We start from the raw sequence: 70,665 nt of genomic DNA, 5'->3' as shown, positions 1-70,665 counted from the left end.
GTTTACTGTTAAAAAAAAAAGAGATTTTACCTGAGATTTTTACCATAAGATGCAGTTTTCAGCTTTGAGAAGCAGAGCTAAACTGGACAACACTCAACTACACAGACAGCCTCAGTTACAGATTTGTTCACAGCACTGTTTTCTTCGGGAGCGGCTACAAAAGTAAGAGCTTTTTAATATTCAGATAACCTATAGGACTTCAGTACAGTATACACTGTACCCAAGTGAACTTTTAACTTGGCCCTTAAGTTTTGAATATTAATTTTTAAGTCAACCCCCTTAATTATTTTTCTCATTTCACCAAAACATTTAAGTATAAGGATAATTTATATTAAGACTTTAAAGGGCCCAAATCACGGAAAAACAGATTTCCTTCCAACTTTCTCAAAAAAAAAAAAGAGTTTGACGTAGTAGGTAAATATTGCTAAAGTTTCAAAACATTCCTTTAACCCCTTCCATACTGTCCATATATCAAAATGCTGGAAAAAAAAATTTTGAATCATTTCTTTCAATGCAAAACTTCGGAAAGGCAACAAAGAAAAGAAAGGTGTACACAGGAATTTCCTGGTTTAGACCAGTCATATAGCAAAGTGAACATGTTTATGCTTTCAGTTTTGAAACAGTCTGGAAAGTTACAGTAAGATTATATTTCTTTAATTGATTCCTACTTTTTTGTCCAACATGCCTTATTCTACAGGTACACAGAGGTCATTTCAATTTGTAGCTACGTTTTGCAGATCCTGTCTTGATGCCTAGTATTAATTATGTGCCTTTCTGTTTTCTCACAATGTTACAAACAATTCCATAAACATTATATATAGTCAATAATAAATAGTGATTTTCTGGATGTTAGTGTGTTTGTTTAACCATTTTCAATCCTCTCCTCGAGGAAGCCCAGTATTACAGTATTATATGTAGTTAAAATGCAACTCCTGGTTTGACCAATCAGTGCTTCAGTAAATTGTGCTCATGATGTAATTGATGATATTAACAAGTCTCTGTGGTGGCTGTGAAGGTGTCAAGGAAAAAACGGACTTTATGAATGACTTTATTCTAATGTATATTGTGATAAACTCACTGCTGAGGTAAATTGTTAAAAAATTTGCTTAGATGCCTAAAACTTTCACACAGTACTGTATGTATTATACATTATATAATTGAATCATAATTGTAATCTTTGCTACATTCACAGGCGTCAGAATATTATTCATAATATCAAATACGTTCATTTGTGACTGATTTCAGCCAGTCTAAAATGTTTTCTCTTTCCTTTTTCAGCTTCCCCTCCAAGGACTGGAAAAGCTGATCGAAGACTCTGAACTTCTAATAAATGTGCAGAGAAGATGAAGAGCTGCACCAACAAAACTGAAATCTAAGATATTTGTATCTACCAATGAAGAACTGTCCTCAGCATTAAGCAACTTTGAGCTTTGAACTTTTAAGCAAAATGTTTTAGCAGATGATCTGAAGCTCATACAGTAGATCAATGAAAAGTGCAGGAGAAACATTTGTTTCTGCTTTTTGTTTATATGTTACACTGCACTAGCACTTTAAAGATGATCTGTGGCTTAAATTTTTTTTCTTTCATTGTTCTGATTGCTGCTATTTTCTTCATGACTATTCAACTCTGTTTTTGCGGATGTGCCCGGGCTGAATATCAGAGGGAGAATGGAGAATGCTGTCCTATGTGTGCGCCCGGTAAGCCAAAAGCTGTTGCTTATGGGATTTAATACTTGTACTTATGGTATGATAAAAATGAAAGTAAAAGTGTTCAAAGGGCCCAAATCCTACTTTGATTTAATTTTTCCCAGCGGTCCACATTTAACATTTGTGTGATTTTATGCACCAGAAACAAATTCATTTTTACATGAACATTTTCCAACCTCTGTTTATCCTTTAGAATTGAACAGGCAGTTTATGTTGATGTATGTATTTGTCCTTTGACTTGTTGCCCTGTTTTGTGCCTTGTACAAAACGCACTGACTGAAACACTCTTTATTACTTCAGCATCAATGGCCCACACTAAATTGCTGTAGGCTGAACAGGGGCAGATATATGCAAAAGCTTGTGCCAAATTGCTTATTTTGAGGGGAGGGGGGATTTTTTAAAATGAAATGAAGTAAACACAACCTCTGCAGCAAACTATATTAAAAATATATTTTTATTATTATTTAGAGTTATTTTATATTCACTTAATTTAAATCTTCTTCTTCTTCTTCTTCTTCTTCTACTTCTTCTTTCGGCTGCTCCCTTTAGGGGTTGCCACAGCAGATCATCTGCCTCCATCTTGCCCTATCCACTGCCTCCTCTACTTTTACACCAACCATCTCCATGTCCACCTTCACTACATCCATAAACCTTCTCTGAGGTCTACCTCTTCTCCTTCTACCGGGCAGCTCCATCTCCTTAAATAATAGAAAAAAATTAAATAGTAATTGTGGCATGTGCAAAAGTTTGAACATCCTTCCTGTTGTAATGTCTCAGAAATTAATGAACTTGTTAGGCCTTGATGGACTTGTTAGGAAGGTTAGGCAGGACAAAACCTTGGTGACAATTCCAGAATGTGATATAGCATGCAAAACAACATATAGATCAGACAGAGGCATTTTGGAAATAAGTGCTGTTGAACTCTTTGGCCAGAGTTACCAAAATGTGTTTGGAGATAAAAAGGAGCAGCTGAAAAAATTAAAACAACACCTTACCAACCATAGCATGGGGGGTGGGTTTATTATGCTTTGGGGTTTACGGCACCCAGTGGCACGAGAAACACTGCTTGAGTAAATGGAAGAATGCATTCCACTAAATATCAGCCAATTTTTGTAGCAAATGTCACACTGTCTGTTGAAAAACTGAAGCCAAAAAGAGGCCGGCTTTTACAACAGGACAACGATCCAAAACATACAAAATACCTCAAAATTCACATTACTTTAAGAAACACAAGTTGAAGCTTTTGGAATGGCCCTCACAGACAGACATCATTGCAAATCAGTTTACATATCTTAATCATGCTGTGCTTACAAGTCAGACCAAGAATAACGCAGAACTGAAAATGTTCTGCAAGGAAAACTAGGTGAAAACTGCTATAACAAAAACCGAAAAACTTCTAGCTTCTAACTATGACCATTTGCTGAAAATGTGATTTCAAAAAACTTTGCTGATAGTTGTGTTTACTTCTTTTCACTTCAAAAATCAACAAAATACATAAATTGGCTAGGAGTGCCCAAACATTTGCATATAACTGTATTTAAGTATGCTGGCTTTTGTGACATCGCAGAACCAATGTATTCAAAAGGGGCAGCTTAGGGCAGCTTAGGGCAGTTTTGGTAGCTTAGTTTCCATATATGGACTGAAAGCTCTCTGTTTAGCGTAGTTTGAAACTATCAGTGTTTACTTATGGCATCACTGTATGCATACTGCATTCAGGAAAGTGAGGATAATTCAGTTTTCTGTGAAATGGGCTCCTAAAAACTACACTGTCTAAATCTGTAGTCTGAAAACAATCTGTGGAATGTCATGTTTCTTTTTAGGAAATCGTGTTTATAGGCACTGCACTGAGGATACAAGCACTACATGTGTTCCGTGTCTTGATTCAACATTTATAGATGCACCAAACGGACTCAGAGAATGCTTTAGCTGTACAGTGTGTGATCCTAGTAAGTCTGTTCTTTATAAGTGGACTTATGTGTGCTTTGTATCTAACCTGATAGAAAATGTATTCTTTACAGTTATATTTAGGGTCACTTACAGCCCAGTTGTTGGATGTAGGTCATTTCCTACTACACATCTTATCTTCCCAATATTTTACTTATATTCTTGTGTAAAGAACAGATTTTATTTTATTTGTACAGAAATTGTAAGTGCTGCATGAAAAAATGTATTATTATTATTATTATTATTATTATTATTATTTAGTTGTTATTGCTTAAGCTATTATGTTGTAGATATCACTATCACTTTGTTTTTCACAGATCAGGGTTTAAGAGTAAAGACTCCCTGCACTCAATCATCAGACACAGTCTGTGAGCCACTAGATGGATATCACTGTACTGATCAGCACAGAGGCGGCTGTATACATGCTCTGAAACACACAAGCTGCAGCCTTGGACAGTATATAAAGCGTAAAGGTTGGTGTAATATATCTGTATCAATGTGAACCTTTCCAGTAACATCTTTCATGCTTTTCTCTTTGAATGGCTGAGTTGTGCTTCATTCATGGGCAGTCATGGGCTGGAGGTTAGGGAACCAGCCTCGTGACCGGAAGGTCGCCAGTTCAATCCCCAGAGCTGACAGCACATGACTGAGGTGTCCTTGAGCAAGACACCTAACCCTCAACTGCTCCCTGGGTGCTGCAGATTGGGCTGCCCACCGCTCCGGGCAAGTGTGCTCACTGCCCCCTAGTGTGTGTGTTCACTAGAGTGTATGTGGTGTTTCACTTCATGGATGGGTTAAATGCAGAGGTGGAATTTCCCCATTTGTGGGATTAATAAGGGTCACTTAACATAAATTCCACTTTACTGTTTTTACTGTTTTCAGGAACAGCATCTAAAGATGCTGAATGTGCTGAATGTGCAGATGGTACCTTCTCAAATGGGTCTCTTCAGATTTGTCAGCCACACTCAAAGTGAGTGTTCACTTGTTTACTTTTACTGAATGATTATTTTGGTCAGTGAATTAATTTGTAACGTGGAGCGACGACAGAATTCCAGACGCTTGCGCATAGAAGACAAATAGGTCTAAACCAATATCTAAAAAACAGCAAAGGTACAAAAACAGAAGGCAAAAAGACGAAAAATATAGTCAAATACAGAAAAACAGAGGGTCATAAATGTGGTCAATCCAATAAACATACAAGAGAGAACACTATATGATCCTAAATCAGCACTCCTAATTGGAGATGCTATATGAATATGGCCCCAGGTGTGATTGGGTTGCAATTGGGTTGTTATTGATCTTCAGTTACGTTCAGGAAAAGTATTACAAATGACACTGTCGATCAGAGTTCTGAAACTCCTGGATGTCCAGAGTCCAGCGCTGTTGGTGATTTCCCTATTCTGAAAGACTTATTGAACCTAGTAATTAAATGAAGAGTTTAACCAAGTACCTTGAAAACAAAAAAGTCTGTTTAACATAAGCAAAACCTGTTCAGGTGACTCTTTGGCTGGTTGGCTCCAGTTCCTAATCCTCAAACAAAGCACTGTCTGCACTTAAATAAAGAGCAGTTACCTGTGTTTGAGCAGGGCACCTAAACTGCCTTTTGACTGCAGCCATCCAGGACCAGAGTTGTCTACACCTGATCTAGATCATCTCAATAATGCTTCTATGCAAAGAGAAATCTTCAGACATCATCAGGCAATTTGTTTCTCTCTGACAGATGTGAAGAGCTGGGACTTACAGAAATAAAGGCAGGAACACATTCTTCTGATGCTGAATGTGGAAATAAAACTCCAGCTGCTCTGATAGCTGGAATCATAGTTGCTGTTCTCATTGTGGCTGTGGCTGTAGCTGTAGCAGTTATCATTCTCAAATTTAAGCGTAGGACTGCCCAGCGTGCAAGTAAGGCTTTCATATTTATTTAAATATTCAAGTAAAAAAGTTTTATGTCAGACCTAATACTTTACTTTTAATTTGTACACGTTGTTAAAATGTGGTTTCAGACTGTGCTGTTCAATCACCTGAGTATAATAATGTACCAACACAAGAAACTGCATTACAAAAATCTGTAAGTATTGTCTTGGTTTGAGTATTTCTAATTATCCACTTTAATGTAGTCCTAATTATGTAGTTTGTAGTATTTCAGTAAAAGAAAAGGCAACATAACTGGTTCTATGACTGAAATGAATCCTTTGAAATGAATGTATTTTGTCTTTTCAAGAGAGCGACACGGGTAGCTCTGGAGACAACAGACAGGTAAATCACAGTTCCTGTAGGCCTGAGGATAAAAATCAAACAAAATCAACAGTGTTTTGCTGTGTCTGCTTACTTATACTGAAATATGAAATAATTTTCTAAACATCAACATTATGATGATGATTATGATGATATTTATTATTATTGTTATTGTTGTTATATACACACTTTAACTATATAGGCAAAAGACCCTAAGAAGCCCATGTACCATGTAAGCCTACTTTTTTATATTGTGAAATATAAAAAAATAAGAAAAGAAGTACTTAAAAATATACATGGAATCTCATTCAATAAATTCACTTTCATTTTACTTTAAAAGAAATACTCAAAAAACACATCACTGTGGTTTAAAAACAATGCATCGCAGTTCTATTTTTATTTATTAATCATCATACACATTCATATACAAAATGTTGAACCAAATTCTCTACATTTCTAACAGAAAATATGTTTGTGTAACACAAGTAACACATTCTCTACAGAGAATAAAAACTTTCTGCAAATGTATTATTTTTTGTACAAATATTGTTTATTTGCTGAGTTATCCACAAACTTTAATATAAACTATTATTTCAGTGTTTTTCTTGTTTGTTTGGGGGGTTTTGGTTTGTTTGGTTTGGTAAATAGATCAATTATTTTCCTTTAAGGCTCATTATTACAGTGGTGCTTGAAAGTTTGTGAACCCTTTAAAATTTTCTATATATAACAATAACTTCAACTTAACATTTACGGTAACTGTTGATCAGTCCTGCACACCGGCTTGGAGGAATGTTAGCCCATTTCTCTGTACAGAACAGCTTCAACTCTGGGATGTTTGTGGGTTTCCTCACATTAACTGCTCACTTCAGGTCCATCCACAACATTTAGATGGGATTAAGGCCAGGACTTTGACTTGGCCATTCCAAAACATTACTGTTCTTTAACCATGCTCTGGTAGAACGACTTGTGTGCTTAGGGTCGTTGTCTTGCTGCATGACCCACCTTCTCTTGAGATTCAGTTCCTGGACAGATGTCCTGAAATTTTCCTTTAGAATTCTCTGATATAATTCAGAATTCATTCTTCCATCAATGATGGCAGATGCAGCAAAACTGGCCCAAACCGTGATACTACCACCACCATTTTTCACAGATGGGATAAGGTTCTTATGCAGGAATGCAGTGTTTTACTTTCTCCAAACAAAACACTTTTTATTTAAACCGAAAAGTTCTATTTTGGTCTCATCCGTCCATAAAACATTCTTCCAGTAGCCTTCTGGCTTGTCCACATGATCTTTAGCAAATTGCAGACGAGCAGCAATGTTCTTTTTGGAGAGCAGTGGCTTTCTCCTTGCAACCCTGCCATGCACACCATTGTTGTTCAGTGTTCTCCTGAGGGTGGACTCATGAACATGTGAGAAAGGCCTTTAGTTGCTTAGGTCCTTTGTGACCTCGCCGACTATTACACGCCTTGCTCTTTGTTGGTTGACCACTCCTGGGGAGGGAAACAATGGTCTTGAATTTCCTTCATTTGTACACAATCTGACTGGATTGGTGGAGTCCAAACTCTTTAGAGATGGTTTTGTAACCTTTTCCAGCCTGATGAGCATCAACAACTCTTTTCTGAGGTCCTCAGAAATCTCTTTTGTTTGGGCCATGATACACTTCCATAAACACATATTATGAAGAGCAAACTTTGATACATCCCTGTTCTTCAAATAAAACAGGGTGTCCACTCACACCTGATTGTCATCTCATTGATTGAAAACACCTGACTCTAATTTCACCTTCAAATTAACTGCTAATCCTACAGGTTCACATACTTTTGCCATTCACAAATACATAATATTGGATCATTTGCCTCAAAAAACAAATGACCAAGTATAATATTTCTGTGTCATTTGTTTAACTGGGTTCTCTTTATTTACTTTTAGGACTTATTTTTAGGTCATATTTATGCAGAAATATAGAAAATTCCAAAGGGTTCACAAACTTTCAAGCACCACTGTACATAATCGATACAAATCTGTATAATTTTGCTTCTAATACAGGCAATCAGTGAAATTTCACAAGCAGTGTATATGGTACAATGGGCCCATTTAAGCCCAGTCCAAACTTTTTTTCATTTTTTTCTGGTCTTTATTTAATTATTTTTATACAAATCATATCAAATCGGATTTATTTCATTATGGGTTTGAAACTAAAAACTGAAAAATCCATTTAAAAGTATGTTTACATGGATTTAGATGGCCCTACATATTTATCTATGGTTCATTTGTGTTGTCTTACAACATGTTGTGATGACTAGCAATATATGTATGTATGTATGTGTGTATGTATGTGTGTGTATATATATATATATATATATATATATATATATATATATATATATATATATATATATATGTGTGTGTGTGTGTGTGTGTGTATATATATATATATATATATATATATATATATATATATATATATATATATATATATCTTTTATTCAAACTATAAATATGACTGTATTCTAATGTATATTGTTAGGAACTCACTGCTGAGGTAAATTGTTAAAAAATTTGCTTAGATGCCTAAAACTTTCACACAGTACTGTATATAAACAGCAGTTTTATTGAAAAGGAAATAACGTTATGACATACACTCACTGGCCACGTTATTAAGTACACCTTTTGCCTTCAGAACTGCCTTAATTCTTCGTGGCACACTTTCAACAAGGTGTTGGAATTCCTCAGAGATTTTGGTTGGTTATTTGAGTTACTCTTGCCTTTCTATCATCTCGAACCAGTCTGCCCATTCTCCTCTGACCTCTTACATCAACAAGGCATTTTCATCCACACAACAGCCGCTCACTGGATATTTTCTCTTTTTTGGACCGTTCTCTGTAAACCCTAGAGATGGTTATGCGTGAAAATCCCAGTAGATCAGCAGTTTCTGAAATACTCAGACCAGCCCGTCTGGCACCAACAACCACGCCACGTTCAAAGTCACTTAAATCACCTTTCTTCCCCGTTCTGATGCTCGGTCTGCACTTCAGCAAGTTGTCTTGACCACCTCTACATGCCTAAATGCACTGAGTTGTGGCCATGTGATTGACTGATTAGCTATTTGTGTTAACAAGCAATTGAACCTAATAAAGTGGCCAGTGAGTGTATATCCTTGTTTCTATGCTCATTGTCCATTTTATCAGCTCTGCTTACTATATAGCTGCACTTTGTAGTTCTACAATTACAGACTGTAGTCCATCTGTTTCTTTGCATACTTTGTTAGCCCCCTTTTACCCTGTTCTTTAGTGGTCAGGACCCCCATGGACTACCACAGAGCAGGTACTATTTGGGTAGTGGATCATTCTCAGCACTGTAGTAACACTGATGTGGTGGTGGTGTGTTAGTGTTGCACTGGTCTGAGTGGATCAGACACAGCAGTGCTATTGGAGTTTTTAAACACCTTAGTGTCACTGCTGGACTGCGAATAGACCATCAACCAAAAAATATCCAGTCAACAGCGTCCTGTGGGAAGTGTCCTGTGACCACTGATGAAGGACTAGAGGATGACCAACACAAACTGTGCAGCAGCAGATGAGCTATTGTCTCTGACTTTACATCTATAAGGTGGATGGTCAAGGTAGGAGTGTCTAATAGAGTGGACAGTGAGTGGACGCAGTGTTTCACAGTGATTGTTATTATTGACTTTACAATGCTGCAGCACAAATGAACCATATATAAATGTGTAAAGAATCTTCTTAAATTTGTCTTTAATAGTGAATCATCAAAATCATTGATGCAGACACACATATTTTATATAATATATATTTTATAAAGTTAATTCTGTTTAATACCTTTTCTCCTGAATCTTGTCCATGTGTACAGGTCCTTGGAAGGTGATTATTCAGTAAGGGTGTTGTTGTGATCAAGAAGAACATGAGAGACTTGGAGGCCTAACATAAGGAATTTGTCCAGAATATCTATTATAACCTAAATCTGTATATTAATAAATATACTGGTTCATATGCGCTGGTGTTGTGTGTGTGTCTCTGGTTGGATTTCCCATTCCTTGTGCATGGGCCCCGCTCCAGGCTAACACCACATCGGTGGAGAATGTGGGCATTCCTCTCACTGGAAGCCGGTATGCTTGGACCAGACTGCACAAATTCAGCACGATTTGGACACGATTTTACTGCAAATATCCAGCAACAGGCCCGAATATGAACAAAACGAGTCTTGTAGTGCGGCATAATAGAAGCACAGCAACATGACATCCGGACAACACCCCAACAAAAAGTCTAGCATGTCCACATTTTTTGTATGTTTTTGCCTAGTTTGATCTCCTATGGCACATTCCTTGACTTTAACCAGTAGGATGACAGAGAGCTCTAGTACAAGTATGTAAACAAGGCACAGAGAAAGAGGAATGCTGCTGTAGGGCGGAAAAACAAAACGAGGAAAGATTTGTTGTGCTATTGGAACAATACGTTTTGATTTCCCCAAGGGAATACCATGACATCAGTAAAGTAAGTAAAATTGAATTATACAGCACTTTTCACAGACATAGGTCACAAAGAGCTTTACAAAAACAATAACAATGTTAAACAAAAGACAGACATAAAACAAATACACATAGGATAGAAACCTAATACAGAACAATTACCCAAATGCCTGTTTAAAAAGATAAGTCTTCAGCTGTTTTTTAAAAGAATCAACAGAATCGACAGACCTTAAAAGAGTGGGCAGAGCATTCCATAATCTAGGTGCTATCAGTCCAAAAAGATCCATGTTGGAGGGAAACGGAGGGAGACATCCTTTAGCCCCGTCCTGCTCACTGCCTCTGACCCCTCACAATGCATTTCTCCCACTGGTGGACGAGGACCATGGCAAAAGGACCCTGTGCACCCAGATCCAATGTCTCCCTCTCTCTTCTGCCCAGAAGCTGCCCTGTCCCTCTCTCCCTGCTGCACTTGGCTGGACAAGCCAGGGTTGTCAGAGTCTTGGCCCCTACTGTCACATCCCTGGCCCTCACCAGACCCAGAACGGGCAAGGTTCGCAGTGATGGGAAGGTCAACTTTGAGAGCGCATTCCCAGGAGGACATCAAATAAATAGCCACCAGAGACCATAGCACCTGACATCCTGGATGCAATCTGAGTTGCCACCAGGGGCTGCAGTGCTGTCTGGTTTCCTGGAGAGTGCCAGCAAACTGAAGCCCAGATGATCACATTGTGCTCCAAAGAGTTCCCTAAAAGTGACCCCGGCTTTTATGAAACTTTCTACAGTCACACTACCTCTACTACTACCACTAAATGAGCCCAAACACCAGCATGTGCTTCACTTCCAGTCTGGTGGCTGGTCTCTGAGGGGAGGGGAATATAGTGCTAGAGAGAAGGAGTCACCATCTTTCCTGCCAGTATGTGCTGAGTGCTTCTCCCCTTATCGTGAACAGCCGCACCTGGTTTGGTTAGCATTGTCACTAACTGATTTCAACTGGAACCCTGATTTGGATTGTGCATGTACATGTGACTATGTGTCCACAGGAACATTGTAAAATGAAAGGACATACCTTTGCTGCACTAAGTAAGAAGCCTGATTTAATTTGTGTTGGTTGCACTTTAAAAGTGTAAAAGAAAGACTAAAACTGATCTATAATCTTATGCAAAGCGATTGTGAAATATTGGACACATGAACATTTATCTTTAACTATATATTATTATATATTAGTATAATATATATTATATATTAACTACATTTACATAAAATCACAAAGGTGTGTGTGTGTTGATAAGCAGCTTTATTTCAAAGCTTTTGCATTAGCAGAAATGTTTCACATTCACATTAATTGCCTTTCAGTCCAAGTCTTTTAAAAAGAATATCACAACAGTATGGTAAAGTGAAAATAAATGAATAAATGCTTTGCTACATGTTCTCTTGTACACTGTCAATGTTATAATTCAATCACAAGAGTCTATAATGTAGCATTTGTGATTGTGGCTATTTGCCAATTTGCAATAGAGTCTTTTAAAGAAGTGACACATTTTGTCAGGGTACTGAGATGTCTGTATACCGGCTAAAATAAGGAAAGGCTTTTCTAGATGGTTATTGCATCTCCTGTTCTTGCAACCCAGAGAAAATCTAAACAAGACCAGAGAAGGATTTTCAGTAGACCAATCCACTTTCCAGGAAACTGTTCATCTAGGAATGCTCAGACCTGACACCCATGATGTGGTGCACCATCTTGCTGGAAAAACTCAGGGAACGTGCCAGCTTCAGTCGTCGTGGGCCAGTCGAATGGCCCCCAAGGTCTCCCGATCTGACCCCCTTAGACCTTTATCTTTGGGGTCATCTGAAGGCAATTGTCTATGCTGTGAAGATACGAGATGTGCAGCACCTGAAACTACGGATACTGGAAGCCTATAAGTGGTCAGAAACTTGTAATTAACTCATGAAAGAAAGTTACGTTAAAACCAAGCACACCATTGTTTTTCTTGTGAAATTCTCAATAAGTCTGACGTGTCACACGACCCTCTTCCCATTGAAAAAACTAAAGTTGGATCCAAAATGACCGACTTCAAAATGGCCACCATGGTCACCACTCATCTTGAAAAGTTTTCCCCCTCCCATATACTAATGTGCCACAAACAGGAAGTTAATATCACCAAACATTCCCATTTTATTTAGGTATTAGTATCCATATAAATGGCCCACCCTGTAAAGGGTTTCAGTGGTTTAGCTGGTGATGTGTGACTGCAGGCCCATTTTATAGTTTTCTAATAGGATCTAAAGGTGTTCTACACAGGAAAGTAGTGGTCACAATTAGGGCCAATTACCATTAGGAAGCAAAACCATCAGATTTTATTTCTACTGTTTTGTTTGTTTGTTTGTATTTTAGCTAATTTAACATTAAAAATTACTTAACGCCATAGTAAGCAGTTTTACTGATTTTATTCAACTCAAATACTAAAGTGTGTACATAGACTCTACTTACAAAACAGTAGTTCAGATAAAAAGTCACTTTTTATCACCAATGCGAATCTCACAAACGCTTAAAAATGTATTAAAGCTTCCTCTCCGTTCGGTTTGCTTTGATTGTGCTTGTAGATCTTGTAATCATGTGGATCGATATTCTTGTCAACTCGAAAGCGACCCTGAGCTACAGATCAGACAGGACAGAGACCGGAAATGAGTCATTCGACTATTCTCACAAAGGCTGGGTTTTACTTTGAACTTTGTGTCTGTGGAAAAAAGACCAAACCACGGAGTTTCTAGTATTTTGTGAAGATTAATCCTCGTCACATCCATACGCTTCTTTTCATCGTGAGCCAACAATAAATAAATATAAAGGTGTTGCACAAAAAATATTTTTAAACTCTTTTGCTTAAAGTAGTGCAGAGAACAACTTTCTGCTTATTATAGAGTCTGTCACGACTGCCCGTAACAGGAGAGACACTCGCTGATGGATATTACAAGGTTTAATTTAATAGGGCAATACAAGAGAATCGTAAGGGACCGGCAGGGTCAAAAACAACAACAACAACAACAACAACAGCAGCAACATAGACATACCAGAGGGTGGTCGGACTGAAGAAAGGTCGGTACACGGGAGAGCAAAAACCAGGTAAAGGGGCTAGGCTAAAGGGTAGAGATAAGTACAAACAAAACGGCAACAGAAAGGCAATCAATGGGCAAGGCAAAAAAGGAGAAAACGAAGTACAGGCGAAGGACAGAAATAACAAAGGAAAAGAACAAGGAAAACGCGTCGTAACAGAGCTAGAGGCTAGATAATACTCGGCACCGCACACAGGCAACAACAGGGCTTAAATACACAGGTTCACAGGTGTAGACAATCTCACTGATTAGAAACAAGGCGAGCCGGAGCGCCGGAGTGTCACATGCTCAGCAGAGTCACTGTAGTCCATAGGTAGAGCATGCTGGGAATTGGAGTCCATGGAGGTAACAGCGTCCATTTGACTAATATTATTAAACAATGAAGTTATGATTATGCGGACTTTGCTTGTTTTCATATTTATTAAATGTTCATTTGTAAAAAAAGAAAAGAAAAAAAAACATGCCCCCCCCCCCCCCCCCCCCCCCGGAAGGGCCGGCCCTGCTACACGATCAGCTGTAACATTAAACTTGACGATAGCAAGAGACTAGAGTCATACACTGTTAGTTGATAAGCTAATGTAAATAAATATATTAGATATCGATCGTTTAAATATCGAAACCCCTGGATATGACTTCATTCTGTCAAATGATCTTTATTATTTTTTTTTTGGGGGGGTTAGAGAGGCACTAGAGAGGCATTCCTGTACTGATCAAGACAGAGACAGCTGTAGATGTTATACATACCTGTGAATCACACAAAATGCAGCCCAGGACAATCTACAAAGAGGTTAGCCTTACACAAGTTATTTCTGATTACATACACTGAAGGGACATTTCATTTAGTACACCTCCTTGCTTCTAGAGTTATTGTCTGTTTTACCAGCTCCACTTACGATGATGTTTTACTTTGTAGTTCTACAATTACAGACTGTAGTCCATTTTAGTGCGGAGTGTGTTGCGCTGGTCTGAGTGGATCAGACACAGCTGTGCTGCTGGAGTTTTTAAACACCTCAGTGCTAGATTGAGAAGAGTCCATCAGCCAAAAATATCCAGCCAACTGCATCCTGTGTCTGCTGATGAAGGACTAGAGGATGACCAACACAAACTGTACAGCAACAGCTACTGTCTTTGGCTTTACATCTACACAGTGAACCAACAAGGTAGGTGTGTTCAATAGAGCGGACACAGGTGTTTAAAATGTCCAGCAACACTGCTGTGCCACACACTTACGTGCTGCTGCCAATTCAGTGTAACTGCAGTGCTGAGTGTGATCCACCACCCAAATAGTACCTGCTTTGTGGTGGTCCTGTGAGGGCCCTGACAATTGAAGAACAGGGTAAAAGGGGGCTAACAAAGTATGCAGAGAAACAGATGGACTAAAGTCTGTAATTGTAGAACAATAAAGTGAACCTATATTGTAAGTGGAGATGCTAAAATGCACAATGAGTGTAGAAATGAGGTGTATTAATGAAGTAGCTGGTCGGTGTACTTATATAAAATGCTCTCTTACCTGGATTATAAGAGCAGCTGTTTTATTCACTATTATTCTACTGCACAAAAGAGTAAGCAGAATAAGTCAGTCTGGACACTATTTAATAAAACTTGTTCCTGCTTTGCTTCATGTGACTTGTTTATTGGCTTTGAGCCAAGACCACAGAACCAGTTATTCAGCTTATTCAGTTATTCATCCCCACGAATGAACCATTTCAGCACAGGAGGTGAGCCTGGACATCCAAACCTTTATTAGACAAGAACTTTGGCCCTTGTCGTTTTGAAATTGTCACTGCACCTGTTTGTCAGTCACAGACAATTTAACATATTCCTTCCTTGAGGCTTGTGTTTTTCTTTCACTTTACTGTGAAATCTTCTAGACGCAGCTCCCCTCACCGCCCAGTGCACTGGTCTGGACTTATTCCAGGAAACAAAAGAAAATTGTCTGGCTTTTTTATAAAACTTAAGCAGGAAACATACAGATATTCTATAACAACATTAGATACAGGCATATTCTCTCATTTACTTTTTGAACAAGGCAACTTTTTGATTGTTTTTAAAGAAGCAGTATGTAGACAGAATGTGCATGGGCGGTCTTTGGAGATAAGCTAAACAGAACAGAAAGTACTTACAGAACAGAAAGTATTTGCAGTCTGCTGGTACATTCATCCATGGATTTCTTCAGAAGCTGTTTACTGTTAAAAAAAAAAAAAAGATTTTACCTGAGATTTTTACCATAAGATGCAGTTTTCAGCTTTGAGAAGCAGAGCTAAACTGGACAACACTCAACTACACAGACAGCCTCAGTTACGGATTTGTTCACAGCACTGTTTTCTTCGGGAGCGGCTACAAAAATAAGAGCTTTTTAATATTCAGATAAGCTACAGGACTTCAGTACAGTATACACTGTACCCAAGTGAACTTTTAACTTGGCCCTTAAGTTTTGAATATTAATTTTTAAGTCAACCCCCTTAATTATTTTTCTCATTTTACCAAAACATTTAAGTATAAGGATAATTTATATTAAGACTTTAAAGGGCCCATATCACGGAAAAACAGATTTCCTTCACCTTTCTCAAAAAAAAAAAAAAAAAAGAGTTTGACGTAGTAGGTAAATATTGCTAAAGTTTCAAAACATTCCTTTAACTACCCCTTCCATACTGTCCATATATCAAAATGCTGCAAAACAACCTATTTTGAATCGTTTCTTTCAATGCAAAACTTCGGAAAGGCAACAAAGAAAAGAAAGGTGTACACAGGAATTTCCTGGTTTAGACCAGTCATATAGCAAAGTGAACATGTTTATGCTTTCAGTTTTGAAACAGTCTGGAAAGTTACAGTAAGATTATATTTCTTTAATTGATTCCTACTTTTTTGTCCAACATACCTTATTCTACAGGTACACAGAGGTCATTTCAATGTGTAACTACGTTTTGCAGATCCTGTCTTGATGCTTAGTATTAATTATGTGCCTTTCTGTTTTCTCACAATGTTACAAACAATTCCATAAACATTATATAGTGAAGTACCAATGACGAATGCTCTGAGCTGTTGGAGGTTCACTGCCTCTATGACCCCCACTTTTAATTGGTATGTGATTGGTTCCTAGGCACCTCATGGCTGTAAAAATATGGTGCCTTGAAATTGGATGAATCTTTTTGTATCACCCTGTATATAAACAATATAAAATGATGACAGTAAAACAATTCAAATGAATTAATTCATTCTAAAGAGATGCAAAACAACTGTTCACGTGAACAAATTCTCATAGCAAGAATTAGAGAGTCAGTTAATGTTTTGATTTAGAGTTCTATAAAACAGGACTGATCCTGTATCAGTGGTATACTGTGTGCTGTCAGTGAATGCATACCTGAGACATAAATTAATTATACACCTTTCCACATATCTTCTGGGAGATGGAAAAGATTTATGAACTGGTAGTTAAATGTATATAAGATTGAAAGATGAAAAGGCTGATTTTCAGTTGTTCAGAGCTTTTTTGAGCATCAAAGGCAAAGTGTGAGTGTAAAGAGGTCTTAGTAGATTTGATAGTAGATACTATGTGTTTCAATTGTTTTTCTTATATAGAGGTTCTAGATTGAGCAGTAGTTATTTTCATCCTGCTTATTGCATCTCTCTTTTATCCTTGAACTTCTATAAGGGGAAGAAGCTTGTTGGTTAGTATATTGTTTTAATAAATACAATGAGATTGAAGTGCATGTAGCAACACCCAAGTTTCTATTGCTGAGGTTGATTAACAGTATTACATAAAACTTTGCATACTGAATAACTGTTTAACAGTGTATTTATAATGTAACATCCTCAACAATAATAATAAGTGTAAAATGCTTAATATACCATGGCTATGACTGCCTTACAAGAACTGAACTCTGTGTTACTGCATCATGGCACGAAAAACTCTTCTGCTGTTAATGGATTCGTCTTTGACTCTAATGCAGATTGCCAGTGTACTGCTTAAGTAAGAACCTGTTTTTGTTTAAACTGAGGGACTGACAACTTATTTTCTTTACTAGAACTAGGTTGATCAGCTATCCAACAGGCGAAAAGATAGCAAACACACTAAACAGCTCCTACATTAGTGTTACAGCCTTGAATTAAAGTACTCACAATATGATTTACTGAAAAATGGCAATATAAAAGTGTAAAGAATATCACCTTAATGCTTCAGATGTCCATGTTTCAGTCAGAAGTAGCATCAAACTCACACTTTAGAAATTCTAGCTTCTGCTGTCAGATAGTGCACTATCTGTCGAGTATGAATGTGGATGAATCCCAAATGACCATTTTTTGTGATATTTTGCACTGTTGGGGTGCAGGAGTCAGGATTCAAATTGCTATATAGTGCACTATGTAGGGAACAGGGAGCCATTTGAGATTCAGCCCCAGTGTGAGAAAAGTGATGTCGTCAGACTGGCAGAAAGTACAACCCCAATTCCAATTAAGTTGGGAAACTGTGTAAAACATAAATATGACAGAATATGTTGATTTGCAAATCCTTTTCAACCTATATTAAATTGAATACACTGCAAAGACAAGATATTTAATGTTCAAACAGATAAACTTTATTGTTTGTTGTAAATATTCACTAATTTTGAATTTGATGCCTGCAACACGTTCCAAAGAAGTTGGGACAGGGGCAACAGAAGACTGGGAAAGTTGAGGAATGCTCAAAAAACACCTGTTTGGAACATTCCACAGGTGAACAGGTTAATTGGTGAGTGTCATGATTGGGTATAAAGGGAGCATCCCTGAAAGGCTCAGTCGTTCACAAGCAAGGACGGGGCGAGGTTCAGTGCTTTGTGAACAACTGCGTGAGCAAATAGTCCAACAGTTTAAGAACAACGTATTCGTATTCTGTTTTTATTTATCTTTTACACAACGTCCCAACTTCATTGGAATTGGGGTTGTATGTATAAACTTAAAGCATTTGAATTAAACAGTGCTATGTTGCATATGTTCACTGTTATACAAAAAAAGTTTTTAAGATCATAATAAATTGTTAGTAAATCACAAATAAATTGTTGCAGTATTTAGTGATTGGTGACCGAACGTTCTTCTCTTCATTCAACAGTCAATTGTTCCTTAGCAAACATACTGTAATGTAAAGGAATTACATTAATTTGTGGAATATTGTTTGTCAATTTTATTAATAACTCAAATAATTATCTGAAACATTGTATATTTTAATGTATTTTATTTTGGTCGATGTTTTATAAATGTAATAAGCCAGTCAAGTCAGTGTATTACTGCGATTTTATCAAAGGGAAGGGAGTTTTAGGCTCTCTGCTTCACATCATTCACGTCATGCCACGTCATGCCCTTCCCTGAGAAAGAATCACAGTAACCTACAGTGTCTCATGGTTTGTTGATTTATCATAGGTCAGGTAGTATGAGCAGTGCATCAAAGTTGAAATGAAACCAGTGCCACTAATGAAGTACCTTTATTAAACTCAGATGTTATCACCTTGTTATTTATTTGTGACAGATTTAAAAAGTGTTTTCTTTACAATTAATCCTTTAATAGTGCATTTAAGAAGTGATTGTCTGGCCTAGCTAGAGCAAATATTGAAATTTCAGCTGTTGTGCTAATAATTGAATCATAATTGTAATCTTTGCTACATTCACAGGCGTCAGAATATTATTCATGAATCTGCTCTTTCTTCAGACTCGGATACATTAATTTCTGAATGATTTCAGCCAGTCTAAAATGTTTTCTCTTTCCTTTTTCAGCTTCCCCTCCAAGGACTGGAAAAGCTGATCGAAGACTCTGAACTTCTAATAAATGTGCAGAGAAGATGAAGAGCTGCACCAACAAAACTGAAATCTAAGATATTTGTATCTACCAATGAAGAACTGTCCTCAGCATTAAGCAACTTTGAGCTTTGAACTTTTAAGCAAAATGTTTTAGCAGATGATCTGAAGCTCATACAGTAGATCAATGAAAAGTGCAGGAGAAACATTTGTTTCTGCTTTTTGCTTATAGTTTTTATAATATAGTTATATTTTTATCTATAGTTTTATTTATAGTATAATTTTTGCTTCTGCACTAGCACTTTAAAGATGATCTGTGGCTTAAATTTTTTTTCTTTCATTGTTCTGATTGCTGCTATTTTCTTCATGACTATTGAACTCTGTTTTTGCGGATGTGCCCGGGCTGAATATCAGAGGGAGAATGGAGAATGCTGTCCTATGTGTGCGCCCGGTAAGCCAAAAGCTGTTGCTTATGGGATTTAATACTTGTACTTATGGTATGATAAAAGTGAAAGTAAAAGTGTTCAAAGGGCCCAAATCCTACCTTGATTTAATTTTTCCCAGAGGTCCACATTTAACATTTGTGTGATTTATGCACCAAAAACTGTCATCATTCATTTTTATATGAGCATGTTTGAAATTAAAAGAAGTAAACACAACCTCTGCAGAAATCTATGTTAAAAACAATAAAAGAAAAAAGTATACATTTGGACATCGTTCCAGTTGTGATATCTCAGAAACTAATTTATTTAGGCCTTGACAGACTTGTTAGGAAGTTTAGGCAGGACAAAAACTGTCATTAGGAACTATCAGCTGGTGACAATACTAGAATGTGATACATTCTCTGACTCTTCAAACCTTGTACTAACAACAATGGGGTGCTCTAAGCAGGTGGATCTGAAAATAAAGATAATTAGCTGATGGCTACACAGCAGAGGAAGACCATAAAAAGATATCAAAGCATTTTAATCCCACAATTCCCACTGTCCAACAACTCATTAAGAAACGTCTGTTAAGGGGAAACGTGGAAATCAAAGCATAATCTGGAAAAAAACAGGATTGCTGAAATACTGGAATGATCTGCAGTTATCAGATGAAAACCTTATCTGTGACTTCATAGCAAATGTTTCAAGTATGCAAAATAACACCTAGATCAGACCTCTTTGTCTCAGGAACTCTTTATCCACAGTCACCAATGGTGAGAATATAGGGGTGGATCAATCATGTTTTGGGGTAGTATAGTACCCAGGGGCACAAGAAACATTGCATGAGTAAATGGAAGAATGCATTTCACTAAATATCAGCCAATTCTGGAAGCAAATGTCACACCATCAGAAAACATACCTTAAAATTCACATTACTTTAAGAAACACAAGCTGAAGTTTCTGGAATGAACCTCACAGTCCCCAGACATCACTGCAAATGCAGTGCTTGCAAGTTGGTCCAAGGATATTGCATAAAACTAAAAGTGTTCTGCAAGGAAAATGGTTGAAAATTGCAATAACAAAACAATAATTTCTAGGACCAGCAAAAAGCTTTGGTATCTGCTATGTATTTGTTACTAGTACAGACTTTGTGTGGTGTCCAAATGTTTGCACATGCCACAATTACTATTTTATTTTTAAATTGCATATTTTGGGGGGAGGGTTTTTTTTTTAATGAAATGAAGTAAACACAACCTCTGCAGCTAACTATATATTAAAAATATATAAAAATATATTATTTATTATTGTTTAGAGTTAATTTATATTCAGTTAATTTAAACAATAGAAAAAAATAGTAATTGTGGCATGTGCAAAAGTTTGAACATCCTTCCAGTTGTAATGTCTCAGAAATTAATGAACTTGTTAGGCCTTGATGGACTTGTTAGGAAGGTTAGGCAGGACAAAACCTTGGTGACAATTCCAGAATGTGATATAGCATGCAAAACAACATATAGATCAGACAGAGGCATTTTGGAAATAAGTGCTCTTGAACTCTTTCGCCAGAGTTTCCAAAATGTGTTTGGAGATAAAAAGGAGCAGCTGAAAAAATTAAAACACCTTACCAACCATAGCATGGGGGGTGGGTTTATCATGCTTTGGGGTTTACGGCACCCAGTGGCACGGGAAACACTGCTTGAGTAAATGGAAGAATGCATTCCACTAAATATCAGCCAATGTTGGTAGCAAATGTCACACTGTCTGTTGAAAAACTGAAGCCAAAAAGAGGCCGGCTTTTACAACAGGACAACGATCCAAAACATACAAAATACCACAAAATTCACATTACTTTAAGAAACACAAGTTGAAGCTTTTGGAATGGCCCTCACAGACAGACATCATTGCAAATCAGTTTACATATCTTAATCATGCTGTACTTACAAGTCAGACCAAGAATAACGCAGAACTGAAAGTGTTCTGCAAGGAAAACTAGGTGAAAACTGCTATAACAAAAACCGAAACACTTCTAGCTTCTAACTATGAACATTTGCTGAAAATGTGATTTCAAAAAAGTTTGCTGATAGTTGTGTTTACTTCTTTTCACTTCAAAAATCAACAAAATACATAAATTGGCTAGGAGTGCCCAAACATTTGCATATAACTGTATTTAAGTATGCTGGCTTTTGTGACATCGCAGAACCAATGTATTCAAAAGGGGCAGCTTAGGGCAGCTTAGGGCAGTTTTGGCAGCTTAGTTTCCATATATGGACTGAAAGCTCTCTGTTTAGCGTAGTTTGAAACTATCAGTGTTTACTTATGGCATCACTGTATGGAAAAAACTACACTGTCTAAATCTGTAGTGATGAAAACAATCTGTGGAATGTCATGTTTCTTTTTTAGGAAATCGTGTTTATAGACACTGCACTGAGGATACAAGCACTACATGTGTTCCGTGTCTTGATTCAACATTTATTGATGCACCAAACGGACTCAGAGAATGCTTTAGCTGTACAGTGTGTGATCCTGGTAAGTCTGTCTTTTACAGAAAAGTTCACATTTATAATTCTTTGCACTGTATTATTACAGAAATTTGTTTCAGATGGACAGTTTTGTTTTGTGTATTCTGCAGGTCAGGGTTCAAGAGTAAAGACTCCCTGTACTCAATCATCAGATACAGTCTGTGAGCCACTAGATGGATATTACTGTACTGATCAACATGGAGGCAGCTGTAGACGAGCTGAGAAACACACAAAATGCAGCCCTGGACAATATATAAAGCACAGAGGTTAGTGAAATTAATCTTTTTGCCTTTACATTTTATGCATGACTGGATCACAGTAGCAGCTCCATTATTTTATTGTCTTTGGCTGAGCAGAACTTGTATGTTTGCAGGAACCGCATCTAAAGATGCTGAATGTGCTGAATGTGCAGATGAAACCTTCTCTAATGGCTCTCTTCAGATTTGTCAGCCACATTCAAAGTGAGTGTTCAGTTGTTTAGTGTCATTAGTGGCATTATTTTTTATTTGATGCATGTTTTTAACCCCAGAAACACCTGGCACATGTGGCCACCCAGTCCAGATTACAAACTATCTACAGCATAAAAGCAAGAAAACAAACATGAAGAAAACATATGTTCAGATGTTATATCTGCTTAAGCTGCAGACATGTGCACATAATACACTGTAGAAATATTTTTTCAATAAAAACTGTTACTTCATGTGGTCATGAGCAATTCAACTGGCTTTATTCAACTCAAATACATAATTTGAATGAAACAAAACAAAGCAAAATAAATAAAAAGAATATTTCACATCGCAAAACACTTTGAATGAACTTTAACCCTGCTCTACTTTTTACTGGGCAGCTTGAAGGAGTAAAATGTTGTTGTGTAGCAGTTTTTATGACTTTCAACCTCCTATTGTAGAGGAGACTCTGGTTCCTGTTATAACACAGAGGTGATCTAGGTTAAGTGTGGCCAGCTCTTGCCCTGGGGGTCCAGTGTCCAGAACAGTCTGATGATTTCCCTGCTCTAACACACCTACTACATCTGATCGTTACCTGGAAATTGACTCAGGTGTGTTTGAGCAGTGAAGTCACCAAACTGTGCTGCACACAGCCCTCCAGGACCAGTGCTGCCCATCCTAATCAAGATTATCTATATAATGCCAATCCCTTAAACCAGATGGAGAGAAATCATCTTACTTAATCATTTCTTTTGTTTGACTCTGACAAATGTGAAGAGCTGGGACTTACAGAAATAAAGGCAGGAACACATTCTTCTGATGCTGAATGTAGAAAAAAACTCCAGCTGCTCTGATAGCTGGAATCATAGTTTCTGTTCTCATCATGGCTGTTACTATAGCAGCTATCATTCATTTTAAAATTAAACATAAGACTGCTCAACATCCAGGTAAAGGTTTCTTTAACTGTTTATTCAGTTCAAGAAAGCATCCTCCACATTGATTTCTATGCTGCTGCATGGCAGGTAAGAACTATAGATAGAGATTTACTTCTGTTAGAACTGTGACCATGTGCAGGTTGGTTATCTTCGATAACTATTCTTCAATATACCTTTCAATGCAGATTATTTTTATTAAGAATATATGAAGCCTGTGGTATGTTTGTGGTGTTTGGTCTTCATGGTTGTAGGCTTAATATTAGGTCATATGTAAGTAAATTCTATCACTTGGATCAAAATAGTATTCAGCTCTATTTTCTTGAATTGAACAGCTCTACATAGCAGTGGTGAACTAGACTCTACTTTTAGGCAGGACTACCACTCATATTACAACAAAAGCAACTCTTGCTGACATCATTTAGATGTACACAAAGGACTCTATCTTTGTTGATTGAATCTCACCAGTGACGTTCATTAATGTTTCCAACCTGTATCTACATTATAAATTTGATTTATGATGAATCAGCAATTGCATGTGTAGACTGTGTAACTTACAGAAAATCCATTCTCTCCTGCCTTAAGGTCATAGCTGGGTTTGGATGTTGTACTCCCATTTCTGTCCTGTTCATTTTATACCTTTGGTTTGTGTTGTCTTTGCCTTGTGCTATCTTGATTTTCCTGTGGGAGAACTTTTTTTTCTCATGTGCTTCCATTCGCTGAGGTTCTCTAAAGGCAGTATGTTCAGATTGGTGTCTAAACAAATCAGTGATGATCCAAAGATTCAGTTATTAATAATGAAATCACTAAATCTAAACCAAGTTTTATTAAATAACTTTTTTATTGTCACACAATTTCGTGCATGAGAAAGGATACTCATCATAAATTGTTTTGTTTTTAATGCACTACAAATTGTGTTTATAAGAATAATCACGCATGTGAAACCTGAATTAATAAATAATGACTGTTATCTGTGTGCGCTGCCTGCATATTTGTACATTTTTGATTACAGATTTTTTGTATGTTTTATGAAATAAAGTGAGTTATTGTTTAATATTAATATACCTGTACTGTAATCTATCAGGTTTAATCCACTTGTAAGCTCCAGAAATGACACTGGTCACACTTTTTTCTCAATGAATCAATCTGTTTGTGCCCCAACTGAAAAAATGAGCTTTTATAAAATAAGCAAGTAAATGGATCATGAAAAAAATCAACTTCTCTTTGCTCTTCAGAATTGAAAAGTGTTTCATTCTGTATCAAAGTTTCAAGGTTGGATTCATAGTTTGTGATGTCATGAAAGACATTTAAATACATTTACATTCATCTGCCCATCCGCCTAGTAGTTAAGCTCTACACATTGAAAGAGTGGAAATACTAGCCTACCAACATGCACTAACCCCCTGGACAACATTAAAGACGTCTACACATGTTCACATGGTCACAATTCATTTTTGCATCACCATTTTACAGCCTCTTTTTCTCACTTAGAATTTCTGTTACTGTGCCTTCCTTAACAACTGTGAGTCACTCTGATAGATGTGAAGATCTGGGACTCTCAGAAATAAAGGCAGGAACACTTCCTTCTGATGCTGAATGTGAAAATAAAACTCCAGCTGCTCTGATAGCTGGAATCATAGTTCCTGTTATTGTAGTGTTAAAAAGTAGCAGTTTGTCGGAATAAACGTAACAACATGCAGGTAAGTGTTTCGTGTTTTATGTCTAGGCTTGTTATGTTTCATGTTTTAAATGTGTGTTTAAGTTTGGTAATAGGCTTCAAGTACGCACATTTCAAGACATTGCATTAGAGGAACCTGGACGTATTGTTGTGGTTTGGTGACTGAAATGCTTCATGGGTTGTTTTTCCCTCCAAGCTGACACGCACCACAGAGACATGCAGGCTGACCACACAGGGGTAAGAGACACGAGGAAGAAATAAACCCTTTGGAACTGTGAAGTAATGCAATCAAATTAAACAAGATATTATTGTCACAACAACTGATAATATACCATAATCATTTCCCACAGACTTTCTAACACTTCCCCTTTACCTGGCACATGATAAACCCCACATATCAAACTGGAGTGTCTTTGTGACTGACTGCATGTCTCTGGACTGTGGGGGGAAACCTACACAGGCACGGGAGGAACATACGGGAAGACCAAAGAACAGTAAAAACAAATATAAAGCAATAACCAAGTTTTACAGTTGATGGGGTCCTAATCGACTGCTTATACCCCAATCATAAGAAAGCTGCCCTGCGAGTATCTTTCCCTGCAGGTGTCCTTTTCTACTGCGACCCAGGCAGTAAAAGCCTTCTGCTTTCAGTCAAGCACCAAGTTTGTCCACAACTTTAAATCACTGACTGTGTTGTGCTTACTTGGTTGTATCCGCCTACAAAGGTCAGTTACAACCGGGTCCACGTAAAACTGCCTTCTGGGCTGTTTAATGCAACTTGTTCCTGCTTTTTTTGCTTCGCGTGACTTTTTCGTTGACATTGAACGGCAGAACCGCAGCTCTTGGGAAGCGAACCCTTTCCGACACAGAGGAGAGACGGTACATAAAACCCCACACTGCATTTCTAATCAAAGACTTGGTTTGTCTCCGTGTGGTCAGTGATAGACTATTTAACGACTTACAAATAATGTGGTACAAAGAACAAACTGATTCTCGCACTGCATCGCAGTTTTGGGTGTATTTAATAAGAATGTATCATCTCTACTGATCTGAAGATTTAATGATTATAGGTACGTAGACTGTTAAATATGTATGAGCTCTGTTCTGCGATTAGATCCTTACGAACCGAAACCGCAGGGTGCTGGTAACGATCCACGGATTCGGGAGCTTTTTAACGGGCATAAAAGGATTACTTTAATATGTAATAGGAAACAGGAATTTTGTTTGGGGATTTTGGAGAATCTGAACTGAACAGAGGAGAAACTGAACTCTCACAGCTACGTCGAGCGCTGGATTTGTCGTGGGGGTCGACAAAAGTAAGAACTTCTTCAAACTCAAATAACCGTTAAATAAAACTCATGTCAGCTGGATCCTTTTTCTCAACTAGTTATCTGCACTTTTCCAAACTTGTACTGTTAGCAGTTTTCAGGACTGCCTATGTAAGCTAGCTCTATGAAATGCAATTTAAGATCAACTTATAAAGGGTGGGGGGGTTGTAAGGGTTTTTTTTAAGGAGCATTTGCTGTAGTTTGTTTATTTGGACAGTTAAACAGGTAACTATTCTTTATCTAAGCATAGAGAGTGCTTTCTGTCTGACCATGAGGAACTATTGAAGCCGCACTGCTGTCAATTCACATTTTCAAACTAAGTTAAATCACACTTTCATTCTTTCTTGGACATGGACATTTAATTGTTTAATCTTCAAGAGATCTTGAGCTAAAATCCTGGCAAGACCACACTGCTCCACTTTGAAGCGCTGGGATTTCAACAGAGCAAATTGAGAGATATGCTGTGAAAAAGAAAGAGAAAGAATAAGGCTGGAATATCCCTGTTAGACCTGCTGTCAAATCAAACTGAAAGTTATGTAAGCCTTCAGTTTGGAACAGTCTGGAGCGTTGCAATAAAACCATGTTTTCTAATCAGTTGCCAAATTGCTGCCGGTCATCTCAACTGTTTGGTGCCATTTCTTTTTTTGTTGTTGTTTGGTGTCTGGTATACCCGTCTATTGTGTGTAATTCCCTTTTTGTATATGCCCCCTGTGAACATCTATTTATATTTATGTTGTTTTATAAGAATGGCTGTGTATTTTTGAATACCCTGTTTTCTGAATACATATGACAACTAACCAGTCTTGAGTCTTGAATCTTGAATAAACAAGTCAGCTGTCTTGGTCACTATAAAATACCCCCCAAATTAAAATGCAGGCATTGGATCATCCATCCATCCATCCATCCATTTTCTAAGCCGCTTCTCCGTCAGGGTTGCGGGGGGTGCTGGAGCCTATCCCAGCAGTCTCCGGGCGTAAGGCAGGATACACCCTGGATGGGTCGCCAGTCCATCGCAGGGCAGACAGACAGACACAGACAGTCACTCACACCTAGGGGCAATTTAGCACGTCCAATCGACCTGACTGCATGTCTTTGGACTGTGGGAGGAAACCGGAGAACCCGGAGGAAACCCACGCATTGGATCATGTTTTCCATTTTCCTTTGATAGCTTCCTGCTTTGCTTGTTATTGTTGCATAGCAACATAGCAAAATCAAGTAAGAGATCCAGAGACTGACTTCAAGTAATAACAGAGAAGGACGTTTGCCTAAAGTGTTCAGTTAAGTTAGTCAGTCTGTATTGTAGTCACTGATGATCCTTGATCCACATCTTGGTGCATTTATTTCTTTTTTAATCTGTTCAAAACCATATTCGGTTTTGTTCATTGTAATAAGGATGCATGGCTTATAACTTGTAATGAAGCCTTCATAATTCAACCGTTGGACAGCAATTTTGTTCCAGCAAAATTTGAGGATCTCACTGATAATGCTAATAGATATCATCTATAATTTTCATATATTTGCTGCTAAAATGAGAATATGGTATTATGTATAAAAGGCTTAGACAATTCTGCATCCATATCAACTTAGACATCACATTCTATGAGTATAGGTAGTGACGCACATACTCTGCTGCTTCACCAGTGTAGATGGAATGTGTGTTGGAGTTCAGTGTGTGGCACTTTATAGTCTATAGATTCTCATGTCCATGACTGTTAATGTTCATTATTTGCTCCTGTGTGATCCAGGTTCTAAGTCAATGATAAAAAACTGATGGTAATACTGAATATTATGCTGTACTGATAAATGCTGCTGAAGCACAATACAGTTAAAAGAATAAAAATAGGGAACTGAATATTTTGCCATGCACTTTTTCTTTCGTTATTAAAGTTTGAATAACATGAATTCGTAATTTCATGTATTGATCTCTGAAAAGATCTGGAATGTATCATTTTTACTTTTACTGAAGTGACTTACTGGTAGAGTAGATATTTGTTATTGAATGGTTTTCAGTATAGCTCCTCTGCTTGTTTGAGCCATACAGTGCTGCTTAAAACAATGCATTTCTAAACAGTTTCAGTTGTTTCCATGCCAAGTTTTGATATGAGATTGTCAGTGCACAACAATGTGCAGAGAGAATGAGATATGAGTTATACAGTCGTTTTCTTTAAGCTCAAAATTTATCCATTGGTTGTTATTCATTTGTGACAGATTCAAAAGTGTGTCCTCTGATGGTGCATCTAATTATGTCTACAATACGTGCAGAGATATGACAGTTGATTATCTGTCCCATCGAGAATAATGTTCCATGTTTTGTTCTTGTAATTGAATAGTAATTGTAATCTTCGTTACACTGAAATCTCCCAGAATTCCATTCATTCATTTTTGTTTTCTTCATATTCAGAGTTTATCACTTGGTTGTTCATTTGTGATTGACTTCCATCATTCTAACAGGTTTGCTCTTTCTTTTCAGATCCTCCTCTAAGAAATGGAAAAACTGGACAAGGACTCTGAACTGAATGAATGTGTTGAGAAGATGATGAGCTGTAGAACTGTCCTCAGCATGAAGTAAACTTGCAAATGTTTTGGCAGATGATCTGAAGCTAATACAGCAGGACAGATGAAAAGTGCAGGAGAAACATTTGTTTCTGCTTTTTTTAACATAAGACACTACAACAGCACTTTTAAGATGATCTCTAGACTGGCGTTATATTTTTTCATTACTATTATTTTCTCCCTAAATTTTGAACTCTATTCATGCGCATGTGCCCGTGCCGAATATGAGATGGAGAATGGAGAGTGTTGTCCTATGTGTGCACCTGGTAAGCTAAAAGCTGATGCTTATGAGATTTAATACAGAGTTGGAACTGATTAGTTGGAACAGGTTTGTTGGGTGAAGGGAAAACATTAAAATATGCAGGGCAGGCAGTACTCCAGGACTAGGGTTGTATGCTAAAAGATTTACATTGTACATTTGTCTTGAATTTTAACCCCCGCCTCCAATACTTCTACAACTATTTTAGAAAATAACTTTTATGTTCTACAGATGTCAGAATTTTCTACAGATGTCAGTGCACAGTTGCTTTATTCACAGTTACTAGAAATTGTGGCATATGCAAAAGTTTGTAATCTCAGAACATCATCACCTGGTTCAGGCTTAACTACTTGTTACAACTGGTTGAGCAGGTCAAGAACCGCCATCAAGAATTGTCCACTGATCACAATTGCTGAGCGTAACAAATTCTCTGACTTATTAAACCATCTGACCATGAAACTAACTGATGGATACAAGGCAGGGGAAGGCAATAAAAAGACAAAAAGTCCACTTCCAACTTGCAGTTTCCACTGTTTGAACTGCCATTAAGAAATGGCAGTTAAGGGGAACTCTGGAAGTCAAGGCAAGATCTGGAATACCAAGAAATGTATACTATTCTAAACAGACATGCTAGTGTACTGGACAGAAAGGTATGGAATCCCCCATATGACAGCAAAAACCTGGATGGAAATGATGGTGCACTATTTTAGTGTTCATCATTGCTCACACAAACATGAGTTATCAGATAGACAGAGGAATTTTGGATAGTGCTGTTGTCACAATTACCAAAGGTATGTCTGGAGGTAAAAAAAAGAGCAGCTGAAAAGAATAAAAACAACATTTTACTAATTGTAAAGCATGGGGGTGATCTATTATGCTCTGGGGCTGCGTGGCAGGGAATGCAATACAAGCAAATGTGACACAACTGAAAAGAGGCTGGCTTCTGCAACAGGACAATAAACCAAAACATATCTGAAAGTTCACCATGAATAACTGATAATCAGTTGGAACATCTGATTGCAAAGCACTTCAGGATTGTCACTAATCTAGAAGTATTTCTCAAGAAACACTGGGTGAAAAAGCCTAGCTGGCTACAAAAAGTGTTTCTAAGCTGTGAAAAAGGGTGTTACTTTTAGGGTGTCCAAACATCAATATTAAACTTAATCAAATGTAATTATGCAAAAAGTGCGATATTTAAAAAGATTTTTTTTTTTTAAATCACTTCAAAGATCAATAAAATATGTCCTTCGGTCAGGGTCGCCCAAACATTTGCACACAACTGAATGTAAATGTACTGGTTTCTGTGACATTACAGAACATATCTATTTAAAAGGGCCTGCTTTTTTAGCTTATTTTTCCAAATATGGACTGTATGATCTTGTGAGTGAATAGTATGTTTTGAAACTTTAACTGTGTTTACGTACTGCATCACACTCTTCTATTTCAGAAATGTGAGGAAAATTCAGTGTTCTATGATATGGGCTCTCCAAAACTTCAATCTTTAAATCTGTAGTGATGAAAACAATCTGTGGAATGTCATGTTTCTTTTTAGGAAATCGTGTTTATAGACACTGCACTGAGGATACAAGCACTACATGTGTTCCATGTCTTGATTCAACGTTCATTGATGCACCAAATGGACTCAGAGACTGCTTTCACTGTACAGTGTGTGATCCTGGTGAGTCTGTACTTTATAAGTAGACTTCTGTGTGCTTTGTTTTTAACACAATACAAAACATATTTATTACAGTTATACTGACAGCAAAAGCCTAGGGCCACTTATATTGTACTACATTACATCTTACATTCACATTTTACAAAATGTCACAATATTTTACTTGTTGTAATGCATGGGGATTTATATATTATGTTTTGGGACACAAATGAAAAGAGGCTGGCTTCCGCAACAAGACAATGATCCAAATACACCTCAAAACATCCAAACATAACTTCACCATGAACTACTTCATGAAACTCCAGCTGAAGCTTTGAAATGGCCCTCACAGGCCCTGACTTGAAAATCACTGATAATCAGCTGAAGGATCAGTTGTGTTTCTTCTTTCTAATGTTTTACTTGTTTTCCTGTGTAGAGAACAGACTTTGTAAATAAAATTAGAAGTGCTATGAAAACAACAAAAATAATAATAATAATATTTATTATTATTATTATTATTATTACACATATTGAGGTCCCTGTGTTTTTCACAGGTCAGGGTTTAAGAGTAAACATTGCCTGCACTCGATCATCGAACACAGTCTGTGAGCCACTAGATGGACATTACTGTATCGATCAGCACAGAGGCGGCTGTATAGTAGCACAGAAACACATAAAATGCCGCCCAGGACAATATGTAAAGCATAAAGGTTGGTGTAATATATAGTAACTATGAATCTTTTGAGTAACATATTTTATACTTTTAATTACTGGGTTATTCATCTTTGTTGAGACTGAGCAGAACTTGTATGTTTGCAGGAACAGCATTTAAAGATACTGAATGTGCTGAATGTTCAGATGGAACCTTCTCAAATGGCTCTCTTCAGATTTGTCAACCTCATTCAAAGTAAGTGTTCATTTGACAAAAGTCACTGAATGATTAATCTCATCAGTGAATGAATTATAATCCACCCAAGTTTTTCCAAAATAGTTATAGTAAGTATAATAATAATATATAATAATGCCAAGTACAAATTTGATTTCAGAACAATAATAAAAAAGAAAAAGATTTATAGATGTTACAGTGTATGCATATGCTGCAAACAAGTGTTTATTTGATGTGTGGATGTATGTAATGCCATAATTTTTAACAAGGGAGGAATGAATGATCAAGCTTGCAAATAGAATGTGTATAAATACAATGATAACTGAAGTCAAAGTTCAAAGATAATTTTGGAAAGAAACTTAACATCCTTTATTCACAAAGCTTAGAGTAACTCCTCTCTGCTTAAATTATTATTTTGATTGACTCAGCCACTGAGGTTGAGGAACTCTGGATCTCAGGTAGGTAAACAAAACCTTTTAAGCTAAGATGACACCTTATAAGCTAAAATTACTAAAATGATCTATTGGCTGGTACATAGTTCATAGTCGCCAGGCTCAGACAGAGAATACTATCTAGGCTTAGATAAAGAGCAGTTACCTGCTAACGTAACAACATGGGGGGGAGGAACTTTGTAAAAAATATATATAAAATTTTAAATCTTTATTTATTTAGCTCAATGTATATTGTGTTTGAATATGTAATTTAGATAAAAGGTGAACTTCATTAAACGAAGTTGAGAAAATGAATAAAGCAATACAGAAGGTTGATTTAAAGTTTTGAGTAGATCTGACTTTTGTTTTGTACAGTATGTGTTTGAGAAGGAAAATCACCAAACTGCATCTGGACTAGAGCCCTCCAGGACCACCTGATCTAGATCATCTCAGTGATGCTTCTAGTGAACTAGGGAAAGAGAAGTCCTATGACTTCACCATTCTTTTTGTTTCATTCTGACAGATGTGAAGACCTGGGACTTACAGAAATAAAGCCAGGAACACTTTCTTCTGATGCTGAATGTGGAAATAAAATTCCAGCTGGTCTCATAGCTGGAATCATAGTACCTCTTGTTGTAACTATAGCAGTGGCAGTTATCATATTATTTCTCAAAATTAAACGTAAGACTGTCTGGCATGCCAGTAATAATCCATATTTCCCATTCAAAAAATGTTGTATGCCTAGCCTTTTATATTTTACCTGTAATTTGAACATATTGTTGAAATGTGGTTTCAGACCGTGCATCTCAATCAGCTGTTGTTCAAGAAACTGCATTAGAGGAATCTGTAAGCATTGTTTTACTTGAAAATTTTTTATTTTTACTGTAGTCTTAAATAAGTCATTTGTACCATTTTAGACAAAGGCAATGAAAGTGGTTCTATGACTGAAATGAATCATTTTTTTCCTTCAAGACAACATTCAACACAATGACACCTGTGGTGACAACAGGAAGGTAAGACACGAGTGAGCGAAGTACTTTCTATTCTATCTCTTTCTATTGTAATCTACAGTTCCAGTAACAGTCCCTGTGGGACTGAGGATAAAATGAAACAAAATCACCTTTTGGTTTTGTTATGTCTGCTTGTGCTTACTTAGACCTAAATATGAAATGTTATTATTATTATTATAGAATTCTTTGTCAGTATAATTCTTTTAGTTTAAGGTATATGTGTGAATTTGCAGGGACAGACTGATAACACAGTGACAAAGTTAAAAAATATGAGTCTATAAACAATATAGACACACATATTTGTGATACCCAAGTTCATTATCTTAAGGGTTTTTTCATTTTGATTTCTGGATTTCTGATGTGTCCTTGCACACAGGGGCTTTGAAGGTGACTGTTCTATGAGGAGGGTCTTGTGATTGAGAAGGACTTGCTTGTGAACATCCTCAAATTGAGACACATGGGCACTGAAAACAGGAAACACATTTGGATCGACGTTTGAACAGCTCTACGAAAAAAAACACCCTGAAAATATTAGCATTAAAAATTTCTGTTTGTTCCTCTGTCTTTTGTGATGATGTTATGGTACAGTACGTTCGCAAGGGGGCGCACCCAACAGTTGGTCACGAATAGCCGCCAACTGCGTGGTTAGGTAATCGTTTTACTTTCGACTTTGTATCTATACACTTTCACGGAATCCCATGAATTTTTTCGAGCAATATAATTAATATTATTAATGCGCCTCATTATAGGCGACGTCGTATGAGACGTTTTTGCACTGAGCGGGATTTTTTACCGAAGATATGCAGCAATGCTCCAGAGGACGAGGACCGTCTGATAGTAACATGAAGAACAGGAAGTCATGGGACTAAAACAACCTATGTCTTCATGTTATTCGGAAAGAAATAATGAAAAGCGTGTTCCTGGTCGTCAGTTTGAGCATTTGCGGTAAGTAAAGAGTGTAGTCTGTTGGAGGATCTACACCCCGTGTCATGGCGCTTTCTTTACCCGGGGTAAACCGAACAGTATGGTTTACTGAGATCTGCCAAAGCATAAAATGGCAGAAGTCCGAAGTACCGCACCTAATCTTGTCCATCATACAGGCCTAAATACCGAATCATCTTGACTGAAGCGCGAAAATGTTCACATTCGCTGAAAAATGCCATTTGAGCTGTTTTGAGCTTCGAGCAGAAGAGCGGAAACCAAACTTAACCACAATCCAAACCACAGACAAAGAACTCTGCATGAAATGCGATATAAGAGATATATAAAACTTCAGGACACAAAAGTGAACAGTCATTTTTTTATCACTTTAAAGATGCATATGGTCTCCATTACGTGAAGTAACACGCATCGACCCTATTACAAATTTCAGTATTGTTTCGTTAGGCGTTGTTTCCAGTGACGTTAGCCGTCCAGACTTGATGCTTCTCTAGACGCAGGGTGTGAGCAATGTTAAGAATAACGTCCCGCTTTAGTTATCCGTGGTCTTGAATCACACAAAGCACAGCCTGCCTTCAGCGTGACCCATGAGCTCTGAGTAGTGATGGGTGGGTCGCCAATGATCCGGCTCTAAGAATCGGCTCTTTGAAGTGAACGGTTTTTTTCTGTTAAAGTCTGTGAGTCTTCACACAGCACGGTGAGCACACGAGCAGAAGGGAGAGGCAGCAGTCTCCCGCAAAATTCTCGGGAGACAGGAGAGAGCGAGAGAGAGGAAAAGGAGTGACAGGAAACGTAGTAAAGTTTGGACAGATTTAATGTGATAGACAGTTCAAAGGCAGAGTGTAGACTGAAGTTAAAATTTCATATCCACAAACAAGCTGCACAGGCATGTGCGAACTGTTCATCCATCAATGCAATTAGAAAAGACAAGCAAGTGCATATAAATAAAGCCAGATCAATAATAAACATCTAATGTAATGTATGTTATTTACATTATTAATTCGTATCACACATAATTTGGTAATAATGTCTAAAAAGAGCCGGAATTCCTATCACTAGTTCTGAGCTGTACGTTATGTAACGTTAACATAACGTTAATTAGCATGAACGTTACGTTAGTATGAAGAACGTGTACAGTCTGCAGACATTTCCCGGTCCACCTTAAAACGTGGCAGTAGCAACATTGCGCCTGTAAAGGACTGACTGGCTGGACGTGTCAATCACGGTCTGAAATGGGTCTGAATCTTTAATTCGTGCTAGTCTGTTGAATCTCAGTCCTCTTGTTGTGTAGAAATAGTTTCTTACTTTAACGATAATGAATCAGTTAATGCATTTATTAATCTGTGTACACAGTAATAATCAATACATAAATCACTTTACATTTTGCTCTTAATTCAGTCATGTATTATTTTGTTATTTAGTTCTTGATTTCAATAGGCCAAAAATACATGTTTATAGCTAACTTGCATGTGACATTGGAATTAATAGATTCATAAATGCAGCTTTTACCCAAGCTAGGCTGTAACTGGATATTTTGAAACTTACCTGTTTGTGTCTCCACAGGGCTTCAGATTATTCTCTCATATGGATGTGGCCCAAGTGAATATCGGTCAAGAGCTGGAGAGTGTTGTCCCATGTGTTCTATAGGTATTTACGGATTATATCACATCATTGGTAGCAGAAAGGTAACACTAATTTACAGACATTTGCCTCATCTTGCTAATATAGTAAAAAAAAAAAACAGTACTAATAGTGGTAATATTAGTTCAAAATAAGCATACATCATTCAGTCAGTCAGTTCACACTGTCTGTTCAATTCCAGTGAAGGAATTCATTCAAATAGTACTTAAGCATTTCAATTATCTGTGATATTGCCTTTCAAATAATATTCTTTAATTCATTTTGAGCTGTCAGTGTTACTGCAGTGCTGAGAATGATCCACCATCCAAATAGTACCTGCTCTGTGAGGATCCACGGGGGGTCCTAACCACTGAAGAACAGGGTAAAAGGGGCTAACAAAGTATCAGAGAAACAGATGGACTACAGTCTATAATTGTAGAACTACAAAGTGCAACTATAGAGTAAGTGGAGCTGATAAAATGGACAATGAGCATAGAAACAAGGAGGTGAGCATAATGTTGTGTCTGAATAATGTATGTTGCTGAAATTTTTAAATTAAAGCAGTTTTATTCCAACAGCTGACAACATTTTGCACAAAATTCTCTGGTTTGTATTTGGTTATTTTTGGTTTTGTTAGGAAAAACCTGCAACAAATCTGCAATGATTGACTTTGCATTTAGTCTTAATTTTTATTGTATGTCACACCTTTGGTGTTTGATTGGTGGTTACACTATTCTGTGATCTTTTTGTATAGTTGCAGCTTTTCAATAATAAATTTCTTTCTGACACATCATTAAATGCATCATTTGGGCTTGTTTGGTGAGTTAGGTGGAGATTTAAAAACATTCTGACAATCGCGCTTTGAAAGTAGCTAAAAAGTAGCCACTACTTTTCAAAAAGTAGCTAAGAAGTAGCAACTACTCTTTCTGGAAAAGTAGCTAAATTGTAGCTAGCTAAACATTTTGGGAAAGTAGCTACAAAGTAGCTAACTACTATTTTTCAGTAGCGATCCCAACCCTGACCATAATCCCCCCCTCCACCAAATTTTACACTTGGCACAATGCAGTCACACAAGTACTGGCAACTGCCAAACCCAGACTCATCCATCAGATTGTCAGATAGAGAAGCATGTGATTCATCACTCCAGAGAACATGTCACCCCTGCTCTACAGTCCAGTGGTGGCACTTTACACCACTGCATTCGACGCTTTGCATTGCGCTTGGTGATGCAAGGCTTGTATGCAGAAAGTTGGTATAGTAATTTGTAAAAATACAGACTTAAAAATCTTCTTCTTCTTCTTTTGGCTGCTCCCTTTAGGGGTCGCCACAGCAGATCATCTGCTTACATCTTGCCCTTTCCACTGCCTCCTCTACTTTTACACCAACCATCTCCATGTCCACCTTCACTACATCCATAAACCTTCTCTGAGGTCTACCTCTTCTCCTTCTACCCGGCAGCTCCATCTCCAACATTCTTTGCCCAATATATCCACTATTCCTCCTCAACACATGTCCAAACCATCTCAACCTGGCCTCTCTGGCTTTATCTCCAAACTGCTCCACCTTCACTGTCCCTCTGATCTGCTCATTTCTAATCTTGTCCAGCCTTGTCACTCCCAACGAAAAAAACAAACTTAAAAATAGAATGCATAAAAAAAAATCTTAGAAATTTTTTTAGCAAGAAGTAGTTGCTTTATGCAAAAAGTATTGCTTTTAATAGTCCATGGTGACGTGGTATTTTGCTGCAGCTGCTGCAGAGATATATAGAGCGGCAGCGGTGTAACAGATGTACTACAGTCAGTAATTGTAGAACTACAAAGTGCACCTAGTAAGTTTAGCTGACAAAATGTACAATCAGCATAGAAACAATGAGTGGTCTTAATGTTATGCCTGATCAGTGTAATATAATATACTATAATATAATGTGATATAAATACATACATACATACATACATACATATGTGTGTCTTTGTTTGTTTGTGTATATAAAGTTGATATACTTACTAAAGATTTTTCATAGATCCTCTTGTCCAAGCCAAGAACCATTTAAGGAGCTTTATTTCAGTTGTGTAAGTTTATTTGGCTGTCCATTTTAAAACCTGTTCTCAAGCAGATACTATGAATTATTCAGTAAGCACTATGAAACTGATTTGTAAGTTAAATAAGGGACCATGCATGGCCTTAAGGAATTAAGAAGAAAAGTACATGCACATACATCATAAAAGAATGAAATTGCAAAGGTGAGGCATTAACTTTTTCAGTTTTTAATCTACTGGATGCTACGTTTAAGTTCATGTTACAGAAGAAGTGCATTAAAGACATCATATTTTCTGCTTTGGTTTACATTGTAGCATGTCATGACAGGTTTAAAACAATTTATCCAGGCTTAATAGACTCTTATTTTCTTTTCTACCCTTTCATTTCCCTCTTATTTCCCTCATGATTAAATTTTACTTAATCTCCAAAATGTCTGTGTTTTGCAGGGCAGGTGGTTTATAGAGAATGCGATGGTGATTCTAGTACCACATGCATACCTTGCCACAGTGGAACATTCATGAATCAACCCAATGGTTTTTTCAAGTGCTTTCAGTGTAAAATCTGTGATAAAGGTAAGCCTTTTGTATTCGTGTGTTTTCTAACATTGTGAATGTGCAGTTGTGTGTGCTTTTATAAGCTTAATGTTGTCTGTGATTTAATTTTAGAACAAGGCCTTTACAATCTACACACTTGTACCCAAGAAAGGAATACAGTGTGTGGGGTCCTGGATGGATATTACTGCAAAGATAGAGATGAAAACAAAGGATGCACATTTCCCTTGAAGCACAGACAGTGTGAACCAGGAGAGGGAATTAAAGTTCCAGGTCAGTACTGATGGTTCAGACTTTTCTCTCTTCACGTTCTGTTCTCAAATAGTAATATACTTCAAGATTGAAGGGGAGTTCCACTGATTTTTCACCTGCATAAACAAAGTCATCTAGAGTGGTTTGATATGAAATGCTACAAAACTTAGCAAATCGGAACTGTTCACAGTGTTGGTGATAGGAACTTCATATCTTGGTCATGTATTTAAGTGTCTTTATGGATCTTGAGGTTTTAATGCTTGATTACTTATTAACAGGAACTAAAGACGGGGACACTGAGTGTGAGGAGTGTCCCCATGGGTTTTATTCTCCACTGGGTATAAACTGCACTAAATGGACTGAGTAAGTTAACATTGTGTCATACAAGTTACACAGAGATAATGTAGTGTACATTTTGTAAACACCCTTTGATGTTTTCTTTCAGCTGTTCTGTCAAAGATCAGGTCAAAGACACAGAAGGCAGTTCTGTAAAGGATGTTCAGTGCAAAGTGAAAACCAGACAGAGACACGGCCTCATAGCAGCAGCAGCAGCAGTTTTTCTAGCTTTATGCACAGCAGTTTTATATTGTGGTGAGTATATTTTCAGTGTTGAGTGAATTCATTATAGTACCACAGTATGATTTCTTGGTAGTAGTAAAAATTATAAAGTACTATAAATGCATGATTTAGTGGAACTTACAGTTCTCTGTATGTCATTAAACCAGTTTTGTTCTTATTAAAGCAGATGTGCATGTTATATGGAATTTGGTGTCATTTGTGCACATTGATGATGTAGATATTGCCATGTGCTCAGATATCCAATGTAAACTGAAAACCTTTAAGATTTTAACCTGTATTGCAGTGCATAATTTACATGATATTTAATGCTTTACATTACTGATCTTTTGTTTGTTCTGCAGTTAATAACAAGCGTTCTGCAGTTAACAACATAGCCAATAACACAGGTGGTAACAATACAACATTAAAAGTAAGTGTTGACTTCTATATATATTATATAGAATATATTATATAGCTGTCTATACTTGGTGCAGTCAAAATTAGCTTCTGTATATCGTCCAAACCAAGGATTTCCAAAATAGCAACTTTACAGGAGAGGGCAAGAACTTTATTTATTTTTAAATTTTTTCAGCTAGTGTGATTTAAAAAGTAGAGGAATGAAAATACTTGTTTTTTATTGTTATTCTTTTTTATTGTGATGATACAGAAATGTTTTGTGTTAAATCCATTGATTTTCAGTCTTTACAAAACTGATGTGCAAACAGAATATCTGCTCATTGATAGTACTCGTGAACTGTAATGTGGGGAAAAAAAGGAATGTGTTTACTGGCAGCAAGGAAGCAGCATGAGAGAAAAGTATTGACAGTAACTAATGGTGGGTGCATCTGCAGAAAACACGCAGGGCACAAATGAAATGCAAATATATACCACTCTTAATTAACACTGTTATTAGTACGAGTAATTACAATAGTAATATTAGTAATAAGTAGAAGTAATATTTAGGGTTGCCAAAGTTACTGTGATAATAACGCATTAATGCAGTTTCACTTTAATACAGTTAAAAACAAAATAGTGCCATTAACACAGGTTCTTTTTGGCCCTATGCGTCACCTGTAGTTGAAGGTGCAAATTGAATGCGTGTCACTCTAGACTTCAGGTGAATCAGACTGTATTGAAAATCACTCACAGTCTATTGATGGTATATATAAACATGATTGGAAAGTTCCGTTTCAAAACTTTGCCAGAAGGCTTGCTTGACAAAACTAAGGCCATGTGTAGCTACTGTCCGCCTGAGTTTAGGTATCACTGGAGTGCATAAAGCCTACGATATCACATGTAAGCCAAGCAACATCAAACACCAACAGTGTTAGCCCTGATAATTTGCAACAGACAACACTTGACAGTGCTCAGCAGAAAACATTGGTCACGTCAACCTCCGGGAGATTAACGGCAGCAGTTGCTAAGTGGATAGCCATAACATGCAGGCTAGTTTACATAGGTGATTGTCAGTTGAAGATGAAATTCTTGTTATTATAATAGGATTAAGTCTCTGAAGTTATACAGTAGAAATGCTTGTCTATTGATGTTTCTTGTTGATTGTGTTTTTCCCCACAGAGTCCTATAGAAGAAACAGCACCAGGTTCATTAAATTCACCGTAAGAGAGTTTCTGTCTGCTTCATTAATGAAAAATGGCAGTTGTTATTATGGAAACTAAATGTCTGTTTTGTTGCTTTCCTTTAGAGAAGAAAACAGGGAAGAAGATTTCACCTAGCTCTACTGTGGACTGCCGAAGAGGTCATTTATTCACACTTCACTTGTGGCATGGAGTGAAAAAATCTCCAGAATTTGTCATGGCATATGGAGTCTCTCATCCCGCATTGGCTAGGAATAGGGCTGGGTGATAAAACAATAATGAGAAATATCATAACTTTCCTCGATAGAACTATAAGAAAAGTTTGATACATTTTCTATATAGACCATTATCACACTACCACGTTCTAGGGACAGCTGTGGTGCCGTTTTCTACTGCATGGAAAGCGACACTACTTGGCTGTTGTCGGGAAAAGGTGCACTTCCGAGTTTTTCAACATGATTAGAGAGGGAGGGGGTGACGAGTGAAAAAGAGTTGCCAAATACACTTTAGTAGTGTCTGAAATGTGGAGTTATACATTCCCTGTTTGAGTGGAATGACCAGCAATTTGTTCTCTTGTGACCAAGTGTGAGTGATGAAATAATTGGAGTAATTGTACTGTCCTACAGTGAACTCACCTCTTTCTGTACATCCTAACAAGCTTTAGCAGCGTTAAATGACATCTGCTCATCAAAGTGCTGTTACAGCGCTCAGTCATATAAATGAAAAGAACTTAACTGTCAGGTAAATCGAAATGAATGAAAATAACTAAGGAAACAGTGAGAGAGCTATCTTTTCAGGCTAGCTGTTTTTAGCAGCTGGATAGCTTGAAGCAGTGCTCCATCACTCACACAGCACAGCAAATTGATGATACTGTAGATTAGACAAGAAACAAATGCACCAATTTCAGATTAAACGTACATAAAAAGGAGGACTCTGTCTGGTGTCAGATAAATTGCGGTTCACCCCTCAAATTCCTCTGGAGAAATCCAGATGTCTGCTAGCTGGTGTTTGAATACAGGGATAAGGTAGGAGTGATGGCAGTAAGTCAATGTTGCTGACGGTGAGAAACTAAACAGTTTAGCACTGTTGTTGGCCACTTGTTTAGCATTTGTAACGGGATAGCCTAGCAGTCATCACCAAACAGCTAATTCTGGGCATAACCAGAGTTTTTCAACAGACTAAAATGACAAAATACTTTTCTGTACCATTTTAACAGTATTAATAGTATTATAAATTTAAATATAAATATTGAATTAAATATAAATATTTAATAGTATTATAAACTTAAATATCTCATCAATCATTGTCGAACGATCCATAATCTAGGCTGACTGAACCTTCATCATTGCTTCCAAACGACAACACCAGTTTTACTATGTAGAGTTGCATGAAAAAGCATTAATACTGCTTAAATGTGAAAAACATTTAAAGTACACTAATGTTAGAGGATCTGAGGGCACCACTGCCGTTCTGTATACCTCTGCACCAGCTACAGCAAAATAACACGTCACTATTGCCTATTAAAAGCAATACTTTTTGTATAAAGCAACTACTTCTTGCTAAAAAAATTTTCTAAGATTTTTTTATGCATTCTATTTTTAAGTCTGTTTTTTTACATATTACAATAAAGCCTTAAATACAAACTTCATATTACACATAAAACTATTTTTATATCAATTGTATTTTTGATTTTGAAAAGTTGTTTTTTTTTTTGTTTGTTTTAACTGCCTGTGTGTGTGTGTGTGTGTGTGTGTGTGTGTGTGTGTGTGTGTGTGTGAGTGAGAGTGTGTGTGTGTGTGTGTGTGTGTGTGTGTGTGTGTGTGTGTGTGTGTGTGTGTGTGTGTGTAAATATATACATACAAAAGTCCCGGAACACCCTAATTTCTCTCCTGCTAGATGTGCTCCAGTCAACTGTAAGTGCTATTATTGTGAAATGGAAAGGTGTAGGTGTAATGTGGAGGTGTCACAATACTTTTGTCTTTATAGTGTGTGTGTGTGTGTGTGTGTGTAATATACACTGGGGTAGTTACACTAGCAGAAACAGTGGATTAACCAGTGCAGACCAGATCCTGAGATGATATGGTGTCAGTGTTGTGTAACACTAATGTATAATACAAGCCACTTCATTCTCTCCAGTCTTAAAGAAGTTATCTTAAAATGTGAATATCCTTTTATATATAGATTAGATTAGATTAAGTGACCCTTATCAGTCCCACAATGGGGAAATTTCACCTCCGCATTTAACCCATCCGTGAAGTGAAACACCACATACACACTAGGGGGCAGTGAGCACACTTGCCCAGAGCGGTGTGGAAGTTATGCCTTGCTGAGGGGTTTTAAGGGTGAAGTGTGTTACCTAAGCATAACTTAATAATTTATGACTCAATAATTGCTCATCTGAGGAACAATTATATTCATTGAAAGAACATGGTTAAGGATTTCAACTTTGAAATAATCTTGGCATCTTATGAAATTGTCTCTAACCAAGGATGTTTTTGTAATACTTCTGTCTGTTTAGCTCTTGAATAATCACTGTACAGGCTGTATCTCTTTATATGTTTGTGTAGTGTTGTTGTATATTCTTGTTTTCATCTTGTTTTAAGATGAATATTTCAATAATTGGCTTGTTTCTATTTTTTGTTTCTGTGTCTTTATTGTTATTTACTCAATGTCCCCCTGATCATCAGTTTGAACCTGACTGACGCCGCATCTACATCTTAGACTCAGAAGTAGACACAATGCCAGCTGTTTTGTTTGAGTAATTGTTTTGTGGTGACACAACAGCAGACATTCGCAGAAGGGGACCGTGGTGGTGACTGGGGAAAAATAAATCTGAAAAATAAACACCAAAACTACGGTCATCGGTCAGAAGGCAGGATACACCCTGGACAGGTCGCCAGTCCATCGTAGACGTCAAGACTAATGGCTCAGAATTAGATTCAAAATTAAGTGTTCAAAATGAAATGATCATATATAAATTACACAATTTACCTCACCCGCCAGACACGTGCATTGTGCAAATGTTAAAGTTATTGAGTGCAAAGACAGACTTCTGCATGTGTGATAGCAGGGCTTTAACCCCACACACTGAGTGGCTGTGGTATAATTTTATTCAGCTAACTTCATGGCAGTGACCTGCCATAAACCATGAGTGACTGTTGTTTTGAAATATAGTCTTAGGAATCTAATATGTAATTCTACAAATTAGCCTATGTTGGATATGAATTGCGACTAGTAAGAAGTCAGTTTTGGACATCTGGGATTGAATTTAGTCCATAGCAGTTTAACCTCACCCATTCATGCAGAAGTTAGAAGGAGTGTGTCAACCTGGACTGCTTTTTGAATGAGGCAGTGATACAGAACAGTCTATCAGAGTATGTTTATATATATTAGCCTAAAAATAAGTTTTAAAAAATAGCCTAAGGGATAAAGAGACATTTCATTCAGTTTCAGTGCCACAGGTGTGTAAAAGCAAGCACCTTGCCATGTGGTCTGCCTTTACAAACACTAGTGAAAAAATGGTTCATTCTAAAGAGCCCACTGAATTCGAGCTTGGTGCTGTAATAGGACGCCACCATTGCAACAAGCCAGTTAGCAAAATTTCTTCCCTGCTAGATCTTCATGATCAACTGTGACTAAAGAATGCAAAGTTACAGAGCGGGTTGCAGAGAAGGCACATAGTGCATCAAAGTCACCAATGCTCTGCTGACTCAATAACACTATTACAGCAATGAGGATGTGTGTATATGTTTAATGAAGCAGTGTGTCATATTAATCTGGGAATCAATTCTAAATGAATGTCCCCATAAAGTAGACTAGGCTCATTATTTTGTCAGTTTCCTGACCTCAACCTCAATAACACCTTTGGGACTAAGTGATGTATGTATGTATATAATCTGATGAATTAAAGAATTTTGTACAAAGTATTGTACAAAACAGCTATTTAAAAACAAAACAGTTCAGTGATTTTTACTCTTCTTATTCTTTTTATTTTTCTTCTCCTTACCACCCTCATCTGCTTTTTTGGTGCCCTCTTCTGGAAGCTGGCTAAATGTAGCCCATTTACAACGTCTCCGGTCTACCAGATTTGACTATATCCTTCCTATTATGTTCTATTAATTAATTCAGTGTCTTTTAAAAAATGGTCAGTACTCTATCTCTTCCTTCAAGATGGCTGTCAGAGCCAGGGCCTTTGTGTTATGTCTCCTACACTAAAGTGATTCCACCCCCATTTTCTCAATGTGTTATGCTCCTGTGTGTAGTCAAGGAGTCACTTGAGGACACACCCAGTTAAATAGTCTAAACTTTTACTCTCATATCTACCAGAGTTGCATAGACTTTGAATTCTGCTGCAAAAGATGGGCGTAAGGAAAACAAACAAGGAGAAACCACAAATGGTCATAGAACTAGGTTAAATTTTCCCGGTTGTGTGTGTTATTCGGAATAAGAATGAACAGCCCATGCTGTTTGGCTTACATTGTTTAAGTAGCTGAAGTAACATCAAGCAGCAAGTGACGAAAGTTCAAGAACACGGAGACCTGCTGGTGACATCCCATATAAATAACAATAATGCATGGGCATGGCATAGTAACTCATAGGAACGAGATGTTAATGCATGGCCATGGATTAGTAAGGCATGGGAATGAGATAATTAAGTTGTGGCCACGATTTAGTAAAGTGTGGCAGTGAGATGCCTTATTAAACTGTGGTGAAGGATTAATTATCTCCTTCCTATGCCTTACTAAGCCATGCCGTGCGTGAGGATCTCATTCCATGCCTCCAGGGCTCCATCCAGGACACTATGAAGATGTTTTTCATTTCTCTCTGATTCACTTGTCATCATTAAATTTCACCTCAGCTACAAAGCGTCTGTGTTTTGCAGGGACGGTGCTCGTCAGCGATTGCACCACTGACACCAACACCACCTGCATACCGTGCCCCAGAGGAACGTACATGAGTAAACCCAATGCCCTACACAGGTGTTTTCTGTGTAAAATCTGTAACAAGGGTGAGAATCTTTAATATGAGTGTTTATGTATGTTTTCACATCTTTATTATTATAAACTCGCTGAAACTTTTCTAATGTGATATTTTAGAAGAAGGTCTTTATGATTCACTCCCCTGCACCACAACGAGTGATACACTGTGTGAGATTCTGGATGGCTATCACTGTAAGGAATATTCTGGCAGTGAATGCACTTTTGCCATGAAGCACAGGCAGTGTGACCCAGGACAAAACATGACTTAAAGTAGTCAGTGTACAGCTTGTATAGCAGTAGAGATTTACTGTCCTCTGAAAAAAAAAAGCACACAGCCATTAACTTTAAAAATGTCCTTCTTCACAACATAATTTATGAAATGAAATGATGCACTTATATTTGTTCACCATGAAAATAACTAGGAGTGCAAAGGAAACATTTTCTTTAAATTTCTGTATTAAGTCTACGAATATAGGCCTATTTTGCTATCTTATCATGTACTTTTGCACATGAAACAGTAAAGGGGCCATAAGTACTCTTATACTGAAATAATCAGTCTTCTTTGTAGAAAGATTAAAAATAAGAAAAAAAACAATACACTTTACTTAGAAGTACTGTACCAATACTTCTTTTACCCATCTTTTGCATCTTGACCAAATAAATTTCCAAATAACTAGAAGGAATTTTTAGTAATTGTAAATAAATAGCAGAACTCCTGCAGGACACAGTACATTTATAGCTGCTGTTCGTGCTTCTGTCCACCAGGTGTCACTACAGGCAACGCTTTTTAAACTGAGCGTAATGAACTATTTCCCGATACTGTTTTTTAAAAACGCTTCAGGGCTTCAGAAAGTTTCGGTTTGCCGTTACTGAAACAAAATGAGATTTTTTTTACATTTAGTGAAATTCATTGATACGTTGTGGTTTTGCAAAAGCACACGCGATCATTTCACCAAGCAAAACGTAGGAACTGTCAGAAGGAGTCTGTGCGCTAGTGGGAGCTTTGTGCGAGTCACTCCAGTTTCAGCGTATCGTGTGTGCTTGGCTGTGAAAAGTCGAGCTAAATAGTAAAGAAAGCCGTAAGTTGCTGTTTTTGTGTGAAGCATGATGTGGAGGTGGTGTTGTGAAGTCGTGTTTGATTGAGTTGGATTCCTGTTCTCCAGCTTCTTGTTCGAATTTCCCCGTTTCGGTAACTGCTGCACCATTTAAGGTGGAACCGGGCAGTTCGGACAAGCAGCGGCTTCGTCTTCTTCGGCGTCGGCTTCGGCTTCTTCGGCTTCAGCTTCTCCGGGTTTCGGCTTCTCCGGGCTTCGGCTTCTCCGGGCTTCGGCTTCTCCGGGCTTCGGCTTCTCCGGGCTTCGGCTTCGGCTTCTCCGGGTTTGTGCTTCGGCTTCTCCGGTTTTCGGCTTCTCCGGGGTTCGGCTTCGGCTTCTCCGGGGTTCGTGCTTCGGCTTCTCCGGGGTTCGGCTTCCCCGGGGTTCGGCTTCTCCGGGGTTCGGCTTCTCCGGGTTTGTGCTTCGGCTTCTCCGGGTTTCGGCTTCTCCGGGGTTCGTGCTTCGGCTTCTCCGGGGTTCGGCTTCTCCGGGTTTCGGCTTCTCCGGGTTTCGGCTTCGGCTTCTCCGGGCTTCGTGCTTCGGCTTCTCCGGGCTTCGTGCTTCGGCTTCTCCGGGGTTCGGCTTCGGCTTCTCCGGGGTTCGTGCTTCGGCTTCTCCGGGGTTCGTGCTTCGGCTTCTCCGGTTTTCGGCTTCCCCGGGGTTCGGCTTCTCCGGTTTTCGGCTTCGGCTTCGGCTTCTCCGGGGTTCGTGCTTCGGCTTCTCCGGGGTTCGTGCTTCGGCTTCTCCGGGGTTCGTGCTTCGGCTTCTCCGGGTTTTGGCTTCTCCGGGGTTCGGCTTCTCCGGGTTTTGGCTTCTCCGGGGTTCGTGCTTCGGCTTCTCCGGGGTTCGGGGTTCGGCTTCTCCGGGGTTCGGGGTTCGGCTTCGGCGGTGTTCGGCTTCTCCGGGTTTTGGCTTCTCCGGTGTTCGGCTTCTCCGGGGTTCGGCTTCTCCGGGGTTCGTGCTTCGGCTTCTCCGGGTTTTGGCTTCTCCGGGGTTCGGCTTCTCCGGGGTTCGTGCTTCGGCTTCTCCGGTTTTCGGCTTCCCCGGGGTTCGGCTTCTCCGGGGTTCGTGCTTCGGCTTCTCCGGTTTTCGGCTTCCCCGGGGTTCGGCTTCTCCGGGGTTCGGCTTCTCCGGGGTTCGGCTTCTCCGGGTTTCGGCTTCGGCTTCTCCGGGGTTCGGCTTCTCCGGGTTTCGGCTTCGGCTTCTCCGGGGTTCGTGCTTCGGCTTCTCCGGGTTTTGGCTTCTCCGGGGTTCGGCTTCTCCGGGGTTCGGCTTCGGCTTCTCCGGGTTTTGGCTTCTCCGGGGTTCGTGCTTCGGCTTCTCCGGGTTTCGGCTTCGGCTTCTCCGGGGTTCGGCTTCTCCGGGGTTCGGCTTCTCCGGGGTTCGGCTTCTCCGGGGTTCGTGCTTCGGCTTCTCCGGGGTTCGTGCTTCGGCTTCTACGGGGTTCGTGCTTCGGCTTCTACGGGTTTCGGCTTCAGCTTCTCCGGGTTTCGGCTTCGGCTTCTCCGGGTTTCGGCTTCGGCTTCTCCGGGTTTCGTGCTTCGGCTTCTCCGGGGTTCGTGCTTCGGCTTCTCCGGGGTTCGTGCTTCGGCTTCTCCGGGTTTTGGCTTCTCCGGGTTTTGGCTTCTCCGGGTTTTGGCTTCTCCGGGGTTCGGCTTCTCCGGGTTTTGGCTTCTCCGGGGTTCGTGCTTCGGCTTCTCCGGGTTTTGGCTTCTCCGGGTTTTGGCTTCTCCGGGGTTCGTGCTTCGGCTTCTCCGGGGTTCGGCTTCTCCGGGGTTCGGCTTCCGGCTTCGGCTTCTCCGGGGTTCGGCTTCTCCGGGGTTCGTGCTTTGGCTTCTCCGGGTTTTGGCTTCTCCGGGTTTCGGCTTCTCCGGGTTTCGGCTTCGGTTTCTCCGGGCTTCAGCTTCTCCGGGTTTCGGCTTCAGCTTCTCCGGGTTTCGGCTTCAGCTTCTCTGGGCTTCGGTTTCTCCGGGGTTCGGCTTCTCTGGCCATCTCCGCTCACTCGGTCAGTCAGGATGAGAGCTGTGACCGGCTGGTTTCACGTTGTGGTGAAATACGTGAATTCGTTCGTTTTCCTTTCAGACAGAAGTGAACAGACGAGGCTCTCATGCTGAGAACAGAAGTCCTAAATGCAGTAATTACTCCTGTAGAATTAACGTTTACAGTTGCTCCCAAAACTCGATATGAAATGGTTGCCTGTAGACACCATGTAGACCTACCGCCTCTCACCTTCTGCGCAGTGGTGCTGATAGGAACCAGGGGTCACGATGTTTCCACAACACAAATATAGCCATTTTACTCTGTCAAAACCACCCATGTTAGCCTACTGGTTTAATGCGCAGTGTTGATAATGGTGAAACACTGATAAAATAGGGAAATAAGGTTTCTTTGGGACTGTTTTGCCTTCACGCTTTCTGAACGCCCAGTTACACATCACATTTCTATTTACCTTACCTTAACGTTTAAACTTCAGCACACACCAGTTTTACAGCGATTTATACCCCTTTAAAGGTATGTTATTGTACTCATTACATAAAATATCACATTAACGCTACTCCTTAGCTCTAATTTCAGTACCTGGTTATGAGCGAGATGTGCGTGAGATGTTCAGTAGTCATAGGGACCCGAGACCTCCCTACGGACCTGTCCTCCTAGGACTGCTATGAAGGACGGCCCGCTTTATATGACCGTGGTGTGGCATTCTCCCTGAGGTCCGCCTTGTTTTAGCGTTACTAGTTCCCAGACGGACCAAGTAAAACATCACTATATACCGTGCCAGATTTGTCGTTTCCCTACACATCGGTTAAGGTGAATAAAGTGTGCAGTGCTTTATACTCTTGTTTTGTGTAGAATTTAACCTCCATATGTTGGATCTGGCTTGTATGTGATATTGAAATGAATAGAATAATGAATGCAGCTTTTTCCCAGACTCGACTGCAACTGCACATTTTACAAACTCATCTGTTTGTGTCTCCACAGGTTTTCATATTGTCTTGTCGTATGGATGTCGCCCAAGTGAATATCAGTCAGAAAATGAGTGTTGTCCCATGTGTTCTATAGGTACTTACTAATTGCTTCACATCACTGATAGGAACAAGAAAAATATCATTCTGCTAATACAGCAGGAACAACAAAACAGTAATAGTAGAAGTAAACATTGTACATGTCAGTCAGTTCACACTTTCTTCTCACCTATAAGAAAAATATCAGTTCAAAAAGCAATTAGTTGAAAGGCACTATCATAAATATTCTCCAGATCATTTTGGACTGTTAGATGTTTTCAGGAATGACTCTTCATGCAAGAATATATAATACACGCTGAATTTGGCATTTTAATAATTTAATCATTACTACTCGTGTTGTCAACTCACCAAATGCTTGTTTAGTTTCATTTGGAAGCCACCACATACCCCAGCCTACATGTGCCAAACACGATTGTCTGTTAAATATTGTTTTAACATGTAATACTGAATGTTTACAAGCTAACTTATCTTGATGTGTTCTGTCTCTCCTCCCTTTTTCCTGTTCCTTCTCACTTTATAGACAGGACCAGTAGCTCTGCTTCCTCTTCATAGCTTCAGCAGGTGAATCAATCTGATGAAAATAGTGTGAAATTAGGCTGGTTAGAAAAGGCCTTTTCTCATATTGAATCCCTTGAGTCTACTCTCTTAATAAAGGCATGATGTTTTGAGCAATGCTGTTGAGGAAGCATTTTTGATTCCCTAAAGAAATTTTGAGTGGATTATTCTTAAAAGAATCGTTTTTGTAAAAATGATGTGTGCATACGAAGATGTTGAATATTCTCATATAATATAAAATTGAAATATCACCAAAAGATTTTTCCCAGGCCAAGAACCATTTAGGGAGCTACGGACCCCCTAAGGGGCCGTGGTTAAAAGAAAAAAGTTAATGACATTGCGTTCCCTCTCAAATGTTTTGCATTCCCTTACAAAATATATGCTCGTCAGACAGCAAGCAAACGTAGGACCAGAGGTGCCTGACAATTGACTACATTAGAGCTTTTATTGTAGCATATTTAACATTTTTCCAGTTTCACCATTCTGTGCTGTGTTTATTCAGCTATTATTCTCTACAGTCTCTGTAAATGTAGCTTTTACTGTACGAGGAACCTCGATCTCAGTTTCAGTTTGCGCTAACAGCACCATTTAAGATCCTGTTACCGAGGCAGTGCATTAAATATATTACAGAAAGACATCAAATTTTCTGCTGCTTTGCATGTCATAAAAGGTTTAAAAACAATTTATCCTGGCTTAATGGACTCTTATTTTCTTGTGTATCCTTTCATCTCTTTCTGATTCCTCTCCTTTGTCATCAGTAAATATTACTTCATCTTCAAAATGTCTGTGTTTTGCAGGCCAAGTGGTCTATAGAGACTGCATTGGTGATTCTAGTACCACATGCATACCTTGCCACAGTGGAACATTCATGAATCAACCCAATGGTTTTACCAAGTGCTTTCAGTGTAAAACCTGTGATAAAGGTAAGCCTTTTGCATTTGTGTGTTTTCTAACATTGTGAATGTGCAGTTGTTTGTGCTTTTATAAGCTTAATGTTGTCTGTGATTTAATTTTAGAACAAGGCCTTTACAGTATACACATTTGTACCACAATAAGTAATACAGTGTGTGGGGTCCTGGATGGATATTACTGCAAAGATAGAAAGGAAAACAAAGAATGCACATTTGCCTTGAAGCACAGACAGTGTGAACCAGGAGAGGGAATTAAAGTTCCAGGTCAGTACTGATGTTTCAGACTTTTCTCTCTTCACGTTCTGTTCTCAAATAATAATATACTTCACTGATTTTTGCTAACACCTGCATAATTAAATGATTAAGATGCAAACAAAGTCATTCAGAGCGGTTTGATATGAAATGCTCTGAAACTTAGTGAATCAGAAAACTTAGAAACACATCCAAAACACCTTTATTGGGACTGGTCCATTCCATGGTAACTTACCTAATCAAATGATTGTTCTGTACCATAGTTTATATGTTAGTCTGAGGCATTTCATATTTTGGCCATGTATTTAAAGGATGTTTTTTGTGGAGTTTTAATGTTTTTAAATGTTTTATTAACAGGAACTAAAGACAGGGACACTGAGTGTGAGGAGTGTCCCCATGGGTTTTATTCTCCACTGGGTATAAACTGCACTAAATGGACTGAGTAAGTTAACATTTTGTCATACAAGTCACACAGAGATAATGTAGTGTACATTTTGTAAACACCCTTTGATGTTTTCTTTCAGCTGTTCTGTCAAAGATCAGGTCAAAGACACAGAAGGCAGTTCTGTAAAGGATGTTCAGTGCAAAGTGAAATTCAGGGAGAGACACGGCCTCATAGCAGCAGCAGCAGTTTTTCTAGCTTTATGCACAGCAGTTTTATATTGTGGTGAGTATATTTTCAGTGTTGTGATCAAATGATATTAAATTGAAATTGTGTGTTGCTTTCATTTGAAATAGTTGTGAGATTCTGACGTGTTAAACAGTACAGTAATTAATACATTGTACACATTGACTATGTTGTGGATATTTTTACTTGTTTTTTACCTGTATTGCAGTGCATATTCTGCATGATGGTTTAATGTTTTACACTACTGATCTTTTGTTTGTTTTGCAGCAAAGAGACGTTCTGCAGCTGACAACACAGTTAATAACACATTTGTTAACGACGCAGCATTAAATGTAAGTGTTGACTTATTCTATACAAATTAAACACGTTTAGCTGTCTGTACAGGGTGTACTGTTTGCAGTCAATATTAGCTTCAGTATATTGTTGCTGTCCAAAAAAAAAGAATCTTAGTCCACTGTAGTTGAAGGTGCAAATCGAATGCGTGTTACTCTAGACTTCAGGTCAATCAGACTGTATTAAAAGTCAGCCTGTACTCTCTGAATCAGCTGAATGATCAAGAAGACCTCATGATTGGGAAGTTCTGTTTCAAAACTTTGCCAGACAGCTCGCTTGACAAAGCTACTACTACAGTCAGGCTTAGTTTAGTTATCGCTGGAGTACATCAAGCCTATGATATCACATTCAATTCAATTCAATTCAAGTTTATTTATATAGCGCTTTTTACAACAAGGTTGTCACAAAGCAGCTTTACAGAAAAAACAGGTCCACGCCTCTTATGAGCATCACCACAGTGAAGCCAATTTTGTGGTGACTACAGTGGTAAGGAAAAACTCCCTTTAAGAGGAAGAAACCTTAGAAGGGACCAAGGCTCAGTCCGAGGAACCCAACCCCCGTGGGTCGACCCGCACAGAAGAAACAGAACAGAAACAAGAACAACAGTACAAAGAGAGTGCAAAAAGATGGCTGGAACGCTGGAACCACGAATGGGGCACCTCCAGACAGGCCAACGGGGCATCTCGACACATGTGAGAGAGATAGAGAGAGAGAACGGAGTGGGAGGGAAGAAAGATAGGTTAGAAGGGTTGTGTTAATCCCTGTTGAGCGGGACAGGGCCGATTCCAGAGTGCTGCAAACACGAATCGGCACCTCCAGACAGGCCAACCGAACATCTCGACGCATGCGAGAGAGACAGAGAGAGAGAACAGAGTGGGAGGGAAGAAAAAGAGTAAGCCAAGCAACATCTAACACCAACACTGTTATCCCTAATAATATGCAGCAGAGAACACACAACAGCAGGGGTCAACAGCAAGGTACCAAGAGTTTTTACAGAACTGGGAAAATCTGCTTTTAGTTACAGTGCACCAGTGAGCTGGAATTCACTACAGGAAACACTAAAACTCAGGTCACTGGTGTCACTCAGTCATTTTAAACTTTTAATATCAAACCACCTACAGACAGCCTGTACCTGTTTTACTTAATTATATTTATTCGTAACTTTTATTTTTGTATTAGTTCTCCTTAGTTTTTTATCTCTTTTTATTTATTTATTTATTTCCTCTCATTTTATTTTAAGTTTTTATGATTACTTTTTTAATTTGTGATATTGTACTATTACTTTACTAATTTCTTATCTATTTCGATCTTAATTTCTTACCATTTAAAATCTCAAGTTCTATTTTTATCTACTTTTATCTTTTATTCACTGTTATTTTAAATTTTCTTTTAATTTAAAATGATTAAATGTAGTTATTATTTTCTTTGTCATGTCAATCCCTGTTTTTGTAAATGCTCGGCTACATTGAAAATGAGGGTTGCCCTCAATGTACTTCCGAGTCAAAATAAAGGTTGATTGATTGATGGTGGCTGTTGGCACCAGGTCGCCCGCAAGGACCACATGAGTCGCCTGCGAGCCTGTTCTTAAAATAGCTCACTATGGCGCCACTTACCAGTAAGCTGCATCTAATTTTTTGTTGCTGTTCTTTTTTAAATCACACTTGCATTTGGTGTAAATTTGAAAATGACAATATTTTTTAAAAAAACTTTAAAAAATGTTTCATATTAGATTAGAGCTACGGTTGCCATGGAGACCAACTAGCTGGTGCAGCGAAGGTGAGATGATTTACCCCCGAAAACATGTCAGAAAAAAGAAAGAAAGCATATCATTTTCCTGGCCACTCATTTTTATTTTTTATTACTAAGCCTGAAAGAAAATGAACTGTTAATTGAAATATTTAAGTGGCAACGACTGTGCTCAGCTTTTTTTTTAAATAGGTAAGTTATTAGGTTTGTACTAAACATGAGTCAATGGGATTGTTAATGGAATCTGTGACTTCGTCTGCTGGTCAGTGACACACGACTACTGTCGTGTCTAAACTAGCCTTTCCCTTGGACAGATAAGTAAAAATACTGAAAACAGGTTTGCATGTGTTGTTATAATACATGTATATAAAATGTGCGGTAAAAACAGGCAAACTGACCAGTCACCCCCTACAAGAATCAGTTGCCGACAGAATTGTTGTTATAATATGATTGTCTCTGACGTTGTACAGATAAAATACTTGTCTATCTTGTTATTTGTGTTTTTCCCCACAGAGTCCTATAGAAGAAACACAATATTCATCAAATTCACCGTAAGAGAGTTTCTGTCTGCTTCATTAATGCAAAATGACTGTTATTGTCATGGAAAGTAAATGTTTTATTGCTTTCCTTTAGAGAAGAAAACAGGGAAGAAGATTTTCACTAGCCCTACAGCTAGTGGACTTTATGCACACTTCACTTGTGGGCACCAGTACAAACCCAGCGTCAGGCAAAGAGGCTGGACTGAAAAAATCACCTGCATTACATGTGGAGTCTCTCAACAGCATCAGTTAGGAGTTCAAAATTCTTCAGTGTGGGCCAGGCATAACCAGCATATTTTAACAGACTAAAACAACAAAATATGTTTTTGTGTGTTTCTGAATGGAGACAGCTTTTCATTTTGTACTGTCATTTTAACAGTATTAACCAAAGTGTATCTGAATTTTAATATCTCCTCAGACATTCCTTACATTACCCATAATCTAGGGTGACTGAGCTTTCACTATCGCTTCCAAATGACAGGTTTACTGTGTAGAGCTGCATTAATGTGTAGAGAAAGCATGAATACTGCTGAAATATGATAAATTGTAAAAGTACACTAACTAAGGGGCTAAGGGTGTTGCTGATCCTCTAAACGTCTGACTCTGACATTTAAATTTTGTATTTTTGTAAATGTTTTGTATGCATCACTTATCATTTTTAAAATAAAACTGTAAATGAAAACTCATGCTTCACATAAAAAATACTATTTTAACAAGTTTATAATTATTGAGTTCAGGTGTTTCAGCCACACCCGTTGCTAACAGGTGGATAAAATTAAGAACATAGCTTTGCAGTATCAATAGGTAGACACTGGCAGTGGAATGGGTCATACTCATGACCTCAGTGACTTTAAACATGGCACTATTATAGGATGCCACCTCTGCCACAAGTCAGTTTGTGAAATTTCTGACAAGCTAGATCTGCCCATGTCACCTTGAAGTGCTATTATTGTGAAATGGAAACGTTTAGATCAACAGCTAGGCACACAGTGCCTATCACACACTGACAAGTTCCAAATTTCTTCTGGAAGCAACATCAGCAAAAGAACTGTATGTTAGGAGCTTCACGAATGGGTTTTCATGGTCGAACAGCTACACACAAGTCTAAGAAGCATCAGGGGCAGTGATGTAAAAGACAGTGCCTTTGGACTCTGGATCAGTGGGAACACATTTTGTGGAGTAATGAATCACTCTTTTCTTTCTGCCAGTCTGATTGACTAGGTTTCTGGGTTTACATGGCTAAGTACTTGTTTTTACACATGTGGCAATGAGACTGAATGAAACGTCTCTTTATCCCTTGAACAGGCTATTTTTGTTACTCTGTCTTTAAGACTGTGTTCATGCCACAGACTGCATGCCACTATCATCTGTTCTGTTAGGCTGTTCTGTATTGTACCTCATTCAAAAAGTAGTCCAGGTTGACACACTCCTAACTTCTGCATGAATGGGTGAGGTAACTCTATTATGGACTAAATTCAATTTCAAATATCCAAAACTGACTTCTTACTAGTCAAAACCCTTCCTTTTTTACTGTCATATGCTTAGTGCAGAAAGCAAGGAGTTGACTGGTCCTCACAGAGCCCTGACCTCAACCCCATCAAGCACCTTTAGGATGAACTACAACAGAGATTGTGAGCCAGGTCCTCTCTTACAACATCAGTGTCTGATCTCACAAATGCTCTTCTGTTGTAGAACAAGTTATTACTTGCTTTATAATTGGTCATAATACATGATATGATGGCCATGTCTACATCTTAGACTCAGAAGTAGATTCAATGTCAGCTGTTTTGTGTAATTAATTATTTTGGGATGACACAACAGCAGACGTTCGCAGATGGGTGCAATGGTGGTGACTGGGGGAAAAATGTGAAAAATAAACATTGAATAATGGCTCAGAATTAGAATGTGTTCAAAATTAAATTATCATATATACATTACGCAGTTTACCTCACCCACCAGACATGTGCATTGTGCAAATGTTAAAGTTATTGAGTGCAAAGACAGACTTCTGCATGTGTGATAGCAGGGCTTTAACCCCACACACTGAGTGGCTGTGGTATAATTTTATTCAGCTAACTTCATGGCAGTGACCTGCCATAAACCACGAGTGACTGCTGTATTGAAATATTGTCTAAGGAATCTACACTAAGCTTGTGATAGAGAAGAGAGTTGACTAGTAAGAAGTCAGTTTTAGATTTCTGAAATTGAATTTAGTCTGTAACTGTTTAACCTCCCCCATTCATGCAGAAGTTAGAAAGAATGTGTCAACCTGGACTGCTTTTTGAAAGCACCTAGGCATTCAGTCTGCCTTCACAAACATTTGTGAAAGAATAGGTCATTCTAAAGAGTTCACTGAATTCAAGCTTGATGCTGTAATGGGATGCCATCATTGTTAGCAAAATTTCTTTCCTCCAAGATATTCCACAATCAACTGTGAGTGGTAGCATTGAAAAGTGGAAGTGTTTAGGAACCACAGCAACTCAGCCACAAAGTGTCAGACAATGTAAAGTTTCAGAGCAGGTTGCAGAGTGCTGAGGCACATGGTGCATAAAAGTCACCAACACACTGCTGACTCAATAACTGCTGAGTTCCCAGCCTCCTCGGGCATTAAATGTCAGCACAAAAACTGCAGCGGGAGCTTCATGGCATGGATTTCCATGGCCGAGCAACTGCATCTTCCATCACCAAGCACAATCCTAAGGTTGCAGGTGGGTACTAATTATGCTAAATATTTTATTACATATTTTAGCACGAGACATTGCCAATACTATGTGTTTTAATATGTAAAAGACAGTATACTGTTATTCACAATAACATGCTCTTTCTTGTATTAATTTGCATATACCTTTGCTTTTTCTTGTTATTTTGTAGATTTATTTTTGATATTTTGATAGACACACTGATCATTTTGATAGAGTTGATTTTATAAATAGCAGGTAGGATTCAGATGGTCATTCACTTCATGTTTCTCCTCTCTCCCACACATATGCCCATGGGCTATTTTTACAGTACTACTGACTTACTGTTTCTCTATACATTGTGGCCCCTTGTTTTTCCCTTTTTACCAAAGGGCTCCCACAGGGCTGGTAATATTAAAGGATCATTGTCAGCACTGCAGAAAAAAGATCAGTGCACATACACACAGCTCAAAAAAAAAAGGTAACACTCAAATAACACATCCTAGATCTGAATGAATGAAATATTCTCATTAAATACTTTGTTCTGTACAAAGTTGAATGTGCTGACAACAAAATCACACAAAAATCATTAAAGGGAAATCAAATTTATTAACCAATGGAGGCCTGGATTTGGAGTCACGCACAAAATTAAAGTGGAAAAACACGACAGGCTGATCCAACTTTGATGTAATGTCCTTAAAACAAGTCAAAATGAGGCTCAGTATTGTGTGTGGCCTCCACGTGCCTGTATGACCTCCCTATAACGCCTGGGCACGCTCCTGATCAGGTAGTGGATGGTCTCCTGAGGGATCTCCTCCCAGACCTGGACTAAAGCATCCGCCAACTCCTGGACAGTCTGTGGTGCAACGTGGCATTGGTGGATGGAGCGAGACATGATGTCCCAGATGTGCTCCATCGGATTCAGGTCTGGGGAACGGGCGGGCCAGTCCATAGCTTCAATACCTTCATCTTGCAGGAACTGCTGACACACTCCAGCCACATGAGGTCCAGCATTGTCCTGCATTAGGTGGAACCCAGGGCCAACCGCACCAGCATATGGTCTCACAAGGGGTCTGAGGATCTCATCTCGGTACCTAATGGCAGTCAGGCTACCTCTGGTGAGCACATGGAGGGCTGTGCAGCCCTCCAAAGAAATGCCACCCCACACCATTACTGACCCACTGCCAAACTGGTCATGCTGAAGGATGTTGCAGGCAGCAGATCGCTCTCCACGGCGTCTCCAGACTCTGTCACGTCTGTCACACGTGCTCAGTGTGAACCTGCTTTCATCTGTGAAGAGCACAGGGCGCCAGTGGCGAATTTGCCAATCCTGGTGTTCTCTGGCAAATGCCAAGCTTCCTGCACGGTGTTGGGCTGTGAGCACAACCCCCATCTGTGGACGTCAGGCCCTCATTACCATCCTCATGGAGTCGGTTTCTAACCATTTGTGCAGACACATGTATATTTGTGGCCTGCTGGAGGTCATTTTGCAGGGCTCTGGCAGGGCTCCTCCTGTTCCTCCTTACACAAAGGTGGAGGTAGCGGTCTTGCTGCTGGGTTGTTGCCCTCCTACAGCCTCCTCCACGTCTACTGGCCTGTCTCCTGGTAGCGCCTCCAGTCTCTGGACACTATGCTGACAGACACAGCAAACCTTCTTGCCACAGCTCGCATTGATGTGCCATCCTGGATGAGCTGCACTACCTGAGCCACTTGTGTGGGTTGTAGAGTCCGTCTCATGCACATGAGTGTGAAAGCACCACCAACATTCAAAAGTGACCAAAACATCAGCCAGAAAGCAGAAAGGTACTGAGAAGTAGTCTGTTGTCCCCACCTGCAGAACCACTCCTTTCTGCACAACAGCATGTGAAATTGATTGTCAATCAGTGTTGCTTCCTAAGTGGACAGTTTGATTTCACAGAAGTTTGATTTACTTGGAGTTATATTGTGTTGTTTAAGTGTTCCCTTGATTTTTTTGAGCAGTATATATACATACACATGGACATGTGCTGTTTTTTCAGAATCTCAGCACTGCTTTGTGAATATCCCGGACAAGTTATAGGATCATGCAAGAAGAATTTTGTAGAGTTTTTCAAAATAGTCTGTACCTTTATGCCATTTATGTAGTATTTTTGTTATTTATAAAGCTTAACTTTGCAATAAAATACTATAATGTGCCATATGGCTGTACTGTGGTCTCGCTGATAGATTGTAATTATGTTAACAGTATATCTGTTGTTTTTAATGTAATTTACTGTATACAGATTTACGATATATGCTTTCTTTCACAGCAATCAATTGTAAAAAGTTCTCAACAGTTACATTTACAGTTGCCACAAAAGCATACCATAATGTCTTTGTCACTATATTTTTTACAGTGAAATTCTGGCAACCACAGCACACAGTGTACAGTGTAATTAGATACGTGTTAAATAAAGTATTCCAAAGTGAACTTTTTAAAAACTATTTAAAAAGTGTCCTTACCCCAAAACACAGTTGTAATGGACTAGACATTTTTGTAAGCATTATTTTGACTGCTGCTAAATATTAAAGAGAAAAGACAACACAACTGGTTCTATGATTGAAACGATCCTAATCATTACTCCTATCAGATTAATCAAATTAAAGAGATGTACTTTGTTCATTTTTCCACAGTTCCAACCTGATCTCATATTTAGCATTCATGTCAAAGCAGTTACTAAATCAGCTTTATCACCTTATCAGCAAGATCAGAGATTTTCTGGCTAAAGCAGCCCTGGATAAAACTCATCCATGCCTTTATTTCTAGCAGGATTGATTACTGTAATGGTCTCCTAGTTGGACTCCTGAACAAGACAATCAAACAGCTTCACATGATTTAAAATGCAGCTGCCTCACTAGGAGTAATAGAAGGGAACACGTCACTCCTATTCTTAAACCCTTACCCTGGCTACCAGTCTGTTACAGAATAGACTTTAAGATACTATTACGGGTCTATAAATCACTCAGTGGTGCAGGACCAGCATATTTGTCGTATGCTGCAGCGATGTGAGCCCAACAGAACTCTCAGATCATTAAGAACCAGTCAGTCAGTCCTGCTGAAGGTAAAGGCTAAACGCAGAGAAGCAGTGTTTAGCTACTGTGCTGTTCTTGAATGGAACCAGTTGGCAGAGAGCGTTAGAAGAGCTTCAACGTTTCTAGCCCATCTTCTCCAAGCTAGCAGCTAAAGTCAGAAATCACATGATCGACAGTGTCTGGACAGTGTTATTTAACTTTAAAAAGAAAAAAAACCAATAATCTAGTTTAGTAATTGAATAGCTAAAGCAAAATAGCAGTTCAGATATAATTGCAATATTTTCATCAATTCTAATCTCATGAACACTTAAAATCAACTTCTGCACTTTTCCAGTTTTTTTTAAACATTTTTAAACATTTTCACGTAATTGTGAAATTATTTTAAATTAAGATTTTTAGGTTGACGTAAAAGTGCAAAGGGGCACTCTCAGTTTAGAGAACTGTTGTTTCCGGTTTAGCCATGCGACGCTGCTGTAGAACGTAGAACCAGAGCCAGAGAACTTGTAGAGAACTTGTAGAGAGGAGAACCACTCTCTGCAGTGTCTTCCGGTTTTCTCAAACGCTAGAGGGCGCTCCGGAGTGAGTCCAAAATGAATGGGTTGATATGGAGCATTTAATTATAGTTTATAAATGCTTAAATATTGTTAGTGTAAAAGAATACAATACTTTCTTGAACACAACATATAATAAAGCATTTAGCACACCGCTGTTATATTTTTAAGAGCTTTTAAACTGGAGTTACAGGAGTTTAAACAGCGCCTCATCCATGACGTCAGTGAGCGCAAACAGCCAATGAGCTGCTCCGCTCGTCAATCAATCATCACTCTCTAGCACTAACGCCCGCCTCCTGCTGCCCAAAACCCGTTGGTTGTAGAAAAAGGAAACATATGGGTGAGCTTTCTTTGTTTTTTAGTGAAATACATCCTTCTACTTTCTAAAATTAAAGAGACGTTCTGGGCGAGTGATTAGAAACTAGTTTAACTTTTCGTTTTTAGCCGTTGAGCTCCATTCACTCAGGACTCGCTCGCGAGCGCCCTCTGCTGGTTAGCTGTCCTGTTTTTGATATATCGGGGGGGGGGGGTTGAGGGAGTGGTCATAAACGGGCTCATAAACGGGCTCTGACTATACATCATCACCATGATAGTGAGCCATAGAGAGGCCATGATCAGGCCGGGAGGGAATTTATTTATTTTTACTTTCACATTTTTACTCTTTCCACCAGTGGCGGAGCCAGACTTTTATCCTTGGGGTGGCCAGAGGGTGGCCAAAGCTATTTTAGGGGGTCCACAAACAACTACAATGAATATTTAAGAAACACAATCAATTGCAATCAAAATCTGTAAATGTTGTACTTTTTCATATCAAGTACATTTAAAGCATACAAGAGATAAGATTTGTGTATGAAATTTGCAGTTTATTAACAATGTACAAAATGTACAACATAATAAATGTAAAAACACAGATGCATGCAAATACCCACACAATTTGTTTAGAAAAAAATGATCAATGGTGCCATCTCGGCATGAACATAGTACAGAGCTTATCAAGCAAGCACTAAGAATTCTGCCAAGCTACTCAGCTTAGAAGAGCATAATTCTTCAGTTGTGGTGAGAAGTAGAAAAATGTTTCACATAGTCATCAATGTTGAGGGCACGTGCCCTCCTTGACTCAACACTGAGAGTTCCAAGGTGACTTAACTGGTCATCAGCCATTGTTGTCCTAAGGTGGGTTTTTATCAGTTTTAAAGCTGAGAAGCTTCGCTCACAGGAAGCAGTGCTGACTGGAGTGACCACAGCAATCTTACAAAGCCTGAAAATCTCATGGAAATTCAAGCAAGGTAGATGGTCTGTCTAATCCACTCTTCACTCTCCTATCTAAAAGCCGCTTGATTTGATGAACCTCATGCTTGAGGTCACTTAAATCTGATTCATAGGTCTGTGCAAAGGCAAACAGGGGCTCTTCATTAAGGGAAGTTGCACTCTCTGGGTTCAGAGACCGCACCCCTTTCATAATCTCACAACTTTTCTTTGAAAAACGCCTCTTCAGTTCAGTTATGAGACAGTCAATCACCTGATAGAAAAGTGCTCTGGAGAAGCCCTCATCATCACAGTTTCTCTGGCCTACAGTGCTCATCACCAGTGAGTCAAGAAATCTTGAGCTGATTCTAGGATGTCTTTTATATTGTATTTGTACACCAATCTTGCATTGCTCAGCCAGCTCCTCAAGCTCTTTCCATAACTGAAGTTAGATATGCCTTCAGGCTGCTGCTCTTCTCCTCCTTCAGTGGGGTGGATTACAAGTCTGTCATACACAGCGCCAACTACTGCACAGGAGGGGCCTAGCAGTCAACAGAAATGCGCCAGGCTCTTTTCTACAAGACGTGAGGTGCTGTGACATGTGAGTCATCTGGGGGTGGCACCTGGCGGGTCCAATCAGATTTCAGGGGCGTCCGACGTCACCCCGGCCTCTGCTTTGTTGCCGTCCATGCTTTCCACAGAAACAGAGTCTAAAGTATTTTGTGGAAAAGAAAACCTCGTAATATTTATGCGCTTTTAATCAGCGACGTTTATTGTTTTAGTATACAAGCGACATTGAATGTTAATATAACGTTTGCACACAGCAGGGCAGCGGAGCCGGTTTAGTTTTCCAACATGGTGAAGATCAGGAAGTGACCGAGGGTCGCTAATTTAAGTTAATTTGACATTCATCATGTTATTCGAAAAAAGGATGAAAATAACTCTCCGAAGAATTATTCTTTACATATTAGGTAAGTGTATATTGTATATATTGTTCAGAAGTCTGCATGATATGGCTCTTGACGTCTTTACGCGATGTGTACAGTAGCGTTAGGCTACATTGGTCGTCTTTAGTTCTACAGCAACTGAAACTATTGACCGTGTATTTTTAAAGTGCTCATATTTTCACTTGTTTTGGTCCGATATTCGTACGTGGTTGTCATTTAAAACGGACATGCCCCATTGTACTTGCAATGATATAATCCACTTGAATTACAACTTGGACAGGGCGTCACCTGGACGCCAGAGGTTTCTAACTAGTCGGTAGATTTATGAATCATATATGTATTAATTAGTATACAAATTAACGATCAATGCACGGATCACTACTTTTTGAGCTTACATATTCGTTCGGGTATCATTTTAGATTAACAGGCAAAAACCTCCATTTGTTTGTATCTGGCTTGTATGTGATATTGAAACGAATAGAATAATGAATGCAGCTTTTTCCCAGACTCGACTGCAACTGCACATTTTAAAAACTCATCTGTTTGTGTCTCCACAGGTTTTCATATTGTCTTGTCGTATGGATGTAGCCCAAGTGAATATCAGTCAGCAGGTGGACTGTGTTGTCCCATGTGTTCTATAGGTACTTACCAATTGCTTCACATCACTGATAGCACATCTACATTCACCAAACATGCTATAAGTTTTGACTTCTCTGTTAAATACTGTTTACTACCTTTTATTAAATGTAAAAAACTGAATTTTCACCAGCAAACTGATTTTGATGTGTTCTTCCCCTTCATAGCCTCTGCAGGTCTAAGGTCTTTTTCATATTTAATCCCTTCAATCTACCCTCTTAATAAAGGCGTGATATTTTGAGCAATACCATTAAGGAACCACCTTTGGTTCCCTGAAGAACCTTTTATGTGATTCCTTAAGTAAAAAAAGTGTGATTATAAAGAATTCCCACATAATATAAAGGTTCTAGACCAACTAAAGCCAAGAACCATTCAGGAGTGTAGGCTTATTATTTGGCTGTCAATTTCAAGACCTGTTATCAAGCAGATACTATGAATTATTCAGTAGCCACAATGAAACTGATTTCTAAGTTAAAGAAGGGACCATGTGTGCCCTTAAAGAATTAAGAAGAAAACTCTATGCACATATAAAATAATCTGTTGTAGAAACGTGAAGTTATCCAGCTGAGGAGCACTGAACAAGTATGTGGAATATAGCTTGAAAAGATGACAATTTTTCAGTGATTTAACTTCTCAGAGTACTATATTCCTGCAGCATAGTTTGTTGATGTGTAGATGTACCATTTAAGATCCTGTTACCGAGGCATCACATTCAAGACGTTAAATAAGGTCATCAAATTTTCTGCTGCGTTGCATGTCATGAAAGGTTTAAAAACAATTTATCCTGGCTTAATCAACTCTCTTTTTTTGTTGAACCCTTTAATTTCCCTCTGATTCCACTCGTCATCAGTAAATATTACTTCATCTTCAAAATGTCTGTGTTTTGCAGGCCAGGTGGTCTATAGAGACTGCATTGGTGATTCTAGTACCACATGCAGACCTTGCTACAGTGGAACATTCATGAATCAACCCAATAGTTTTAACAAGTGCTTTCAGTGTAAAACCTGTGGTAAAGGTAAGCCTTTTGCATTTGTGTGTTTTCTAACATTGTGAATGTGCAGTTGTTTGTGCTTTTATAAGCTTAATGTTGTCTGTGATTTAATTTTAGAAAAAGGCCTTTGCGATCTACACAATTGTACCACAATGAATAATACAGTGTGTGGGGTCCTGGATGGATATTACTGCAAAGATAGAAAGGAAAACAAAGAATGCACATTTGCCTTGAAGCACAGACAGTGTGAACCAGGAGAGGGAATTAAAGTTCCAGGTCAGTACTGATGTTTCAGACTTTTCTCTCTTCACGTTCTGTTCTCAAATAATAATATACTTCACTGATTTTTGCTAACACCTGCATAATTAAATGATTAAGATGCAAACAAAGTCATTCAGAGCGGTTTGATATGAAATGCTCTGAAACTTAGTGAATCGGAACTGTTCACAGTGTTGGTGATGGGAACCAGACGTCTGAAGAGTTTAACACCTCTACAGTCTACATCACTGAAAGTTATTATTAAGAATACCCTGCCTGATGCTTAAGACTTTGTTTTATTGTAGTTTGCAAAATGCTGTTGGCATACAGTGTATTTCTAAAAATCACGCAGGGCGCTGTAAGGAAAAATAACGCCTAACAAAGTATTACTTAACATTTACCACTATTTTACCACCATCACCATTACATATAAAACTCATAAGATGCGTTCACTGGTGGTTCAGGATAGTAAATAATGTGGCTATATTTGCTAAGTAAAGTTTCTCTACGATGAACCACTTCAAATCAAACCACTCTCAATGGCGTTGCTCATCTCAACAGCTGGAATATATAGAAATTGGAAAAATTTGAAACCATTGGGGGAAAAAAAATCAAGCAAAACTTAGAAACACATCCAAAACACCTTTATTGGGACGGGTCCATTCCATGGTAACTCACCTAATCAAATGATTGTTCTGTACCATAGTTTATATGTTAATCTGAGGCATTTCATATTTTGGCCATGTATTTAAAGGATGTTTTTTTGTGAAGTTTTAATGCTTAATTATTTATTAACAGGAACTAAAGACAGGGACACTGAGTGTGAGGAGTGTCCCCATGGGTTTTATTCTCCTCTGGGTATAAACTGCACTAAATGGACTGAGTAAGTTAACATTTTGTCATACAAGTCACACAGAGATAATGTAGTGTACATTTTGTAAACACCCTTTGATGTTTTCTTTCAGCTGTTCTGTCAAAGATCAGGTCAAAGACACAGAAGGCAGTTCTGTAAAGGATGTTCAGTGCAAAGTGAAAACCAGACAGAGACACGGCCTCATAGCAGCAGCAGCAGCAGTTTTTCTAGCTTTATGCACAGCAGTTTTATATTGTGGTGAGTATATTTTCAGTGTCCAATGTAAACTGAAAACCTTTAGGATTTTAACCTGTATTGCAGTGCATAATTTACATGATATTTAATGCTTTACATTACTGATCTTTTGTTTGTTCTGCAGTTAATAACAAGCGTTCTGCAGTTAACAACATAGCCAATAACACAGGTGGTAACAATACAACATTAAAAGTAAGTGTTGATTTCCATATATATTATATAGAATATATTATATAGCTGTCTATACTTGGTGCAGTCAAAATTAGCTTCTGTATATCGTCCAAACCAAGGATTTCCAAAATAGCAACTTTACAGGAGAGGGCAAGAACTTTATTTATTTTAAATTTTTTTCAGCTAGTGTGATTTAAAAAGTAGAGGAATGAAAATACTTGTTTTTTATTGTTATTCTTTTTTATTGTGATGATACAGAAATGTTTTGTGTTAAATCCATTGATTTTCAGTCTTTACAAAACTGATGTGCAAACAGAATATATGCTCATTGATAGTACTCGTGAACTGTAATGTGGGGAAAAAAAGGAATGTGTTTACTGGCAGCAAGGAAGCAGCATGAGAGAAAAGTATTGACAGTAACTAATGGTGGGTGCATCTGCAGAAAACACGCAGGGCACAAATGAAATGCAAATATATACCACTCTTAATTAACACTGTTATTAGTAATAGTAATTAAAATAGTAATATTAGTAATAAGTAGAAGTAATATTTAGGGTTGCCAAAGTTACTGTGATAATAACGCATTAATGCAGTTTCACTTTAATACAGTTAAAAACAAAATAGTGCCATTAACACAGGTTCTTTTTGGCCCTATGAGTCACCTGTAGTTGAAGGTGCAAATTGAATGCGTGTCACTCTAGACTTCAGGTGAATCAGACTGTATTGAAAATCACTCACAGTCTATTGATGGTATATATAAACATGATTGGAAAGTTCCGTTTCAAAACTTTGCCAGAAGGCTTGCTTGACAAAACTAAGGCCGTGTGTAGCTACTGTCCGCCTGAGTTTAGGTATCACTGGAGTGCATAAAGCCTACGATATCACATGTAAGCCAAGCAACATCAAACACCAACAGTATTAGCCCTGATAATTTGCAACAGACAACACTTGACAGTGCTCAGCAGAAAACATTGGTCACGTCAACCTCCGGGAGATTAACGGCAGCAGTTGCTAAGTGGATAGCCATAACATGCAGGCTAGTTTACATAGGTGATTGTCAGTTGAAGATGAAATTCTTGTTATTATAATAGGATTAAGTCTCTGAAGTTATACAGTAGAAATGCTTGTCTATTGATGTTTCTTGTTGATTGTGTTTTTCCCTACAGAGTCCTATAGAATAAACAGCACCAGGTTCATTAAATTCACCGTAAGAGAGTTTCTGTCTGCTTCATTAATGAAAAATGGCAGTTGTTATTGTGGAAACTAAATGTTTGTTTTGTTGCTTTCCTTTAGAGAAGAAAACAGGGAAGAAGATTTCACCTAGCTCTACTGTGGACTGCCGAAGAGGTCATTTATTCACACTTCACTTGTGGTATGGAGTGAAAAAATCTCCAGAATTTGTCATGATATATGGAGTCTCTCACCCCGCATTGGCTAGGAATAGGGCTGGGTGATAAAACAATAATGAGAAATATCATAACTTTCCTCGATAGAACTATAAGAAAAGTTTGATACATTTTCTATATAGACCATTATCACACTACCACGTTCTAGGAACAGCTGTGGTGCCGTTTTCTACTGCATGGAAAGCGACACTACTTGGCTGTTGTCGGGAAAAGGTGCACTTCCGAGTTTTTCGACATGATTAGAGAGGGAGGGGGTGACGAGTGAAAAAGAGTTGCCAAATACACTTTAGTAGTGTCTGAAATGTGGAGTTATACATTCCCTGTTTGAGTGGAGTGACCAGCAATTTGTTCTCTTGTCTTGTGACCAAGTGTGAGTGATGAAATAATTGGTGTAATTGTACTGTCCTACAGTGAACTCACCTCTTTCTGTACATCCTAACAAGCTTTAGCAGCGTTAAATGACATCTGCTCATCAAAATTAAAGTGCTGTTACAGCACTCAGTCATATAAATGAAAAGAACTTAACTGTCAGGTAAAACGAAATGAATGAAAATAACTAAGGAAACAGTGAGAGAGCTATCTTTTCAGGCTAGCTGTTTTTAGCAGCTGGATAGCTTGAAGCAGTGCTCCATCACTCACACAGCACAGCAAATTGATGATACTGTAGATCAGACAAGAAACAAATGCAACAATTTCAGATTAAATGTACATAAAAAGGAGGACTCTGTTTGTCTGGTGTCATAAATTGCGGTTCACCCCTCAAATTCCTATGGAGAAATCCAGATGTCTGCTAGCTGGTGTTTGAATACAGGGATAAGGTAGGAGTGATGGCAGTAAGTCAATGTTGCTGACGGTGAGAAACTAAACAGTTTAGCACTGTTGTTGGCCCCTTGTTTAGCATTTGTAACGGGATAGCCTAGCAGTCATCACCAAACAGCTAATTCTGGGCATAACCAGAATTTTTCAGCAGACTAAAATGACAAAATACTTTTCTGTACCATTTTAATAGTATTAATAGTATTATAAATTTAAATATAAATATTGAATTAAATATAAATATTTAATAGTATTATAAACTTAAATATCTCATCAATCATTGTCGAGCGTTCCATAATCTAGGCTGACTGAACCTTCATCATTGCTTCCAAACGACAACACCAGTTTTACTATGTAGAGTTGCATGAAAAAGCATTAATACTGCTTAAATGTGAAAAACATTTAAAGTACACTAATGGGAGAGGGTCTGAGGGCACCACTGCCGCTCTATATATCTCTGCACCAGCTACAGCAAAATAACACGTCGCTATTGCCTATTAAAAGCAATACTTTTTGTATAAAGCAACTACTTCTTGCTAAAAAATCTTCTAAGATATTTTTATGCATTCTATTTTTAAGTCTGTTTTTTTACATATTACAATAAAGCCTTAAATACAAACTTCATATTACACATAAAACTATTTTTATATCAATTGTATTTTTGATTTTGAAAAGTTGTTTTTGTTTTTTTTTTTGTTTTAACTGTGTGTGTGTGTGTGTGTGTGTGTGTGTGTGTGTGTGTGTGTAAATATATACATACAAAAGTCCCGGAACACCCTAATTTCTCTCCTGCTAGATGTGCTCCAGTCAACTGTAAGTGCTATTATTGTGAAATGGAAAGGTGTAGGTGTAATGTGGAGGTGTCACAATACTTTTGTCTTTATAGTGTGTGTGTGTCTGTGTGTCTGTGTGTCTGTGTGTCTGTGTGTCTGTGTGTGTGTGTAATATACATTGGGGTAGTTACACTAGCAGAAACAGTGGATTAACCAGTGCAGACCAGATCCTGAGATGACATGGTGTCAGTGTTGTGTAACACTAATGTATAATACAAGCCACTTCATTCTCTCCAGTCTTAAAGAAGTTATCTTAAAATGTGAATATCCTTTTATATATAGATTAGATTAGATTAAGTGACCCTTATCAGTCCCACAATGGGGAAATTTCACCTCCGCATTTAACCCATCCGTGAAGTGAAACACCACATACACACTAGGGGGCAGTGAGCACACTTGCCCAGAGCGGTGTGGAAGTTATGCCTTGCTGAGGGGTTTTAAGGGTGAAGTGTGTTACCTAAGCATAACTTTAATAATAATTTATGACTCAATAATAGCTCATCTGAGGAACAATTATATTCATTGAAAGAACATGGTTAAGGATTTCAACTTTGAAATAATCTTGGCATCTTATGAAATTGTCTCTAACCAAGGATGTTTTTGTAATACTTCTGTCTGTTTAGCTCTTGAATAATCACTGTACAGGCTGTATCTCTTTATATGTTTGTGTAGTGTTGTTGTATATTCTTATTTTCATCTTGTTTTAAGATGAATATTTCAATAATTGGCTTGTTTCTATTTTTTGTTTCTGTGTCTTTATTGTTATTTACTCAATGTCCCCCTGATCATCAGTTTGAACCTGAGTGACGCCGCATCTACATCTTAGACTCAGAAGTAGACACAATGCCAGCTGTTTTGTTTGAGTAATTGTTTTGTGATGACACAACAGCAGACATTCGCAGAAGGGGACCGTGGTGGTGACTGGGGAAAAATAAATCTGAAAAATAAACACCAAAACTACGGTCATCGGTCAGAAGGCAGGATACACCCTGGACAGGTCGC

At 38.4% G+C, this 70,665-nt stretch overlaps 5 protein-coding genes across 12 annotated transcripts in view; all 5 read left to right on the top strand.

The window, feature by feature from the left end:
- Window positions 1-9,895, top strand: part of LOC108442996 (tumor necrosis factor receptor superfamily member 14-like) — a 9,927-nt gene extending 32 nt beyond the window's left edge. The window contains exons 1-9 of the mRNA XM_037535594.1: window positions 1-162; window positions 1,279-1,698; window positions 3,528-3,653; window positions 3,969-4,124; window positions 4,534-4,621; window positions 5,372-5,553; window positions 5,655-5,719; window positions 5,873-5,907; window positions 9,756-9,895. The exon at window positions 1-162 is cut by the window's left edge and continues 32 nt beyond it. Coding sequence (XP_037391491.1) covers window positions 1,530-1,698; window positions 3,528-3,653; window positions 3,969-4,124; window positions 4,534-4,621; window positions 5,372-5,553; window positions 5,655-5,719; window positions 5,873-5,907; window positions 9,756-9,795 — 861 coding nt within the window. The 5' untranslated portion in view covers window positions 1-162; window positions 1,279-1,529 and the 3' untranslated portion in view covers window positions 9,796-9,895. The remainder of the gene's footprint in view (window positions 163-1,278; window positions 1,699-3,527; window positions 3,654-3,968; window positions 4,125-4,533; window positions 4,622-5,371; window positions 5,554-5,654; window positions 5,720-5,872; window positions 5,908-9,755) is intronic.
- A 15,147-nt stretch (window positions 9,896-25,042) lies between these two features.
- Window positions 25,043-33,922, top strand: LOC108442994 (tumor necrosis factor receptor superfamily member 14-like). Of its 6 annotated transcripts, none has more exons than XM_017723351.2 (9): window positions 25,043-25,261; window positions 29,038-29,386; window positions 30,932-31,057; window positions 31,588-31,743; window positions 31,853-31,940; window positions 32,874-33,031; window positions 33,147-33,196; window positions 33,323-33,363; window positions 33,737-33,922. In XM_017723351.2, exons 2-9 carry the CDS (start codon window positions 29,185-29,187, stop codon window positions 33,774-33,776), a joined length of 861 nt encoding a protein of 286 aa, XP_017578840.2. In that variant the 5' UTR covers window positions 25,043-25,261; window positions 29,038-29,184; the 3' UTR covers window positions 33,777-33,922. The 6 variants fall into 6 exon arrangements, with proteins under 6 accessions (XP_017578840.2, XP_037391492.1, XP_017578836.2 ...); XM_037535595.1 differs by lacking the exon at window positions 25,043-25,261 and adding an exon at window positions 25,757-25,964; XM_017723347.2 differs by lacking the exon at window positions 25,043-25,261 and adding an exon at window positions 25,974-26,118.
- A 64-nt stretch (window positions 33,923-33,986) lies between these two features.
- LOC108442995 (tumor necrosis factor receptor superfamily member 14-like) lies at window positions 33,987-43,768 on the top strand. Of its 2 annotated transcripts, none has more exons than XM_017723355.2 (9): window positions 33,987-34,305; window positions 35,863-35,984; window positions 38,408-38,528; window positions 38,622-38,780; window positions 39,038-39,122; window positions 39,205-39,350; window positions 39,680-39,747; window positions 40,893-40,933; window positions 41,020-43,768. In XM_017723355.2, exons 1-9 carry the CDS (start codon window positions 34,266-34,268, stop codon window positions 41,048-41,050), a joined length of 813 nt encoding a protein of 270 aa, XP_017578844.2. In that variant the 5' UTR covers window positions 33,987-34,265; the 3' UTR covers window positions 41,051-43,768. The 2 variants fall into 2 exon arrangements, with proteins under 2 accessions (XP_017578844.2, XP_017578846.2); XM_017723357.2 differs by having other exon boundaries at window positions 33,992-34,305; window positions 35,863-35,946; window positions 38,403-38,528.
- A 3,124-nt stretch (window positions 43,769-46,892) lies between these two features.
- On the top strand, window positions 46,893-55,614 carry LOC119262633 (tumor necrosis factor receptor superfamily member 14-like). Of its 2 annotated transcripts, XM_037535605.1 has the most exons (10): window positions 49,778-49,793; window positions 49,965-50,045; window positions 50,529-50,569; window positions 51,361-51,486; window positions 51,580-51,738; window positions 52,084-52,168; window positions 52,251-52,393; window positions 52,622-52,686; window positions 54,947-54,984; window positions 55,067-55,613. In XM_037535605.1, the coding sequence occupies exons 4-10, from the start codon at window positions 51,432-51,434 to the stop codon at window positions 55,095-55,097; spliced, it is 576 nt and encodes a 191-aa protein (XP_037391502.1). In that variant the 5' UTR covers window positions 49,778-49,793; window positions 49,965-50,045; window positions 50,529-50,569; window positions 51,361-51,431; the 3' UTR covers window positions 55,098-55,613. The 2 variants fall into 2 exon arrangements, with proteins under 2 accessions (XP_037391501.1, XP_037391502.1); XM_037535604.1 differs by lacking the exons at window positions 49,778-49,793; window positions 50,529-50,569 and adding an exon at window positions 46,893-46,970 and having other exon boundaries at window positions 55,067-55,614.
- A 7,561-nt stretch (window positions 55,615-63,175) lies between these two features.
- LOC119262632 (tumor necrosis factor receptor superfamily member 14-like) lies at window positions 63,176-70,401 on the top strand. The gene is made up of 9 exons (XM_037535602.1): window positions 63,176-63,468; window positions 64,002-64,085; window positions 64,970-65,095; window positions 65,189-65,347; window positions 66,128-66,212; window positions 66,295-66,440; window positions 66,562-66,629; window positions 67,775-67,815; window positions 67,902-70,401. Exons 1-8 carry the CDS (start codon window positions 63,411-63,413, stop codon window positions 67,787-67,789), a joined length of 741 nt encoding a protein of 246 aa, XP_037391499.1. The 5' UTR covers window positions 63,176-63,410; the 3' UTR covers window positions 67,790-67,815; window positions 67,902-70,401.
- The last annotated feature ends 264 nt before the right edge of the window (window positions 70,402-70,665 follow it).

Source organism: Pygocentrus nattereri, chromosome 28, assembly GCF_015220715.1.
Source record: "Pygocentrus nattereri isolate fPygNat1 chromosome 28, fPygNat1.pri, whole genome shotgun sequence".
Lineage (NCBI taxonomy): Eukaryota > Metazoa > Chordata > Actinopteri > Characiformes > Serrasalmidae > Pygocentrus > Pygocentrus nattereri.
The sequence above is the reverse complement of the archived record's forward strand: the minus strand, read 5'-3'. Positions and strand labels throughout refer to the sequence as shown.

Coding starts and splice junctions, on each gene's coding strand:
- LOC108442994 (XM_017723351.2), top strand. CDS start 29,185: ATGAAAAGTGCAGGAGAAACATTTGTTTCTGCTTTTTTTAACATAAGA. Junction 31,058..31,587: donor CTGTACAGTGTGTGATCCTG/GTGAGTCTGTAC, acceptor TGTTTTTCACAG/GTCAGGGTTTAAGAGTAAAC. Junction 31,941..32,873: donor ATTTGTCAACCTCATTCAAA/GTAAGTGTTCAT, acceptor TCATTCTGACAG/ATGTGAAGACCTGGGACTTA.
- LOC108442995 (XM_017723355.2), top strand. CDS start 34,266: ATGAAAAGCGTGTTCCTGGTCGTCAGTTTGAGCATTTGCG. Junction 35,985..38,407: donor ACATCATTGGTAGCAGAAAG/GTAACACTAATT, acceptor TTTGCAGGGCAG/GTGGTTTATAGAGAATGCGA. Junction 40,934..41,019: donor CCAGGTTCATTAAATTCACC/GTAAGAGAGTTT, acceptor GCTTTCCTTTAG/AGAAGAAAACAGGGAAGAAG.
- LOC119262633 (XM_037535604.1), top strand. Junction 51,487..51,579: donor GTGTAAAACCTGTGATAAAG/GTAAGCCTTTTG, acceptor ATTTAATTTTAG/AACAAGGCCTTTACAGTATA. Junction 51,739..52,083: donor AGAGGGAATTAAAGTTCCAG/GTCAGTACTGAT, acceptor TTTTATTAACAG/GAACTAAAGACAGGGACACT.
- LOC119262632 (XM_037535602.1), top strand. CDS start 63,411: ATGTTATTCGAAAAAAGGATGAAAATAACTCTCCGAAGAATTATTCTT. Junction 65,096..65,188: donor GTGTAAAACCTGTGGTAAAG/GTAAGCCTTTTG, acceptor ATTTAATTTTAG/AAAAAGGCCTTTGCGATCTA. Junction 65,348..66,127: donor AGAGGGAATTAAAGTTCCAG/GTCAGTACTGAT, acceptor ATTTATTAACAG/GAACTAAAGACAGGGACACT.